At 34.4% G+C, this 72,089-nt stretch overlaps 1 non-coding gene across 1 annotated transcript; it reads right to left on the bottom strand.

Moving 5' to 3' along the window:
- Positions 1 to 37,262: 37,262 nt before the first annotated feature.
- Positions 37,263 to 37,368, bottom strand: LOC118151877 (U6 spliceosomal RNA). The gene has a single exon (XR_004740279.1). It is a non-coding gene; the product is annotated as a U6 spliceosomal RNA (small nuclear RNA).
- Positions 37,369 to 72,089: the final 34,721 nt, after the last annotated feature.

Here is a 72,089-nt window from a genome sequence, read left to right as displayed (position 1 = left end):
TTTGTGATATTTTGTCCAGTATTACTACAAGGGTAATACTGGCTTCATAGAATGAGTTGAAAAGAGTTTATATATCTTATACTTTTGGGAAGAATTTTTGATAGAGTCTCCTCCTAGGTATATATCCAGGAGATATGTAAAACATAGACATATGCAAACATTTGTACTGTAATGTCCATATTCATAATAGCCTAAAGGTAGAAAGAACCCAAAAGCCCATAAAGTGATGAATGGGCTATAATACATTTTCTCTTGTATCCATGCAATGTAATGTTAAACATCCATAAAAACAAATGAAGCACTGATATTACAAAAGCTAAAATGTGAATGAACTTTAGAAATATTAGGTAAGGGAAAGAGGACAGACATAAAAGGCCACATATTTTATGGTTTCATTTATATTTAACGTCCAGATTAGGAAAATCTATACAGAAAGAAAGTAGATTGGTTGTTTCCAGGGAATATCGTAGAGAAATGTGGAGTTACTGCTAGTAGGTATGAGGTTTCTATTTCTGGTGATGAATGTGTTGTGAGATTAGATAATGATGTTTATATAACCTTGTGAACATACCAATATTACTAAACTGTACACTTTGAAATATTAAATTTTATAGTATGTTAATTATATTTCCAAAAAAATCTTAAGAACTTCTGTCTAGCTGAAGTGTTCTATGAGGCTCCATACATCTTTTTGACGTACAGTTTGGGTATCTCTTATTCAAAATCTTGGTACTAGAAGTGGTTTAGATTTCAGAATTTTCCAGATTTTGGAATATCTGCGTATACGCCATGAACTATCTTGGAGATAGGACCCGTGTCTGAAAATAAAATTTATGATTTATGTAGCTATCATACATAGGCTAAATGTAATTTTATTTTTCTGGGGACACTGAACAAATTGTGTGTGTGTGACTGCATTTTAACTGCTGTGATCTGTCACGTGGGGCCAGGTGTGGAATTTTTCACTTGTGGCATTAAGTCAGCACTTAAGCAAGTCTCAGACTTTGGAAAATGTCCAATTTTAAAGTTTTGGATTAGCAATGCTCAACCTATGGTTACAAAGGTGGGCCTTATAGCTCCATCTGGGATTTGATATTTGCCCTAAAGGCATTTCTATTTTTGATATCTTTTTATTCTTAATACATAAAAAAGTATATATATAAATATTTTTTTAACTTTTATTTTTGGTTCAGAGGTACATATGCAGGTTTGTTATATAGGTAACTCATGATGGGGGTTTGGTGTACAGATTCTTTTATCACGCAGATATTAAGTATAGTACCTAACAGTTTTCTTTCTTTCTTTCTTTCTTTCTTTCTTTCTTTCTTTCTTTCTTTCTTTCTTTCTTTCTTTCTTTTTTTCTTTCTTTCTTTCTTTCTTTCTTTCTTTCTTTCTCTTTTTCTTTCTTTTCACTCCCTTCCTTCCTTCCTTCCTTCCTTCCTTCCTTCCTTCCTTCCTTCCTTCCTTCCTTCCTTCCTTTCTTTCTTTTTCTTTCTTCTTCTTTCTTTCTTTCTCTGTCTCTATCTCTTTCTTTCTTTTTGCTAAATATCTCCCTCCCTCCGCCTTCTTCTTTCAAAGAGGAGCCTGTCTGTTGTTTCCCTCTTTCTGACCATGTGTTCTCATTTTTAGCTCCCATGTACAAGTGACAACACACAGTGTTTGATTTTCTGTTACCATGTTAGTTTGCTAAGGATAATGGCCTCCAGCTTCATCTATGTTCCCACAAAAAAACATGATCTCATTCTTTTTTATGGCCACATAGTATTCCTTGGTGTGTATGTACCACATTTTTTTTATTCAGTCCACTGTTGATAGGCATTTAGGTTCACTCCATGACTTTGCATGGAACAGTGCTGCAATGAACATTGTGAATGGTGCTGTAATGAACATATATGTAGATGTGTCTTTATGGTAGAACAATTTATATTTCTTTGGGTGTATACCCAGTAGTAGGATTGCTAGGTTGAATGGTAGTTTTATTTATAGTTCTTTGAGGAATCACTACCTGCTTTCCACAAGGGTTGCACATGTGAGCGTATAAATTAGTGCAACCTTTGTGGAAAGCAGTGTGATGATTCCTCAAATAACTATAAACAGAACTGGTGTAAGATAGTATCTGACTGTTGTGAGATGGTATCTGACCATGATTTTGATTTGACTGGTATGAGGTGGTATCTCATTGTGGTTTTTATCTGCATTTCTCTAATGATTCATGATATTGGGCATTTTATCATATGCTTCTTGGATGTACGTATGTCTCCTTTAGAAAAGTGTTTGTTCGTTTTCTTGACCCACTTTATAATGGGGTTGTTTGCTTTTTGCTCGTATATTTGTTTGAGTTCCTTCCTGTAGAGTCTGGATATTAGAGCATTATCTAATGTACAGTTTGCAAATACTTTTTCCCATTCTATAGGTTGTCTGTTTACTCTTTTGATAGTTTCTTTTGTTATGCAGAATCTCTTTAGTTTAATTCAGTCCCATTTGTTTATTTTTACTTTTGTTGAAATTGCTTTTGGCATTTTCATCATGAAATCTTAGCCAATTAGTAAGTCCAAAATGATATTTCCTAGGTTATCTTCCAGAGATTCTTTAGTTTTTGGTTTTACATTTAGATGTTACCTCCATCTTGAGTTGATTTTTGAATATGATGTAAGAAAGGAGTCCAGTTTATATATTCTGCATCTTCTTCATATAACTAGCCAATTATTTGAGCATCATTTAATGAATCGGGAGTTCTTTCCCCATTGCTTGTTGTTGTTCACTCTGCTTTAATTTTTGGGCTTTCTATTTTGTTTCATGGGTCTATGCATTTCTTTTTAAACCAATACTATGCTGTTTTGTTTACTGTAGGCTTATACAGTTTAAAGTGAGGCATTGGGATTCCTTCGGCTTTCTTCCTTTTACTAAGTGTTGCTTTGGATATTTGGTCTCTTTTATGGTTCTGTATGAATTCTAGAATAATTTTTTTTCTAGTTCTGTGAAGAGTGTCATTGGAAGTGTGATAGAGATAGCATTGAATCTGTAAATTGCTTTGGGAAGTATGGCCATTTTAACAATACTAATTCTCCTATCAATGATCATGGGATGCTTTTCAATTTGTTTGTCTCATCTCTGATTTCTTTGAGGAGTGTTTTGTAGCTCTCTTTGTAGAGATGTTTTACATCCCTGGCTAGCTGTATTTCTAGGATTTTGTTCATTTTGTGGCAATTGTGAATGGGATTGTGTTCCTTATTTTGTTCTTTGCTTGACTTCTGTTATTGTATAGGAATGCTATACACTGATTATTCTATGTTTATTTGTATCCTGAAACTTTGTTGAAATTTCTTATCAGCTCAAGGAACTCTTGAGCAGAGGCAATGGGGTTTCTAGATATAGAATTATGCTGTCTGCAAACAGAGATAGTTTGACTTTCTGTCTTCCTATTTGGATGTCTTTTATTTTTTTCTCTGGCCTAATATCTCTGGCCAGAACTTCAAATACTATATTGAATAGGAGTGGTGAGAATTAGCATTCTTTTCTTACTTTGGTTTTCAAAGGAAATGCTTTCAGCTTTTGCCCATTACGTACAATGTCGGCTGTGATTCTGTCACATACAGTTCTTATTATATTGAAGTATGTTCTTTTACTGCCTAGTTTATTGAGATTTTTTTTAATATGAAGGGATGTTGAATTTTATAAAATGCCTATTGAGAAAATTATGTGATTTTTGTCTTCAGTTCTGTTTATGTGATGAATCACACATTGATTTTTGTATGTTGAACCAACCTGGCATCCCAGGGATGACGTCTACTTGATCATGGTGGATTTGCTTTTTGATGTGCTGCTGGATCAGTCTGTGAGTATTTTGTTGAGATTTTGCATCTGTGTTCCTCAGGGATATCGGCCTGAAGAGAGAGAGAGAGAGAGAGAGAGAGAGAGAGAGAGAGAGAAAGAAAGAAAGAGAGAGTGAGTCTGCCAGCTTTTAGTATAAAGATGATGCTGGCCTCATAGAATGAGTCAGGAATGAGTCTTCTGTCCTGGGTTTTTTTTTAAATAACTTCTTTAGAAATGGTACCAGCTCTTCTCTATACATTTATTAAAAGTCAGCTGTTACTCCATCTGGTCCTAGACATTGTTTGGTTGGTCGGTTATTCATAACTGACTCAATTTCAAGCTTGTTATTGGTATGTTCAGGAATTTAACTTCTTTCTGGTTCAGTCTTGGGAGGGTGTATGTGTCCAGGAATTTATCCATTTCTTCTAGATTTTCTAGTTTGTGTGCATAGAAGTGTTCCTAGTACTCTCTGATGGTTACCTGAATTTCTTTGGGGTCAGTGGTAACATCCCCTTTGTCATTTCTAATTGTGTTTATTTGAATCTTTTCTCTTTTCTTCTTTATTCATCTAGCTAGTGGTATATTTTATTAATTTTTAAAAATAAGCTCCTGGATTTGTTGTTCTTCTGCATGGTTTTTCATGTCTTATCTCTGAAGGCATTTCTTAGTTTAAAAATATTTTGCCAAGAGAGACTTATGAAGAGAGTTCATCTTATTTTTCAATTTGAGAAATTATTTTTTGTCTTCATTTTTAATTTTTTAGTTAATTATTTTATTTATTTTTATAGACAAGTTCTTGCTTTCTCACCTACGCTGGAGTACAGTGGCATAATTAGAGTTTATCGTAACCCTGAAATCCTGGGTTCAAATGATCCTCCCCCTTCAGCCTTCCTAGTTGTTTGAACTACAGGCACATGCCATCATACCTAATTTTTATTTTTTGCAATGATAGGATCTTTCTTTATTGCTCAGACTGTTCAATCTTGAGCTCATGGTCTCAAACTGTCCTTCCAGTTTGGACTCACCAAATGTTGGAATTACAGGCATAAGACAAAGCCTGGATTTCACTTTAAATTATTATCAGAACTGTACATTTAAAAAATCAATTTTTCATTCTTTTAAAATTTTTTGTTATATGCATAAGAAGGAATGGTTATGTTATTTTCCACCTTTCGCTAGTAAATCTACATACTCTGACACATGAATTCATTAGATACCTTTTCTATTTCCATGTTACTGTATGAGACAGTGTTACCAAAGTTTCTGCCATCACATAGTAGATGTTATTTTATGGTTCCACAACATTGTCTCATCTTGGTATTGTCTCATGTTCATGGTTATAAACCATCTCCTCCAGGCTCATCCAGCTTTCATTGAAAGGCAACTTGAGGGTCTTTTAGATCATGCCCCCTTCTCAGTTTTAAAGGCAATGCCAAATGTTTTAAAGTTTTTGATACATTGACTCTCTACTCCCAGGTACCAAATTTTATTCTGGTTATCTATTCCTGTGTAACAAACTTCCCTAAAGGTTGAAACAGCAAACCAATATTTCATTATATCACAATTTTGTGTGTTAAGAATTCATATTGAGTTTGGCTGGGATAACCTCTTGTGTCATATGTCAACTGCAGCCATTCACTGGTACATTTTAGGTTTGTCTGGAGGGTCAAACATGGCTAAAAGGCATCACTGGCTGAGTACCTCTCTATAACAATGAGTCCCTCCATGTGCTAGTTTGGGCTTCCTCAAGCATTGTGCTCTCACAATAACTGGACTTTTTTCATCGAAGTTGGCCTTAAATAGCATTCCAAGACTAAAGCAGTGACCTCAATATATTTTTCTTAACTGGCTACATAGGTCATATGGTTTCACTTTTAACACATTATATTCTTTACAAGAAAGCCACAAGAAAACTCTAGATTGAATGGCTAGGGATCATTGAAGGCTATGAATACTGGGATATATGTTTTATTTGGGGAGGTGGGCAAATTTATAAAGATTATCAATTGTAGAATTTTCCCACAGAAATTTACTTATGTCTATAATTTTATGGCATAATCTTATAAGTATATATGCATACAGACATACAACTTCCTAGAACTAACTTTTTAGCTTCTTTATCTTTGGCAGCTGTCTTCAGGACTGAACATTGTTGGGTCCTCTTGTAAAATCTATGCACTACTCAATTTCTTATTTCTGGTGTGATAGGGATAAATCCCAAAGCCAAGTAATCAAAATGTCATTTTACTCTAGTTCAAGTTTATAGATTTTCTATAATATCCTAAGAACAAATTTTTATTTAAATCAGTTTTTATGAGGAAAGTATTAGTTAGCTTTCTCAAATGTAAGTTACAAAATCCTACAAGATACATATAATCATTTAAAAGATCCATTTTACACCAACTTTAAGTGTTTCAAAGGTTCTTATTATAAATAGTGCAACAAAATATAGAGTACAATATATTTAATCAACTAACCTTTTTATTGTAGTTTCAGTACAAAAGAAAATATATTATGTCATTATTGGAGAAAAGGTCACTTGTGTCACAGGTGGATTTTCTGTGGTTTGGACATTTTCTTATTTTTGTTCATTGTCCCATCTGACCTTTATTATGAGGTAACTTTTGGTCTTCTGCTACTGCTAGTTTACTAAATACTAATCTCTAAAAATAAAATAGTAGCACATTGCAGAACTGGTGCATTAATATTTCAGAAAATATAGCAATGCAAATGTAATGTAAAAATTATATGAGAAATAGAAATAGGTAATTATGTACTGTTATACTATCTAAATTATTCCTGGATGGCAGAAAACATAAAAACAAATTTTACTGAATATTTCTTCCTGATTCTTTTTTGCATCATGATATGTTAATAATTACGTGGGCTTTCTTTTGGTAAGTTAATTGAAATAAGAATCCACTTTTAAGCTCACTCACATGGTTGTTGGCCAAAGGCCTTGGTTCCTTACCACATGGGGCTTCCATAGGGTAATGTGGCAGTCAGCTTTCTCCAAATTCAGTGATGAGAGACAAAGACAGGGAGTACAAAAGGGAATTTGTAGGGTCTTTTATAATCTAATTTAGAAATGACATACCATCACTTCCACCATATTCTATTGGTAACACAACACAGACCAACCATGATACAATGTGGGAAAAGACTACAGAGCAATGAATAAAAGGAGGAGAGTGAATCATTGGGAGCTATCTGGAAGTTAGTTACTATCATCTCCCTGTAAAATTTAAAATGAAATACATTTATTTAAGTCTTTCTAAAGTCTCTATTTTACTCAATTGCTCTTTCTATAAATATAATAAATCATTCAAAGACATTGTGACGATAGATATAAATGCATATACATACACTTTATATACACTTATCAAATGCTTATAGTTTATATGTCATTTTATATGTCTATGTTATGTTTACTGTCCACTATTCAATCTTACTTTCGTTGTGTGTTTTCATATTTCACTTTCATTCAGAAAAAGAATGGAAATTCTTATTATATAAGCTTTTACATTCCAATGGAAAAATATAAACTATTGTTTACTCGATACATACACTTACTGAAAATCATATCTCAAGATCTCGCAATTTAAAAAAAATAGTATTTGTATTTTATTTATTTATTTATTTTGAGATGGAGTTTCACTCTTGTTACCCAGGCTGGAGTGCAATGGCGCAATCTCGCCTCACAGCAACCTCCGCCTCCTGGGTTCAGGCAATTCTCCTGCCTCAGCCTCCCGAGTAGCTGGGATTACAGGCATGTGCCACCATGCCCAGCTAATTTTTTGTATTTTTAGTAGAGACGGGGTCTCACCACGTTGACCAAGATTGTCTCAATCTGTTGACCTCGTGATCCACCCTCCTCGGCCTCCCAAAGTGCTGGGATTACAGGCTTGAGCCACCGCGCCCGGCCTTTATATTTTATTTTCTAAACAGGTTAAAGTGATTGATGGTAGCTTAAAATTCCCTCTAGCATACATTAAAATATCCTAATACAATATCATTTCAAATAACATATTTTAATATGAAGTCATATTTTATAAGTGATAATCTCACATGACATTCAAAATGGGCAGACATATTTGTCATTTTTAGGATCTATTCAACAGGGAACTATTTAGTATCTCCTCAATGATTTCTGAAACTCATGGAGATAAACATCCTTCTTAGAAGGGTTATTTTGTGCAATTTTGTTGAACTTTAAGGTATGATAATTTAATTTTAAGCTAGCATATATCTACGTTAATTGGCTTGTACTTTATATCATTGCATTCACAGATTCACTTAATTTTGAGATAATTTACACGGGTGGCATCAAAAAAGTATTTTGAAGCATGTTTTTATGTTGCATGAAATCAGTTCTTGTATGCTTTTTTGGTTACATTATTATCATATACCAATAACTTAAATATTTACTTAAATTATAGCAGCCAATTATAACTTAACTCTTTGTTAGGCATGATTCAGATTTTGTCACACATCTTGCCATACTCTTTTCCAAATTTAATAATGTTATTTTATGTCTTACATGGAATCAGATGTTGTTGCTCAGAGAATAATTACTGAAATGCACTACTTTGGATTAGTTTTCATATCTACATTTTCCTCTTTTTTGTGTTGGAGGGTCATATTATATAAATAAGAATAGTACTAGTACTATTGAGTTATATAGTCATTGTTTGGGGAAAATAGCTTGATAATGTTTGTTATTACTATATAATTGTACAGAATTTTATTTGTTTATTTGTATATTGTCTTGTTTATTTAAGAACAAAAATTAATTGCAAATCTATGTTAAACAACACTGTCATTTTTAGAATTAATTTTTATTTCTTCTAAAACATTTTTTTAAAATTTAGACATTTACAGTAACAAAATTTATTGTTTGAATGTTACTGCATGACACTGAAAAAATATCTTTAATTATGTGATTATATAATCTCTAATAAACATGTATAAAGACCTATTTAAATAAGGCTTACTGGTAGAAAAAATATTTATTTCAAGGCCTTTAAAGTAAATTAAATGGTTAGCCATTTTTGTAAAATTATCTTCTTTTATTAACTCCAACAATCCCTGAGTAAAGTAACTTATTCAGAACATATAGCCAAGAAGTGTTAGAGACAAAAAAAGTTGCCATAACTTTTATCAGAATTTTCAAAACGTCCTGATATATTATAGAAATGCCTCCATTGGTAAAAAAAATGAATGCATTTTCCAGTTTAAAATGACTTTGTCTTACAGCATTCCGTGAGAACTGCTCTTGAGAGGGTAAAACAGATATTTGTAAATACTAATATTACATAACCTTATGTTCCACATAGCCAATAACTTCCTCCTACTTGAAACATTCACCTCTCTTGTCTTCCATTTTGGTTTCTTTTATTTTTTATTTTCTTTTTGCTATGAGCTCTTTTACCATCTCTTTGACAACTTATATTTCTCAATTCTGCTTTTACAAGTTGTAGGTTTCCTGAGATTAGGATTTTTCCACTCTAATTCTGTAAACCTTCCTTAAGAACACTGGTTTTGCATCAACTTCTATTTTTTCTTTAACTATATCACCATTCTGTTTTTTAAAAAATCTTTTCAGGATAGGTATGAGAAAAGATCTTGTTTCGTGCTCCTTGGAATGTATCACAGTTTTGAAGAATACATATATATTTTTTAACATTTCCTGGTTTATTTGGAGAAAGCCTATGTTGGTGATGCATTACCCATGGCAAACGTATCTCTTTGGGTCTCTGGACCTTAGCCATAGCTCTGGACATCCAATGATCTTCTACCTTTTCCTTTCTCAGACCTCTTACCTCTTCTTGCATATGACACAAGAAATTACTATGCTGTTTCTTTTCTGTGTAGCCTGTATTTGATTCACAGGAAATACTCATTCATATCTGCTTCAACAAACTCTAGAAATGGAGTTCTTCCTTGGTCCTACCCTTTTCTCTGAGGCCAGAGGTTGCTTCAACCAGCCTTTTTCTCCTTAGACTATTTTGACAGGTGACTCAGACACAAGTCTACCTTGTCTCCAAGCTGAAAGATAAGCATATGAAATCCTCCAAGTAATGAGATTAAAGTGTTTTCCTCTAGAATTCTGTTTACAATGCAGCATTCCTTAACCCTTTCCCTTAGAGGGTACAGTTCTTAAATACTTTTGAAAGAAACACTCTTTAAAAATAATCTCTCAGACTTTACTCCTTTTACCCCTTCATACCTTTTTGGGGATGAGAAGTTTTACAGTTAACCTCTGGTTTACCTTGCTTCATATATATTTTTTATCTTACATTACTTTGGAATGTGCCTTAGCTACCTGATATCTTCATTTTAGTATTTGCTTACAATGAATTAAAAAAAAGTCTCTGAATGAAGGCACCTCTGGAATTTCTGAATTTATTTCTCAGTTCACTCAGTTCATCCTTGTGTGAGTGTTTTATTTATTTATTTATTTATTTTTTCTTCTTATTTTTTTTTTATTGCATTTTAGGTTTTGGGGTACATGTGCAGAGCATGCAATACAGTTGCATAGGTACACACAGGGCAGTGTGTTTTGTTTGCTTTCTCCCCTTCACCCACATTTGGTATTTCTCCCCTGGCAATCCCTCCACACCTCCCCCTCCCACTGGCCCTCCCCGTTTCCCCCTATATACCCCAGTGTTTAGTACTCCCCTCTCTGTGTCCATGTGTTCTCATTTTTCATCACCCGCCTATGAATGAGAATATGCGGTGTTTCATTTTCTGTTCTTGTGTCAGTTTGCTGAGAATGATGTTCTCCAGATTCATCCATGTCCCTATAAACGACAGGAACTCATCATTTCTGATTGCTGCATAATATTCCATGGTGTATATGTGCCACATTTTCCCAATCCAGTCTATCATCGATGGACATTTGGGTTGATTCCAGGTCTTTGCTATTGTAAACAGTGCTGCAATGAACATTCGTGTGCATGTGTCCTTGTAGTAGAACGATTTATAGTCCTTTGGATATATACCCAGTAATGGGATTGCTGGGTCAAATGGGATTTCTATTTCTAAGGCCTTGAGGAATCGCCACACTGTCTTCCACAATGGTTGAAGTAATTTACACTCCCACCAACAGTGTAAAAGTGTTCCTTTTTCTCCACATCCTCTCCAGCATCTGTTGTCTCCAGAACTTTTAATGATCGCCATTCTAACTGGCGTGAGATGGTATCTCAATGTGGTTTTGATTTGCATCTCTCTGATGACCAGTGACGATGAGCATTTTTTCATATGATTGTTGGCCTCATATATGTCTTCTTTCGTAAAGTGTCTGTTCATATCCTTTGACCACTTTTGAATGGGCTTGTTTGTTTTTTTCCTGTAAATCTGTTTGAGTTATTTGTAAATTCTGGATATAGCCCTTTGTCAGATGGGTAAACTGCAAAAATTTTTTCCCATTCTGTTGGTTGCTGATTCACACTAGAGACTGCTTCTTTTGCTGTGCAGAAGCTGTGGAGTTTCATTAGGTCCCATTTGTCTATTTTGGCTTTTGTTGCCAATGCTTTTGGTGTTTTGTTCATGAAGTCCTTGCCTACTCCTATGTCCTGGATGGTTTTGCCTAGATTTCCTTCTAGGGTTTTTATGGTGCCGGGTCTTATGTTTAAGTCTTTAATCCATCTGGAGTTAATTTTAGTGTAAGGTGTCAGGAAGGGGTCCAGTTTCTGCTTTCTGCACATGGCTAGCCAGTTTTCCCAACACCATTTGTTGAACAGGGAGTCCTTTCCCCATTGCTTGTTTTTGTCAGGTTTATCAAAGATTGTATGGTTGTAGCTATGTTGTGTTGCCTCTGATGCCTCTGTTCTGTTCCATTGATCTATATCTCTGTTTAAAACTACAAACCACTGCTCAACGAAATCAGAGAGGACACAAACAGATGGAGAAACATTCCATGTTCATGGTTAGGAAGAATTAATATCGTGAAAATGGCTATACTGCCCAAAGTAATTTACAGAATCAACGCTATCCCCATCAAGCTACCATTGACTTTCTTCACAGAACTGGAAAAACCCACCTTGAACTTCGAGTGTTTTGTTTTTTTAATTGTACTTTGGTCTCTGGGGTACATATGCACATTCTGCATCCTGCAGGATTGTTGCATAGGTACCCCCTCACCCCAGCCCCGTCACCTACATCAGGCATTTGTCCCAGTGTTATCCCACCCATCCTCCCTGCCTCCCCGCTGGGGATACCTCCCCTCCTCTCCGCTCCACCCCCTCCCACCTAGCCCAGTAAGTGTTGTTCTCTTCTCTGTGCTGAATTGTTCTCATTGTTCATCACCTGCCTATTAGTAAAAACGTGTCAGTGTTTGCTTTTCTGTTCTTGTATCAGTTTGCTGAGAATGATGGTTTTCAGTTTCATCCATGTCTCTACAAAGGACACAAGCTCCTCATTTTTTATGGCTGCATAGTATTCCATGGTGTATATGTGGCACATTTTCCTTGTCCAGTCTATCATTGATGGACATTTGCATTGGTTCCAGGTCTTTGCTATTGTAAACAGTGCTGTAATGAACATATATGTGCATATGTCTTTATAATAGAATTTATAATCCTTTGGGTATATACCCAGTAATGGGATTGCTGGGTGAAATGGAATTTCTATTTCTAGATCCTTGAGAAATCACCACACTGCCTTCCATAATGGTTGAATTAATTTACACTCCCACCAACAGTGTAAAAGGGTCCCTTTTTCTCTACCTGCTCTCCAGCATCTATTGTCTCCAGATTTTTTAGTGATCTCCATTCTAACTGGTGTGAACTGGTATCTTAATGTGGTTTTGATTTGCATTTCTCCAATGACCAATGATCATGAGCATTTTTTTCATATGTTTGTGGGCCCCATAGATGTCTCCTTTTGAAAAGTGACTGTTCACATCCTTTGCCCACTTTTTGAAGGGATTTTTTTTTTAATTAATGTGCTTTAGTTCTTTGTAGATTCTGGTTATTAGCCCTTTGTCATATGGGAATATTGCAAATTATTTTTTTCCCAGTCTGTTGGTTGCCGGTTCACTCTAATGATTATTTCTTTTGCTGTGCAGAAGCTCTGAAGTTTAATTAGATCCCATTTGTCTATTTTGGGTTTTGTTGCCGTTGCATTTGGTGTTTTAGACATGTTTTTAAATATTTTTGTTTCAAGTAGTGTACAAAAGGATTTTCTGTCAATGCTAAAGATTTTCAGGATTTGCTAAACTTTTAATTTGAGATAGCTATAGTTGGAAATCTGAAGTGTTGTACAGGAGGTGAGTTTTTAAATGGGGGTGGGTGTGAGGAGTTAGAAACCATCAATCAGAAATTCTGGAATTCTTGAACTTACATAAGAAGGTATACATTTTACTCATCGTTTCCTAGTTTTTACTTTTTCATAATTAATATTTACACTATGAAACAAAAATATTTTAAGAAAATTAAAACAATATTATTACATTGTGATGAATAATTTTGTTGTTTATGTAAAAGCTAATGAAATATATATAACAATTGAAACTAACTCTAGGTAATTGGGTCATTAGTCTCTATTATTATTAACCTCATCATCATTGTACCATTTTCATTTGGATATATAAATATTATAAAATACAAGATGTGACAAAAAATTAATGTATAAAGAATAGATGCGCTGGTTTTTCCCTTAATAGCAATATATCACAGAGTACTTCATTCATGCTTTCATTTATTCAGTCATTTTTCTAAGAAAAGTGTTCAAAATACTATAATTTGGAGTCCATTGCCTACTTTGTATGACTATATATTTAAATACAAATTAAAAAGAAAAGATTCTTCTTACTGATCTTTTGTCAGAAACTCAGCTAAGAGCTTTGTTAGTGTTACCTTAATTAACACCACAACTCTATGAAACAGTAACTAGGATTATTTCAATTTTTACATGTGCAAATTGTGGCTTAGAGAAATAAGAGATCACTAAACATGTCATGTAGTTGAGTGGAATAGCATAATTTCATACCTGTTACAAAGTGCATACTGTTAATTGTAATACACTGAACATGGTAATTTCCTGTAACATTTGTAATCCAGAGACACTTCAAGTTAATATGTTAAGGATTTTTAAAATTAAATATATACTAATTTTCTAAATAATTTTTTTCAAGTTGTGTGTATAATTTCTACTTTAGTAAGCACAAATCAGAACTCATGTTCTCTATCTATATACCTATACACTCATACATCTAAATAAACATATCCTGTTAACACTTTATTTCATTTATTTATTTTTAAAATTCAAGATAGTGAGAGAAGGCTGAACTGTTATTATTTGATATTGAAATAAATATATTGATTAATCAAATATCCGAATTATCCTGCAATTATGTATTTATTGGACCCATTAACATTGATGAAAAAAACAAGACTAGGGAAATATGATTTGTTGAAGATTGTGCAGATGAAAAATTAAGATCTGTTTCAATCACTTGAGCTGAAAGCATTTACCTGAGTTCTAATAATACATGCAACATTTACATATGATCAGAATTATTTTTAGTTTTGGTGTATAAAGCAGAAAATCACTGTGATATTACAAGAGAAAAATCCACATAATGAGTGATCAAAGAGCCTAAAGGGCCCTTATTATGTGTCTCGGATTTCATTTTACCTCTCTTTTAAGTGTAGCAATGAGGTGTGAAAATTGTTCTTTGGTTGTCTTAACAGTAAACTGCATCGTATCACACTTCTTTAGGGCTTAATGAGAATGGGTGAGATTTATTTTACAATTAATTCCAGCATTTAAATGAAAAAGGCAATATCTAAAATGGTGTTGTATTTCCTGTTCAAGTGAAGTTTTCCAGTGAATGATTCATCAGCTCTTTCACGTCTAGTTAGCAATAACTTCTTTCCTAAGATGTTTTACATTGAAGAGCTTTCCAAGTCACTACATCTTTGCACAAATTACACTCAATGAGAATTAAATTATCTCATGAAATATATTTTCACTCGAGTGGTAGCTGGCCAGACCTATATCCAAGTGATGATATTTCTAAGCTCTAGTTCTAACATCTAGAAATGTTAATTTCCCATTCAACAGAGGCTAACTAAATGCAATTTTAAAGTTGTTGTTAATAAATATTTAAAGTTCTAACTCCAAATCTCTGGAAATAGGAGTTTATTGAATTTTTGAAGTTTATTGACTCTTTTAGTCCAAAAAAGATTACTATATATTTTCTGTGTTAATTGAGCGCTTTGTTCAAAGACAGGATTTCCAACTTCTAACAGTTTAAATTCCTTTCACTTTCACAGTTAGATTGCTCTCTCACCCATTTGATGTGGTGGCAAATATATTTAATTCGACCTTGAGAATTTGAGTAATAGCCAATCCCTATCAAAATTTCTTCAAAAGTAATCCAAAGAAGTCAGTCTTGGCAAACTATCTTATTTTCCAGGAGGACTTGTCAGTTTATTTTTCATACAAAAAAATTGTTAAGATCATATTTGATACAGGTGCTTTATAATGTCTATATCTGATATGCCTGAAAAAGGTTAAATTATAACCTTAAAATGATAAAATGCTTCCCACTAACAGTAGTAATGTTGATAATTCCATTCCTGTATCTGCTCATTCTCTTCTACTTTTCATAGTCTCACTAAAACTAAATATTACATATTGTCTTGTACAATGCTAACATGGGTATATTTAGTGCATTGATTTGCTACAGGCTAAAGAGGGCCTTTTTAAGTTATTTTTTAGTTATTGCAACTTAAAAATATAATCAGAAATGTTTTTAAGCCTTTCTAGTGACAACATAAATTTAACACGATGTTCTGGAATTACTGCCTTTTTCCACTCCTTCCTCCAAATATTCTTCTGATTAGGTCTAAATTAGAACTACTTGATGCAAGAAAATATTTTCCTTGTCAAAAACTTGTCCTTCATCAAGTGTCAAAGAAGTAAATTCTTTGGAAGAGCAGTAAATTTTCTTTTCTAAATTTATTTTCAAGGTCCTGCATTCTATTATAATCTCAAGTTTCATAAAATGTTATTATTTGCTGTTGCTCAAAACATATGATGTGCCATCTTTAAAATGCCTGAAGATCTTTAAGATCCATATATAATGACTCTCCCTCTCTCCCTCTCTCTCCTCTCTCTCTCTCTCTACACACACACACACACACACACACACACACACACACATATATATATACACACACACACATAAATATATATAGCCATCTAACTGTGGAAGTAAATATATATATATATACTTTCAAATATATATATATGTGTGTGTGTATATGTATATATATATATACACATATATATTTAAAATATACATATATATTTGAATATACATATATATACAAATATATTGAATATGCAAATATATATATTGAATATATTGAATATACAAATATATATATATTTGATTTATATATATATATATATATTTGTACCAGTCTCACTAGTAGCAATTCATCATATTGAACTTACTTGGCAAATAAAAAATCATTATAAATCAAGCCCAGTGAAGAAAGAGAGTTATGCTGGAGAGAGAGACATTTGTGGGTAGAAATGAGAAATGGCAATATAAATTATTTTTCTCCATTGCACTATGAACAATCTTTCCTAATTTAGAATAAGAAATGTTATATTTAAAATAATCAAAGAAGCCATTTTTCACAAAGCTATTCAGAAATAAATATCAACTCAAATGTTGTCAAAATACATATTTATAGCAAACTTATTATTCTTCTTTTAGTGACAGCTTAGGAATTAATCATATCAAAGGACACATTGCCTCACTGCTTTCTCAAGAGCATTTTCCTGAACTTTATTCTTAACTCATAACATGAGGGTTAATATAACCAATTTATGTCTTTGACTATATTACTCCCAAAATTCAAACTCTGCAATCATTATTTAAATATTAAATTCTGATTGTATACAACATACTAATTATGCTGTATCAATAATTACACTAATTTGGGCAAAAAATAAGAAATACATTACATGTATTTGGCTGATTAGTTAAAATAAGCTCTTTCTAAGACTTTCTATTTTGGGGACATATTATTTCCTATTATAATTGTTTAAAAAACTGCCTAACATTTGGTTATCCTCTTCTCTTAGTCACCAGTCACATCAACATTTTACTTTTTCTCTCTATTGTAGGAACATAGTTCCCTAGGATGTAGCATTTAGTTAAATAGCTTAGTCTCTGAAATAGTTGGATCTTTTCCTTTCATTGGAAATGTGGGGTTGACTTCTTCATCTTCAAATTACAATTATTCTATTCATAGCCATCTAATAAATGAATTATACCTGTGTACTCTAGGTTGCCCATAAGAAAATCCTTGGAAGAGCTTTTATTGTGCTTCTGAGTAATCACTCCATCACTTGCTTTATCTTTGTTAACCTGATCTATGCTCTCTTTTCCCAAAAAATTATTTTTTAACTAAATTTTCCAATATTTAATTTATTTTATAATGAGTTACTTATATGCTTAAGTTGATTGTGAACATGTTTTAAGCTGGATTCAGTGGAACTGAGAAAATGCTTGACACAAAAATGGACTAGGAATATCAAATGACTTATTGCTTCTGTAAAATAAATTGTTTTTCTTTTCATTTCTGAATTATGGCAGTAACAATGTATCCAAAGCAGGAAATTTGAAGATTTAGTTAAGACAGGCTTCTACTTGGGGACTTCCACGGAGCCTGTCCCATTTCCAACTCTTGAACAAATCTTGCACTGTGGAAAACAATACAAAAACTAATAATAATTTAAAAATCCAGAAAATAAACCCAATAATGATAGCAGAGAAATATATGATAATAATATTTTCCATAATTTTGATAAAAATAGGGGCTAATTATACTGACAGAATTTCCCATGTAGATGTAAAAATTACAAACCTTTAGTCATATGTATATATTTTTTAAAAATAGTGCATGATTCTTAATGACAATGACAGATATGATTAATGCTGAAGAACTGTGTAAAGTATCTATCACTGCCTTCACTAACTCATTTGCAATATTTAGACATTTGAAAGAACTATGTTTAAAAATTGTGCACAATAATCACAAATATTACACAGATGAGAAAATTGCAGGAATATAGAGAAAAAAATATACTAATGATAAGAAGTTACTGCAGGTTCATGAAAATATTGTTTGTGATACAAAATGAGGTTTCTAATTTTTAAAAAAACATTCCATTGAAACTTATTATCAATGCAAAAAATTAACCACATTATAGTTACTATTTTCTGTAATAGATTTCAAGTACAATTTTACTTGTCTTGTTTTAATTATAGAAATAAAATATACATATATACTTTGAGTCACAAATATATGATTTGTTCATATTATGAGCAAAAATATCTACATTCTTTTAAAACAATAATTTTTTAAATGTCTTTGGCTGTGGGATATGTTTTTCAAATAAAATTTTGCTTTTAAAATAAAGATGCTTATAGTACCATCCCACTTACAAATGAGAACATATGGTGTTTGGTTTTCAGTTCTTGTGTTAGTTTGCTGAGAATGATGGTTTCCAGCTTCATCCATGTCCCTGCAAAGGACATGAACACCTTTTTTATGGCTGCATAGTATTCCATGGCGTATATATGCCACATTTTCTTTATCCAGTCTATCATTGATGGGCATTTGGATTGGTTCCAAGTCTTTGCTATTGTGAATAGTGCTGCAATAAATATACATGTACATGTGTCTTTACAGTAGAATGATTTGTAATCCTTTGAGTATATACCCAGTAATGGGATTGCAGGGCCAAATGGTATTTCTAGTCCTAGATCCTTGAGGAATCACCACACTGTCTTCCACAATGGTTGAACTAATTTACATTTCTATCAACAGTGTAAAAGCGTTCCTATTTCTCCACATTCTCTTTAGCATCTGTTGTTTCCTGACTTTTTAATTATCATATCTAATTGTAATTTTGATCTGCATTTCTCTAATGACCAGTGATGAGCTTTTCTTCATGTCTTTGTTGCCTGCTTAAATGTCCTCTTTTGAACGTGTCTATTCATATCCTTCACCCACTTTTTGATGGGGTTGTTTGTTTTTTTTTTTCTGGTAATATTTTTTAAGTTCTTTGTAGATTCTGGATTTTATACCTTTGTCAGATGGATAGGTTGCAAAAATTTTCTCCCATTCTGTAGGTTGCCTGTTCACTCTGATGATAGTTTCTTTTGCTGTGCAGAAGGTCTTTAGTTTAATTAGGTCCCATTTGTCAATTTTGGCTTTCGTTGCTATTGTTTTTGGTGTTTTAGTCATGAAGTCTTTGCCTTTGCCTATGTCCTGAGTGATATTTCCTAGGTTTTCTTCCAGGAATTTTATGATTTTAGGTCTTATTTTTAAGTGTTTAATTCATTTTGAGGTAATTTTTGTATAAGGTTTAAGGAAGAGGTACAGTTTCAGTTTTCTGCATATGGCTAGTCAGTTTTCCCAACAACATTTATTTAACAGGGAATCCTTTATTCATTGCTGTTTTTTCAGATTTGTCAAAGATCAGATGGTTGTAGATATGTGGTGTTATTTTTGAGGTCTCTGTTCTGTTCAATTGGTTTATATTTCTGTTTTGGTACCAGTAGCATGTTGTTTTGGTTACTGTAAACTCGTAGTATAGTTTGAAGTCAGTGTGATGACTCCAGCTTTGTTCTTTTAGCTTTGTTCTTTTAGCCTTGGCTACACAGGCTCTCTTTGGTTCCATATAAAATTTAAAGTAGATATTCTAATTCTGTGAAAAAAATCAATGGTAGTTTGCTGGGGACAGTATTTAATCTATAAATTGCTTTGGGCAGTATGTTCATTTTTACTATATTGATTCCTCCTATCCATGAGGATGAAGTGTTTTTCCATTTCTTTGTGTCCTCTCTTACTTCCTTGAGCAGTAGTTTGTATATTTCCTTGAAGAGTTCCTTCACATACCTTGTAAGTTGTATTCTTAGGTACTTTATTTCCTTTGTAGCAATTGTGAGTGGGAGTTCACTCCTGATTTTTGCTCTCTGTTTCTATTATTTGTGTATAGGAATGCTTGTGATTTTTGCACATTGATTTTGTGTCTTGAGATTTTGCTGAAGTTGTTTATCAGCTTAAGATTTTGGGATGAGAACATGAGGTTTTCTAAATATACAATCATGGCATCTGCAAACAGAGACAATTTTACTTTCTTTCTTCCTATTTGAATACCCTTTATTTCTTTGTCTTTCCCAATTACCCTAATCAGAACTTCCAATATTATGTTGAATATGAGTGGTGAGAGAGGGCTCCTTGTCCTGTGTCAGTTTTCAAAGTGAATCCTTCCAGCTTTTGCCCCTTCAGTATGATATTGGCTGTGGGTTTGTCATAAATAACTCTTATTATTTTGAAATATGTTCCATCAATACCTAGTTTATTGAGAGTTTTTTGCATGAAATGGTGTTGAATTTTATCAAAGGTCTTTTCTGGATCTATTGAGATAATCACGTTGTTTTTGTCATTGATTCTGTGATAGATTATGTTTATGGATTTGTATATGTTGAACCAGCCTTGTATCCAAGTTGGGATGAAGCCAACTTGATCATGGTGGATAAGCTTTTAATGTGCTGCTAGATTCAGTTTGTCAATATTTTATTGAGGATTTTCATATACATGCTCATCAGGAATATTGGCCTGTCTTTTTTAGTTGTGTCTCTGCCAGGTTTTGGTATCAGGATGAGGCTGGCATCATAAAATGAGTTAGCGAGAAGTCCCTTTTTTCTACTGATTGGAATAGTTTCAGAAGTAATGGTACCAACTCCCCTTAGTACCTCTGGTAGAATTCAACTGTGACTCTGTCTGGTCCCGGGCTTTTTTTGGTTGGTAGGCTATTAATCACTGCCTCAATTTCAGAACTTGTTATTGACATATTCAGGGATTTATCTTCTTCCTGATTTAGTCTTGAGTGGGTGTATGGGTCCAGGAATTTATCAATTTCGTTGAGATTTTCTAGTTTATTTGCATGGAGGTGTTTATAGTATTCTCTGATGGTAGATTGTATTTTGTGGGATCAATAATGATAGCCCATTCATCATTTTTTATTGTGTCTATTTGATTCTTCTCTGTTTTCTTCTTTATTAATCTGGTTAGCAGGCTATCTATTTTGTTGATCTTTTCTAAAAACTGGCTCCTGGACTAGTTGATTTTTTGAAGGGTCTTTCATTTGTCTATCTCCTTCAGTTCTATGCTGATCTTAGTTATTTCTTGTCTTCTGATAGCTTTTGAATTTGCTTGTGCTTGCTTCTCTAGTTCGTTTAATTGTGATGTGATGGTGTCAATTTTAGATCTCCTTTCTCTTATGATCATTTAGTGCTATAAATTTCTCTCCAAACACTGCTTTGGCTGTCTACTAGAGATTCTGATACATTGTGTCTTTCTTCTCATTGTTATGTGAGAATTTTATCTTGTCATTCAAAATAACCTAGCTGGTTATTTTGTCCATTACTTGACACAGTTTCTTCACAGTATCCATGGTCTTTACAATTTGCTGTATTTTTATAGGGCTTATACCAGTTTTTCCTTTCCATGTTTAGTGCTTTCATCAGGAGCTCTTGTAAGGCAGGCCTTGTGGTGACAAAATCTCTCAACATTTGCTTGTCTGTGAAAGATTTTATTTCTCCTCCGCTTATGAAGCTTAGTTGGGCTGGATATGAAATTCTGGATTGAAAATTTTCTTTCTTTTTTTTTTTTTTGAGATGGAGTTTCACTCTTGTTACCCAGGCTGGAGTGGAATGGTGCAATCTTGGCTCACTGCAACCTCTGCTTTCTGGGTTCAGGCAATTCTCCTGCCTCAGTCTCCTGAAAATTCTTTTCTTTAAGAATGTTGAATATTGGCCCACTCTCTCATGTGATTTGTAAGGTTTCTGCTAATAGTTCTGTAGTAGTCTGATGAGCTTCCCTTTGTGGGTAGTCAGACCTTTCTCTTGCTGCCCTTAACATTTTTTCCTTCATTTCAACCTTTGCAAATCTGATGATTATGTGTCTTCTGGTTGCTCTCAAAATCGAAGGCTAAATATACTTTTGGTGATGGCAAATGCCAGTTTTTGACTGATTGCACATTTGGATCAGAAAAATATGCTCTTGTCCACCCAAAAAGTATGGAAATATCCCTGTCCCTACTGAGATAGCCTGCCATGTGGTATTAGCCTGTACCAGAATGGGCTGATTGGGTTTGAGATGCTTAGCATGGTAAAAGTTTTGCACTGTTGTCTCCCATAGCATTTCCCTCCTATTGGGGATCCAAAATGTACTATAAAAATGGGACCCTTATTTTTGGGAATTTGTTTTTGCCTTTTAGCTGTGCCTAGTAATTAGGCCCTAGAAATTGTGTGCTTTCCTGGTCCTGTTCCTTGAAGATCTCTACTCTGAAGCCAATTTAAAAAATTAACAAATGGCAAATGAAAAATTCTGCAATCCTGGATCTTCCTCTGTCTGTTTGCATGGTTATGTATGTGTTGCCTTTGTGAGATACATATATATATGTACATATATATATGTGTATATATATGCACATATATGCATATATGTGTATGTGTATATATATATACACACATATATAAAAGCATATATACATATATGTGAGTATATATATATAGCAGCTCTAATTTATTGGCTTAAAGAAAAATCAGGAGGAAGATCCAAGATGGCCATTTAGAAACAGCTCAGGATTGCAGCTCCCAGTGAAAGTGCTGAGGGTGAGTGGATGCCACATTTCCAGATGGATTTTTATTGCCCACAGACTGGGAGATTCCCAGGCAGAGGAGCCCCACCAGCTGCCAGCGTGGGTGTTTTGGCCAGTGCAGCTGCTTTGTCGGCGCCCCGGCATGGCAATTCTCCATACAAAATACACTGGTCTGGGTACCCTTTTAGCTGGCAATTCAAACCCCAGGAAGTTGCCCATTCATCTGATTAAAAAGGGGACTGCACAGGAGCCAGGTCAGGAGATTCCAGGGCAAAAAAACACCATGAATCTCAGCGCCGCCGTTTAAGCCAGCACAGTGAGTCACTGCACAGGAAATCACACAGATCCCGGTGCCTTTTCAACAGGCGACTGGAACACCTGGGAGACAGTCAACTGTTCAACTGGAAAAAAAAAGGCTCTGAGGCAGGGAGCCAGGTGATAAGGCTCGGCTGGTCCCAGCCCTACAAAAGAACAGCACTCAGAAACTCTCTGGATTGAGAGTTTCACAGCAAGCACAGCTGAACCCGGGACAGTCCAGCTCAGTGGAGGAGGGGCATCCATCATTACCGAGGCACTCCACCACTATGTAGGTAGTCTACCATTGCTGAGACCACCTGCCATTGCCAAGGCAACCTGCCATTACAGAGAGGGACTGCCAATACAGAGGTGGGCCACCATTGCTGAGGCAGTTCTAACCACCCTCATATAAATAGGACTGCAGGGATGTTCACATGGCAGCTGAGCAGAGACCACAGCAGCTCAGCAAATTCTCTGCAGGCAGACAGTGACTAGGCTGCCTCCTTGCTAGGCAGGGCAGCCCTGAAAAAAAAGGGAGCAGCAGAATGGAAACTTGTAAATAAAGCCCTAACTCCCTGGGACAGAGTACCTGGGAACAAGAAGCGATTTATGAGTTCTGCTGCAGCAGACCCAAACAAACCTGCCCAGCAGCTCTGAATGAAGCACATAGCTCACAGCTCAGCATTTGAGCTCCTATAAAAAACAGACTGTCTCCTCAAGCAGCTCCCTGACCCCCATATATCCAAAGAGTCACCTCATAAAGGAGAGATCAGACTGACATTTGGCAACCGCCAAATCTTTATCCTTCTGAGACAAAGATAGCAGAAGAAGAAACTGGTAGCAACCCCTATGGTTCAGCAGCTGCTGCAGGTCATCCCAAGGTAAGCAGGGACTGGAGTGGACCTCAGTGGTCCTACAGCAGAGGGGCCAGACTGTTAGAAGGAAAAATAAGAAACAGAAATAACTTCATCATCAACTGGATGTCCACTCAGAGACCCAATCTGAAACTCAGCAACTACAAAGATGACAGGTGGATAAATCCACAAAGATGGGAAGAAACCAGTGCAAAAAGGAAGAAAACACCTGAAACCAGAACACCTATCCTCCTACAAGGGATCACAACTCCTCACCAGCAAGGGAAGAAGGTTGGATGGAGAATAAGTGTGATGAAATGACAGAATCAGACTTCAGAAAGTGGGTAATGAGAAAATAACATGTTGTAACCCAATGGAAAGAAACTAAGAACCTTAAAAAGATTTGACAAAATGCTAATGAGAATGGACAACTTAGAAATATAAGTGAATTGATGGATCTGAAAAACAAAACACAAGAACTTCACGAAGCATGCACAAATTTCAACAGCCAAATTGACCAAGCAGAAGAAAGGATATCAGAGGTCGAGGATCAACTCAATGAAATAAAATGAGAAGGCAAGATTAGAGAAAAAAGCATAAAAAGGAATGAACAAACTCTCCAGGAAATATGGGACTATGTGAAGAGACCTAATCTACATTTGATAGGTGTACCTGAATGTGATGAAGAGAATGAATCCAAGCTGGAAAATACTCTTCAGGATATTATGCAGGAAAACTTCTTCAACCTAGCAAGGCAGGCTAATATTCAAGTCCTGAAATTACAGAGAACACCACAAAGATATTTCTCAATAAGAGCAACCTCAAGGCACGTAATCATCAGATTCACCAGGGTTGAAATGAAGGAGAAAATGCTAAGGGAAGCCAGAGAGAAAGGTCGGGTTACCCACAAAGGGAAGCCCATCAGACTCACAGCAGATCTCTCAGCAGAAACCCTACAAGCTAGAAGAGAGTGGGGGCTGATATTTAACATTCTTAATGAAAAGAATTTTCAACCCAGAATTTCATATCCAGCCAAACGAAGCTTCATAAGTGAAGGAAAAATAAAATCCTTTGTGAACAAGCAAGTACTCAGAGATTTTGTCACCACCAGGCCTGCTTTACAAGAGCTCCTGAAAGAGGCACTACACACAGAAAGGAGCAACCAGAAACATCCACTCCAAAAACATACCAAATGGTAAAGAGCATGAACACAATGAAGAATCCGCATTGACTAATGGGGAAAACAGCCAGCTACCATCAAAATGGCAGTATCAAATTCACACATAACAATATTAACCCTAAATGTAAATGGACTAAATGCCCCAATCAAAAGACACAGACTAGCAAATTGAACAAAAAGCCAAAACCCATCAGTGTGCTGTATCCAGGAAACCCATCTCACATGCAAGGATACAGAAAGGCTCAAAATAAAGGGATGGAGGAAGATTTACAAAGCAAATGGAGAGTCAAAAAAGCAGAAGTTGCAATTCTTATCTCTGATAAAATAGACTTTAAAGCAACAAAGATCAAAAGAGACGAAGAATAACATTACATAATGGTAAAAGGATCAATGCAACAAGAAGAGCTAACATTCCTAAATATATACACACCCAATACAGGAGCACCCATATACATAAGGCAAGTTCTTAATGACTCACAAAGAGACTTAAACTCCCACACAAAAATAGTGGGAGACTTTAGCACCTCATTGTTAATATTAGACAGATCAACCAGACAGAAAATTAACAAGGATATCCAGGACTTGAACTCAGACTTGGAACAAGCAAACCTAATAGACATTTACAGAACTCTCCACCCCAAATTCACAGAATATACATTCTTCTCAGCACTACATCACACCTACTCTAAAATTGACCACATAATTGAAAGTAAATCACTCCTCAGCAAATGCAAAGAATTGCAATTATAACAAAAAGTCTCTCAGACAACAGTGCAATCAAATTAGAACTCAGAATTCAAAAACTAACTCAGAACTGCACAGCTCATCGACACTGAACAACTTGCTATTGAATGTTGAGTGGATAAACGATGAAGTGAAGGCAGAAATAAAGATGTTCTTTGAAGAAAGACACAACATACCAGAAGGTCTTGGACACATGTAAAGTGGTCTCTAGAGAAAAGTATATAGCAATAAGTGCCCACATGAGAAGCAAGGAGAGACGTAAAATTGACACCCTATTATCAAATTTGAAAGAGCTAGAGGAGCAAGATCAAAAAAACTCAAAACCTAGCAGAAGACAAAAAATAACTAAGATCAGAGCAGAACTGAAGGAGATAGAGACACGAAAAACCCTTCAGAAAATCAATAAATCAAGGAGCTGGTTTTTCAAAGAGATAAACAAAATAGACAGACCACTAGCCAGATTAATAATAATAAAAAAAGAGAGATTAATCAAAATGAAGCAATGAAAACAATAAAGGGGATATCACCACAGATTCCACAGAAATTCAAACCATCATCAGAGATTGTTACAAGTGACTCTATGCACATAAACTAGTAAACCTGGAAGAAATGGATAAATTCCTGGAAACTTGCCTCCTTCCAAGCCTAACCCAGGAAGAAGTCAAAACCCTGAATAGACCAATAACAAGGTCTGAAGTTGAGGCAGCAATTAAGAGCCTACCACCAAAAAAAGCCCAGGTACAGACGGGTTCACAGCTGAATTCTACCAGACATACAAAGAGGAGCTGATACCATTCCTTCTGAAACTATTCCAAATAATCCAAAAAGAGGGAATTCTTCCCAAATCATTTTATGAGACCAACATCATCCTGATCCCAAAACCTGGCAGAGACTCAACAAGAAAAAAAAACTTCAGGCCAATATCCATGGTGAGCATAGATGCAAAAATCTTCAATAAAATACTTGCAATCTGATTGCAACAGCACATCAAAAAGCTTATCCACCATGATCAAGTAGAATTCATCCCGGGGTGCAAGGCTGGTTCAACATACACAAGTCTATAAATGTAATTCACCACGTAAACAGAACAAAAGACAAAAAAACACATGATTATCTCAATTGATGCAGAGAAGGCCTTTGACAAAACTCAACAGCCCTTTATGCTAAAAACCCTCAATAAACTCGGTATTGACTGAACATATCTCAAAATAATAAAACCTATTTATGACAAACCAACATCCAATATTATACTGAATGGGCAAAAACTGGAAGCATTCCCTTTGAAATCTGGCACTAGACAAGGATGCCCTCTCTAACCACTCCTATTCAATATAGTACTGGAAGCCCTAGCCAGAGCAATCAGACAAGAAAACGAATTAAAAAGTATTCAAATAGGAAAGGAGGAAGTCAAATTGTCTCTTTTTGCAGACGACATGATAATATATCTAGAAGACCTCATTGCCTCAGCCCAAAATCTCCTGAAACTGATAAGCAACTTCAGCAAAGTCTCAGGATACAAAATCAATGTGCAAAAACCACAAGCATTCCTATACACCAATAACAGACTTAAAGAGAGCCAAATCAAAAATGAACTGCCATTCACAATTGCTACAAGAGAATAAAATACCTTGGAATACAACTCACAAGGAATGTAAGGGACCTCTTCAAGGAGAACTACAAACCACTGCTCAAAGAAATCAGAGAGGACACAAACAGATGGAGAAACATTCCATGTTCATGGTTAGGAAGAATCAATATCATGAAAATGGCCATACTGCCCAAAGTAATTTACAGATTCAACACTATCCCCATCAAGCTACCAATGACCTTCTTCACAGGACTGGAAAAAACCATCTTAAACTTTATATGGAACCAAAAGAGAGCCTGCATAGCCAAGTCAATTCTAAGCATAAAGAACAAAGTGGGAGGCGTCACACTACCGGACTTCAAACTATACTACAAGCTACAGTAATCAAAACAGCATGGTATTGGTACCAAAACAGAGATATGGACCAATGGAACAGAACAGAGGCTTCGGAGACAATACAACATATCTACAACCATCCTATCTTTGACAAACCTGACAAAAACTAGCAATGGGGAAAGGATTCCCTGTTTAATAAATGGTGTTGGAAAACTGGCTAGCCATGTGCAGGAAGCAGAAACTGGACCCCTTCCTGATGCCTTACACTAAAATTAACTCCAGATGCATTAAAGACTTAAACGTAAGAGCTAACAGCATAAAAACCCTAGAAGAAAATCTAGGCAAAACTATTCAGGACATAGGCTTAGGCAAGGACTTCATGACCAAAACACCAAAACCATTGGCAACAAAAGCCAAAATAGACAAATGGGACCTAATCAAACTCCACAGCTTCTGTATGGCAAAAGAAACAGTCAGTAGAGTGAATTAGCAACCAACAAAATGGGAAAAATTTTTGCAGTCTACTCATCTGACAAAGGGCAGATATCCAGAATTTACAAAGAACTAAAACAGATTTGCAAGAAAAAACCAAACAAGCCCATTCAAAAGTGGCCAAAGGATATGAACAGACACTTTACAAAAGAAGACATACATGAGACCAACAAACATATGAAAAAATGCTCATCATCGCTGGTCATTAGAGAAATGCAAATCAAAACTGCATTGAGATACCATCTCATGCCAGTTAGAATGGTGATCATTAAAACATCTGGAGACAACGGATGCTGGAGAGGATGTGGAGAAGTAGGAACACTTTTACACTGTTGGTGGGAGTGTAAATTAGTTCAACCATTGTTGAAGACAGTGTGGCAATTCCTCAAGGATCTAGAAATAGAAATTCCATTTGACCCAGCAATCCCATTACTGGGTTTTTATCCAAAGGATTATAAATCATTCTAGTATAAGGACACATGCACACGAATGTTCATTGCAGCACTGTTTACAATAGCAAAGACCTAGAACCAACCCAAATGCCCATCGATAATAGACTGGACAGGGAAAATGTGGCACATATACACCAGGGAATATTATGCAGCCCTCGAAAATGATGAGTTTGTGTCCTTTGTAGGGACATGGATGAACCTGGAAACCATCATTCTCAGCAAACTGACACAAGAGCAGAAAATTAAACACCACATGTCCTCACTCATAGGTGGGTGTTGAACAATGAGAACACATGGACACATGGAGGGGATCACTACACACTGGCGTCTGTTGGGGGGAAATAGGGGAGAGACAGCAGGGGGTGGGGAATTGGGGAGAGATACCATGGGGAGAAATGCCAGATATAGGTGATGGGGAGGGAGGCAGCAAATCACACTTTCATGTGTGTACCTATGCAACAATCTTGCATGTTCTTCACCTGTACCCCAAAATCTAAAACACAATTTTAAAAAAAAGAAATTAAGTCAAAAAAAAAAAAAGAAAATTCAAATATTTTGTCAGAAAAACAGAACTAATGCCTTCTAGTTCATGTGACTTCAGTGTTAGGAAATAAAGAGTTTTGAAGATTATAGGTAAAATCAAGACATTTGGTCTAAATCGGGCAGGTCAAATATTAGGTTAGGCCTGGGGACATGTGAAATTAGCTCTCCCCCTAGCTATGCTCAAAAGACTTATTAGCACTTCTGTCTGATGTCCTAGGCTCCAAACCTAATATGTAATTAAAATTGCTTACTAACCAGACTTTTTATGAAAAGTTGCTAAGGGTTAACAGTGTATCAGGAACTTGAAACTACTGAAGAAACAGTTTTACATGCAAGGTGTGTAAGAAAAGTAAAATGTTATTTTACTATAAGATTATAAGAAGGCATATGAATGTAAATTTTTGCCTTATTTAGAGGACTAAAGAATTATTTTAAATTAGATAGGACAAAGCTAAATGTTTGAGCAGATTGTGTAAGGTTTGTGAAAAATTAATTGTAAAAGAGATTCTGTGTATGAACATATTGACTAAATTTAAGGCAGTATTGTGCATTTTTTCCCATAAATTTAACATTGAAATAAAAGCATAACAGGGTTGTTTTTGGAACGCTGATCTGCTTCTTAACAAAAATTGAAAAGGGTTATAAAATGTTTATGAGAATCTCACCTATGAACAAACTGATTAAGATTGAATAGATTATTCTATAAGGTTTTGTTTAAAAATGGAATGATATTAATAGTACACTAATGCAAGGGTAAAATTTGGGTTTTTCTTGAATAAGGGTTTCAAGTGACATTAAAGGATAATGAAAGATTTTTGTTTGCTTTTACAGTAAATTACCGTAAAAAGAAGGGAAAGACAAGAGACAGATTTTTTTTGGAAAGCTAAGTCTTCCCTCTGTAAATGATAAAATGTTTTTGCCTTTCTTAAAATTTTGAGTTAACATTTTGGCTAAATGAATGGCTTACGTTGACCTGGAAATCTATTTTATTATGTCAAGTGTTTTAAACCTTTAACATATTTGGTCAAAAAAGGGAAATTTTTTAAAACAATGGAAGGCCATTGTTTTGGACTGAGCTTAGATACTAGGCCCCAAACCAATATGGTATCATCCATCTTAAATGGGGCATAATCAAACTAAGATTTAAGGAAACACAGAAATCCTAGAATAAACCCGGTTTTTGTTTTTCTTATGTAAACAGTACATTGCAGCATAAGGAGGTACCTTCTACTTGGTCCTTGTTCTACCTCACAAAACCCTCTGTTATACTGTTTACAAGTGGGGTTCAAAGTCAATGGGGATAGTGACATCAATAACTAAAATTTTGGTCAATCTTTCAAGATTGAGAAGATGATCAAAAGGTGGGAATTGTTAAAACAAGTTTTAGCCTAAAGCTTCTTCTTTACATATTTAAGTTCGGCCTAAAGGTTTCTCTGTATATCATGAACTACAGCAAGTAGAGGCATAACCAGGCTGTAGCCTACACTTGTACCAATAACTGAGTTTTGCCAATTAAATGCAGCCAACTGTTCAAACCATGTTCAAATAAGGCAAATGTCAAACTGTAATCAGTCCACCTGTTTTTATACCTCATTTCCGTTTTCTGTACATCATTTTTCTTTTTCTGTCCATAACTTTTCTTCTACCATGTGGCTACGCTGAAGTCTCTGAGCCTACTCTGGCTCAGAAAGCTGCCCAATTCACAAACTGTTCATTGCTCAATTCAACTCTTTTAAATTTAATTCAACTGAAGTTTTTTTTTCTTTTATCAAAGGATACTGTGTGGTCTGCTGGTGGGTTTCACTATTTATGCATAATCATTTTGGCTGTGGTGCATTCCCACTTTATTTCTGCAGTGGAAGCTACCTAACATTGCTTTTCCATTTTATTCTTTTTTATTTGATTTTTCTACCGACCTATTCCATCATCCCTGTGATTTACATTTTTGAACAGTAAGCATTCTTGGGAACTCTTCATATTCCTACATTGAGGAAAGGGATGTTTGAGCCTTTTTAATAGTGGCAATAATACATGGCTGATAAACTAACCAGAAACTGTGTTTTATTGCTACACATTCCAGTTGTTATTATGGATATATTATTTAATAAACAAAGAAGCAAGCTTGCATGATGTCAAAGCTCACTCATGAGATTAATTCCTATGGTGGAAGAGGGAAAAAATCCTATAGTCAGCTACTAAATAAGTGGCAGAGAATATATATATATATATATATATATATATATTTAATCAGAGAATATGACTGGAAGGGAAAGGAAGAAGTAATTTATTTAAAGTACTAATTTTACTGTGTTTTTTATTATATTGTTCCATACTAAAAAATAGAGCTTTTTTTTTTTTTTTAACTTGTAAAGTTCTGTTTTCTTACCTCTAAGTGACAGTGATGAATTTTGAAGGCCTCTTTTCATGAGGTGGTTTCAGTTCTATATAACCATTGCTTGGGAGTTTTTTGAAGAGTCTTTCAAGCTTGGTATCATTTACAATATTAGGAGTCATCTTATATAAACTTCCATGTACTTCTCAGAATTTTGTGTTGGTTTCATCTTATAAACTGATTTGATAGTTTGATGACAGTGTAGCATAATATTCTTTAATGTCAAATATGTTGGAATACTTACCAACTGCCAAGCTTGCTGTAATTCCAGCTGGGTTTCAGATATTTTAAAATTCTGTTATTAATTTTTTCAATTCTTTTGACCATTCTTATGACTTGAAAAATCTGCATGTAACTTTGGACCCATAATTATAGTTTAAAATGTAATTTAAATGTTAATATATTTAAAACTGAAGAAATAATAAATTATAATAAAAAGCATAATAGTCAGACATTTCAGAGTTGTTTTTATTTCCCATCATGGAACACCTGAATGAACTTAAACAATTAAAATATGTATTTTAACCTATGGAACTATTTATAAATTTATGAACCACAAATTTGCTAGGAAGTTTAACAGTTTTATAAGTCATTTTTTAAGCAACCATATTAAAGAAAAATATGTTGTTAGTATGTGCCAGGCTTATTTTCCAAAACGCTATTTCTGTGAGCATCTGTGACTTGGAAAAAAAGCCCCACCTTCCACCTTTCCCTCTGTGTGAAAAACAAATCTGTGCCTTCGCATGCAATGCCTTTTTGCCTGATACAAAAACAGTGCTTCATTGAAGTTAAAACATGGGCTTTGAGTCAGGACGGCTATTATTAAGAAATCAAAAAATTATCACTAATCATCAGAGAGATGCAAATAAAAATCACAGTGAGATACCATCTCACACCAGTCATAATGGCTATTGTTAAAATGACAAAAAAATAACAGGTGCTGGTGAGGTTGCAGAGAAAAGGGAATGCTTATACACTGTCATTGAAAACGTAAATTTGTTCAGGTATTGTCAAAAACAATGTAGCAATTTCTCAAACAGCTAAAAACAGTAATTGCTTTCAGTCTAGCCATACCATTCCTGGGTATGTATATCCAAAGGAATATAATTTTTTTAACCATAAAGACACATGTATGCGAATGTTCCTTGCAGCACTTTTCACAATAGCAAAGACATAGGATGAACGTATATATATCCAAATGTTCCTTGCAGCACTTTTCCCAATAGCAAAGATATAGAATCAACCTATATGTCTCTCAATGACAGATTGGATAAAAAATGTGGTACCTATACACCACAGAATACTATGCAGCCATAAAAAAGGAAATTATGTCTTTTATGGGAACCTGGATGGAGTTGGTGGCCATTATTTTTTGCAAACTAAAGCAGAAACAGAACAAATACTGCAAGTTGTTGCTTTTAAGTGAGAGGTAAATGATGAGAGCACGTGGACACATATGGGTCTACTTGAGTGTGAAGGGTGGGAGGAGGGAGAGGATCAGAAAAAAATAACTAATGAGTACTAGGCCTAGCACATGGTGACAAAATAATCTGTATAGCAAACCCCCATGACACAAGTTTACCTATGTAACAATCTTGAACAGGTGCCATTGAACATAAAATAAAAGTTAAGAATGAACAAAATTGATTTGGAAAAGAACTCAAGTGCTTCTCTTGTCCCTCGTATTCCTTTCTGTGAGCAGTGATGATAACACCACTCTGTAACTTGCTATGAATTTAAAGGGATTAGATTATATGATACATCTGAAGAACCTAGTATATGCCTTACATATTTGCGTGCATTTAAATAATGACAGATATTTTTAAATTATAATTTTTCCATGGATGGTTGTTGCTTTGCATATTTTGAAGGAATTTACTACATCAACGTTCTGGTTTCTGAATTAAAATATTTACTAAATTTCCCAAGTAGCATTATATCTCAAAGTCAATGTAAGATTTATCTATAGGAAATGTATTCTGGGTGTTTTTCTTTTCACATAAAAAAAATCATCTTAACAGTCCAGGTATGTCAATGCCTTTTATTATTTCCCCAGTTGCTAATTATTGCTTTAGAAAGATACTTCATATTTATACTGTAATTTTACATTATCCAGAGCAAATGATCCTATATTTTCAAGGTGAAATATTTCATTTTTATAAATAATTTAAATTTTATTTTAGATTCAAGGGGTACATGTTCAGGTTTCACATGGGTATATTATACCCATGTGAGGTTGGTGTGTGCATCAATGCGCATACAATTCAAAAGGTAGTTTTTCAGCTTTAACTTCCTCCCCTTCTTGCCACTTCTAGCAGTCTTCAGTATCCATTTTCTCAGTCTTTATATCCATATATACCCAATGTTTAGCTCCTGCTTATAAATGAGAACATCTGGCATTTGGTTTTCTGTTTCTATGTCAATTCACTTAGGATAATGACCTACAGTTTCATCCATGTTGCTTGAAAAGATATTATTTCACTTTTTTAATGGCTATGTAGTATTTAACAGTGTATATGTATTACATTTTTTTATTCAGTCCACTATTTGTGGGCACCTATGTTGATTCAATGTCTTTTGTATGGTAAAAAATTCTGTGTCTTTTTTTTTTGATAGAACAATCTGTTTTCCTTTGGATATGTGCCCTATAATGGGATAACTGGGTCAAAAGGTAGTTTGCTTTGAATTCTTTGAGATGTCTCCAAACTTCTTTCCACAGTGGCTGAACTAATTTACATTTCCCCCCAATAGTACATAAGTATTCCCTTTCCCTGAAGCCTCACCAGCATCCATTATTATTTTGTTTATTTATTTATTATTTATTTTTCTTATTTGGCAGGTACTGGATATCCTTATCCACTATATACATATTCTTTTTTTTTCTTTTTTCTTTTCTTTTCTTTTTTAGAGGGAAAAAAGAGAAAGAAGGGGAAAGAGGGAAAAAGGAATATTACTTCATTCCTAAAATGAGTTTCAATAATGGCCGATCAATATTTTGAGTGTTCAAAGTGGTTAATGCATATTTTATGTGTTGAAAATGGAGACCTCTATTGGGTTTATTTGTTCTGGCTCTGAGTTCAAGTCCTGGATATCGTTATCAATTTGTTGTCTCGTTGAATCTAAATCTCATTATGTGTCTTATGTATCTGGGTGTTAAGATCTCTTATTGTTACATTAATCCTTTTACTCTTGCATCCTTGTAGCTTTGGAATCTATTTTGTTTAAGTGTGAGAATTGCAACTCCTGCTTTTTATTTATTTATTTTTGCTCTCCATTTGGTTGGTGAGTTTTTTTTCATCCCCTTGTTTTGAGTCTTTGTATATCTTTAGATATATCGTTAGATTTTGTGGATAATGTATATTTTGTGTGTTTAAAATGGAGAGCTCTATTGAGTTTATTTGTTCTGGATCTTAGTTCCAGTCCCGGATATCGTTATCAATTTTCTGTCTCGTTGAATCTAAATCTCATTATGGGTCTTATGTATCTGGGTGTTAAGATCTCTTATTATTACATTAATCCTTTTACCCTTGTATCCTTGTAGCTTTGAAATCTATTTTGTCAAATGTGAAAATTGCAACTCCTGCTTTTTAGTTATTTTTGCTTTCCATTTGGTTGGTACGTTTTTTTTTTTTTTTTTTTTCCAACCCTTTATTTTGAGTCTATGTATATCTTTGGATATACCGTTAGATTTTGTCTTTATCTTTTGATTGGGAGATTTGGTCGATTTAAATTTAGGGTTGCTGCCATTTGATATTAACTGGCTATTTTGTCCTTTCATTGATAAAAATTCTTTATGTTAATGCTCTTTACTTTTTGGTGTATTTTTAGAAAGGGTCATACTGGTTGTTCCTTTCTGTGTATAATGCTTCTTTTAGAAGTTCTTGTAAAGCAGGCCTGGTGGTAATAAAATCTCTGAGTACTTGCTTGTTCATAAAAGATTTTATTTTTCCTTCAAATGTAAAGCTTAAATTGGCAGGATATGAAATTCTGGGCTGAAAGTTCTGTTCTTTAAGTATATTGAATATTGGCCCCCACTCTCTTCTAGCTTATAGGGTTTCTGTTGAGAGATCTGCTATAAGCCTAATCGGCTTACCTTTATGGGTAACTTGATCTTTCTCTCTGGCTGCCCTTAATATTTTCTCCTCCGTTTCGATCTTGGTGAATCTAACGATTATGTGCCTTGGGGTTGGTCTTCTTGAGGAATATCTTTGTGGTGTTCTCTGTATTGCCTGGTGTTGAATAGTGTCCTGCTTTGCTAAATTAGGAAAATTTTTCTGGATAATGTCCTGGAGAGTATTTTCCAGCTTGAATTCATTCTTTTTGTCATATTCAGGTACACCAATCAAGCGTATATTAGGTCTTTTCACATAGTCCCATATTGCTTGGAGACTTTGCTCATTCCTTTTTATCCTTTTTTCTCTATTCTTGTCTTGTGGTTTTGTTTCATTAAGTTGGTCTTCGACCTCTGATACCCTTTCTTCTGCTTGATCCATTCGGCTGTTTAAGCTTGTACATATTTCACTAAGTTCTCGTGTTGTATTTCTCAACTCCATAAGTTCATTTGTATTCCTCTCTATATTGTCTATTCTTTTCAACATTTCATCTAACCTTTTTTCAAAGTTCTTAGTTTCTTTACATTGGGTTAGAACAAGTTCCTTTAACTCCCAGAAGTTTCTTATCATCCACCTTTTAAAGCCTACTTCACATAATGGAACACAGTCCTTTTCCATCAGGGCTTGTTCCGTTACTGATGAGTCCTTTTCCATCAGGGCTTGTTCCGTTGCTGATGGGTTCTGATTTTGAGTATACTTGGCCTTCTTAGGCTGTTTTTTTCCCTTCATTGTAGATGAACCGCCTTTTTATTTTTTATTCTTTATTGGATTTTAGGTTTTGGGGTACATGAGCAGAGCATGCAAGACAGTTGTGTAGGAACACACATAGCAGTGTGCTTTTCTTTCCTTCTCCCCTTCACCCACATTTGGCATTTCTCCCCAGGCTATCCCTCCCCACCTCCCCCTCCCACTAGCCCTCCCCTTTTCCCCCCAATAGACCCCAGTGTTTAGTACTCCCCTTTCTGTGTCCATGTGTTCTCATTTTTCATCACCGCCTTTCTAATTAGGTTTCTGAGTCAACGTCTGACTTGTTGATTCACAGTGCTGTGATCCGAGCAACCCACTGTGGCAGCCTAAATAGCAGTGATAAGACTGATGGTGCTCTTCTGCCCGGGAATCTCTGGTCTGGCTTCCCTCTTGAGTCCGCAACAAGCGGCTCTGACGTCCCAGAGCTCCAAACTCCAGTCAGTAGGGGAAGCAGTCCCGTTGGCTCTGCATGAAGAGCTGCTGCGCCTAGACGCCGGCAAAACCACTGCGGCGGCCACAAGAGTCATGCTGGCGACCCGTGGGGCTCCTCCTCTGGGAATCGGCTAATCGGTGAGTGACGAAAATTCACCTAAAGATGTGGCATTATCTCATTCTCTGAGCTTTCACTGGGAGCTACAATCCTGAGCTGTTAGTGGTCAGCCATCTTGGATCGATCTCCTCCCATTATTTTATGTCTATTTAGTAATAGCCATTGTGAACAGTATGAGATAATATCTCATTGTGACTTTGATTTGCATTTCTCTGATAGTGATTTAGATCATTCTTTCATGTTTATTAGCTACTTGTATGTCTTCTTTTAAGATGTGTCTGTTTGTGTCCTGTGTTCATTTTTAGTGTTTATTTTTTTGTGTGTGTGTTGCTGTTGTTGTTTCGCTTGTTGAGTTGTTTGTTTAAGTTTCTTAAAGACTCATTATAGTAGGCCTTTTTGGGTACAAGATTGGTGAACATTTTCTGCCATTCTGTGAGTTGTTTTTTCACTCTGTTGAAAAAATATAAAATGCTTCATGAATGTGCATGTTATCCTTGTTCAGGGGCCATGAAAATTTTCTTTGTATCATTCATAATTTTAGTATACGTGCTGTCAAAGTGAGCCTAACTATTCCATTCTGAGGGGTGAGGGGTCAGAGTAATGAAGGATGAAAATGTCTTGAAATAGTTGAGGAAGATGCCTGAGAAGAGAGTGTGGTCCTCCAGCTGTGGTTCAGGAACAGCTACTCCTTCTTCCCAGTTTTTCTGCTCAGTCTGAAAGGTGTCAAATGCATTTTATTACAATCAACTTTTCTCTTGACCGTTTTGATAACTGCAATTAAGATGTATTTTTTACATGAAGTATTTACATGAAGACTTTCCATTTTTCAGTCTATCCCAGTCAAGATATTTTCAAATAAAATCAAATCTTACTCATTTTTATTACTTGTTTATTTTATATTTATAATCTCTGAGAAAATGTGTAGGTATATTTATATTTCTATATATATTTTATATATATTTAATATATATAGGAATATACCTAGGTATATTTATATTCCTATATGTATATTATATGTATAGGAATATATTAAGGTATATTTATATTCCTATAATTTTATATATATAGGAATATATTTAGGTATATTTATATTCCTATATATTTTATGTCTATAGGAATAATAATGTGAGATAAAGCAACACATATTTATAAATGAAGAATTGAATCATCATGATATTTATAAGTAGGAACAAATTTATAAAACCAGGTTAAAAATGTACCTGGGAAGTCTAAAAATCATGTAAGAAATCTACATCAAAATTTTCAAACTTGTTCTTAGTTGGAAAATCTTTTCTAAAAATCTAATTTTAGATAAGCCCAATATATTAGAGGAAAGAATCTCTATCATTGAAGTAATGGAATGTAAAACTTAAAAGAAGTAAGTTACAAAAAAAAAACACTTTGGGATAACAATTTCATTAATTTTTGTGGTAATAATTTGATTTTAAAATGCCAAGTTTCATTAAATAACATTTATATTTATTGTTGACATTAAAAAAGAACTTTTCTTACTCAGAAATGTAAGTTATTTGAAAAACGTAGCATGTATACAAATTGTGATTAATGTTTTGAGAATTTGCACATATCTAGTATTTGACAGATTAATCAATGATGGGCATTTTATTGAAAATAAGCAGCTGTAAGAACTTCCTAGGTATTATACAGAGTATAAGGATGAAATAGACATGATGTCTTTCTTAAGTATGTTATAGTGTAAAAAATGAATCAGTAAGTACATAAATAATTATGACACAAAGTATAAAAGATGGAAAAATAAAACATTAATTGCAGAGGAAAATAATGATTCTCTTTGGATGTTTAATTTTAGCTAGGTCTTTAAATTTATATGAACTTTATATAAGGATGAAAAGATATTTTAGGCAAATAAGTATGAAAAACCAAAAGGTTTGGAAGTATGTATCTATATGGAGATTTGTAAATATTTCACTTAGCAAAAATGGAATTATTGAAGAAAACCTATGAGGAAAGCTTAAAATTAAATTGTAGAGAACATTAAATGGTAGATTAAGGAATTGTGACTATTTTGTATTCAATAGGAAATAAATTTAATTGTATCTTTTAAAATGTTTTAATCATACTATTTTCCTATATTGGAAAATAATATTTATTTTACAATACTGAGAAAATAAAAATATACAACAAAAAATTGCCCCATATAAATCTCTGTGATCACTTTATCTTTTTCATTTTCTTTAGGGCTCTATTCAAGTATTACCTTATCAAAGAGGATTATCCTGACCACTCTATTTAAAATATAGTAACCTTCACCTATTCTGTATTGCCTAATCAATAACTGCTTCATCTTTATTCATTTTAGTTATTATTGATGGGCATAGCATTTGTGTACTTGTTATTTTTGTGTGTGTTTTTTTCTGTGTGTCATTTATTGAGAGATTCAGGAATATGTATCTTTTATTCATTCTTGTATTGCCAATACAAATAAAGTGTATATTGTAGTTGAAATTTATTAAATATTTTTAGCAAGTGAAAAATAAAGTCATACTGTACTTATTGATTTATTTGCTTGTCTATCACATATTTAAATTATCTAAAATGATCCAGGTTGCTATATCCTGGTAATATAGTAATGAAAGCAACAAACTAGATTTCTGGCTTTCATTTATGTCTGGTTCCTGTACACAAATGTTATTGCACACAGCTTGAATTTTTGAAAAATTACCTACTGCTATTTAGAACCTGACAAATAATAGGTATTTTCATTTGTTTTAGTTCATTATCATACATTTTGATGTTAAATATAATAACAAATTTAAGGATAAAAACACTAATTCTTACTTTATGTTAGAGCCATTAATATCATCTTTGCAAATTTGCTCACCAACTATTTAAGGTCTAAGAATAATCAGCACCTTTATATAAACATATGTTACATAGTATATTCTCTTTACTTATAGAGTTTACCATCCATACCTCCTTGTTAAGAGTTTTTTAAGATTTCAATTAATTGTGTTACAATTGCTGAAAAGATTATAATGTATTCAGGCTTGCTTCCAGAGATATAATCTACACAGTGTGAAAAGACTGCAAGCAGGGATATATTTCCTAAATATTGGGGTAATTCATCCATATGAATATACCACTATTTATTAATTTCTGCATTTGAACATCTCCAATACAAGCTATAAGGATGATGGTTCTTGGCCTCCTGTATTTGGGTTCATGGTGTTGAAAGAGGGCTCAGGGCATTGAGGTTAGCATCACAGTTCACTGGGGCTGAGTAACTAAAAAATGGTTAGATTTTTCATGAGGATAGTGAATACCTGCATGCATACTATCTTTTTTCATTCCATATACATGTCAGAAATACCATCACAATGCTTTCCCAATGAACACAGGCACTTTAGAGTCACTCTCCACAACTACTACACATCTGCCAGAGTTGATACGTGGTATGTGACTTAAAACTTATATTTCTCTTTCTTTCTGGTTAGGTTATTTGATGATCTTGACTACATGATAGCCAAGTTGTCTGTTTGGCTCAGTTTTTATTATCCTCAGAGTCTATCCTAGATTTGCTTTATTTGTACTGAAATAATATCAAATGAGTAAGAGGAAATTTATACCAGTTAAATATGTGATATAATTATGACAATTATAACTTCTGGGAAGTATTTCCAAATCTAGTATAATGTTATGGAGGAAACTGTAACACCTTGGAATTGGACTAAACACCATTTATCACCTAATACAACCTCTTCATTTTTTATATGAGGAAGCAGAGCTTTAGAGAAGTTCAGTGGTTTTTCCACAGGCTCACAGGCAAAGAATGGCAGAGTTCTGCGTGCCTACTATAACATTGTGTGATCCACGATAGTACCAAATAGTCTAGACTACATATAATAATTTTTCAATCCTTATATTTGAAAATTGCATTCTTTCAGACTCTGACACAAATTTAAACTGAAGGCCTAAATTAAAAGTCATCTCAGTACAAATGGAATGCCCTTGGAAATGTGGAATCTGCTCAGGCCTTCAAAAGTATTAGAAAAGAGTAGGATGAATCCTGAAGTTTAATATTAATTTCTCACACAGAAATGGCAGGATATTCTTAATCTGCTACACATCTGAAGTGGCTAAGGTTTAGTTTTGTACTTATTAATATAATTTGTAATTATTTTCAAACAGTTAGGCTTCATTTATTTATTTATTTTTCACACAGCCCCTAACTGCAGTACTTACCTCCATGATTTTGGCCATTTGACACATTCTAGAATATTTCTTAAAATTAAATAAATGTTTGTAAAGCTTTATAAAGAATTAAAAACAATATGTTAGTGTGTAATTAACAGTCATCAAATATGTCTTAGTCTGAGGGGTTTCAGTGTAAGATGATAGCATGATATAAAAAATAAAGGAAGAACATTTTTCTCTCCACAGCATGTACTTACTTTCCCGCATCAAAATGTGTACCCACATTGAAATGAAACATATTATCTTAAATTGTTGACATGCTTAGTGAAAAATAAAATTGTAAACATCTAAAAATTATAAAAATAAAAAGTATGAGAAAAATTAACGAAAAAATATATAAGGTCTTTTTTATAACTCTCTGTAAAATGCAAATTTTAAATCAGAATAGAAACCTAACATAATGTTAAATTCTAAATGATCAGCCTATGAAATATGACCCCAAACTGTCTACTTCCCTCCATCTGCATTGCCACTATTACAATAATATTTTAAGATACCTTTTTATATATTATTGCAGGTTTCCTATTGCAATAATATTTTAAGATACCTTTTTTCTAAGATTATTCTCCACTCCTTTTAATCCACTCTTTTTTTTTGGCATTCAGAATCATTTCTGCTCTTCTCTCACTTAAAAATATCCCATGAATTCCTACTGTCCTGAGAGTGAAATTTGGAATCTACCATGTATTGCTCATAAGGTCCTACATTGAACAGCCTCTACTTCTCTGACTTCATCTAGTAGCCATTTTGCTTCCTTTAGTATACTCCAACAATAGCCTTCTTCTTCTTCTTTTTTATTTTTCTGGAATTGTCAAGCCCCTTCTTTTTCTATGAACTTTGTACAGACATTCTCCAAGATTTTCTTGGCATAGACCTCTTGTCATTCACATGTAGATCAAATGTTTCCTCCTCATAGAAGCCTCTTTGGTTATTCTATCTGAAGTCATTTGCACCTTATCTTGCTTTTTCTTCAAGCAAGTATCTCAATGAAAATTATCTTGTATAATTATCTGTTTCTTCATGCCTTAATTAAGCACCTCAATAGAAGAACTTTGTCTGCCATATTTACAGGCATGTCTTATTTTATTTTGCTTCACTTTATTGTGCTTTGCATATCGTGTATGTTTTACATCTGCAAAGGTTTTTGGCACCTGTGGCTCATTCAAGGTTTGTGTCACCCCTGCAGTTTACAAATCTTTGGTAACATTTTTCTAGCAGCGTGTGCTCACTCAGTATTTCTGTGTCACATTTTGATAATTCTCCCAATATTTCAAACTTTTCAATGTTATTATATTGGTTATGGTGATCTGTCATGAGTAGCCCTTTGATGTTACTATTATAATTGTTTTAGGGAACCACAAACCACAACACATAAGACAGCAAACTTAATTACCAAATGTGTTGTGTATTCTGACAGCTCCACCACCAAGTTGTTTCCCCATCTCTCACTCTCTTTGAATGTCTCTATTCCTTGAGATACAACAATATTCAAATTATGTCAATTAATAATTCTACAATGGTTGGTAAGTGTTCAAATAAAAGGAAGAGATGCAGGTCTCTCACTTTAAATCAAAACAACTTAAGGAATGATTAAGTACAGAAAGGAATTAGAAAGCTGAGATGGGCCAAAAGCTAGGCCTCTTGTATCAAACAGGCAAGTTATAAATGGGAAGAAAAAGTATTTGAAGGTAATCAAAAGGGTTTCCTACTCCAATAAACACATGAATATCATGAAAGTGAAACAGGCTCATTGCTGATATGGAGAGTTTTAGTCATCTGGATAGAAGATAAAACCAGTCTCGACATTTACTTTAGCCAAAGCCTAATCCAGAGCAAGGTCATAATTCTCTTTAATCCCATGGAGTCTGAGAGAGGTGAAGAAGCTGCAGGAGAAGTTTCAAGCTAGTAGAGATTCATTTTTGAGGTTCAAGGAAAAAAGTCATCTGTACAAAGTGCAAGGTCACGCAGCAGGTTGCTGATGTAGAAGCTATAGCAAGTTACCCAGAAGTCTAGCTTAGATAATTGATGAAGGTAGGTATCCTAAGCAGTAGATTTTCAATAGAAATTAAATGCCCTACTATGGGAAAAACATACCATCTAGGACTTTTATAGCTAGAGTTGAGAAGACAATGCTTGGCTTCAAATTTCAAAGTACAGGCTGACTCTCTTCGTAGGGGCTAGTGCAGCTTGTAACTTTAAGTTGAAGCCAATGCTTGTCTACATTCCAAAAATTATATGACCCTTCAGAATTAAAGTGTATCTACTCTAACTGTGCTCCACAGATGGAACAATGAAGCATATATGACAGCACATCCGGTTACTGCATGGCTTACTGAATATTTTAAGCCCATAGTTGAGATCTACTGTTTAGAGAAGAAAAAATTCCTTTCAAAATATTATTGTTCATTGGCAATGTACTCGGTCACCCAAGAGCTCTCATGGAGATTTCATTAATGTTGTTTTCTTTCCTGCTAACACAGAATCTGTTCTGCAGCCTATGGATCAAGAAGTAACTTCTACTTTCATGTCTTACTATTTAAGAAATACATTTTATAAGGCTATAGCTGCCATAGGCAAAGTAAAGTGAAATCCTACTAGAAAGGGATTACAATTCAAAATTCCATTAGAAACATTAATGATTCATGGGAGGAGATCAGACTACCAACATTAACAGGAGTTTGAAAGAAGTTGATTTCAACTTTCATAAATGACCTTCCATATTTTAATACTTTACTGGAGAAAGTAACAGGATATGTGGTGGAAATAACAAGAGGACCAAAATTAAAAGTGGAGCCTAAAGATGTGACTGAATTGCTGCAAACTTATTTTAAATTTTGAGTGGATGAAAATTTGCTTTTTATGGAATAGCAGAGAAAACAGTTTTGAGATGGAATCCACTCCTGGTGAAGATGTTGCAAACATTGTTTAAATGTTATCAAAAGATTTAGACTGTTACAGAAATTTAGTTGATAAAGCAGTGATACAGTTAGAAATGATTGACTCCAATTTTGAAAGGTCTACTGTGAGTAAAATGCCATCAAACAGCATCACATGCTGTGGATGAGGGAGGAGTCAATCAATGTAAAAACTTTATAGCGTGCTATTGTAAGAAATTGACATAATTACCTCATCTTTTAGCAATCACTATCATTATTAGTCAGCAGCCATTAACATTGAGGTTGGGCAATTACCACTAGAAAATGTTACATACAATGAGCTGAAGGCTCAGTTGATTATTAGCATTTTTTAGCAATAAAATTTTTAAAATTAAAGTATGAACATTTTTATGCATAATCCTAGTGCACACAAAATAGACTATAGTACAGTATAAACACAACCTTTATATGTATCAAGAAACAAAACAAGAAGTCATGTGACTCACTTTATTGAGATATTCACTTTATTGCAGTGGTCTGGAAACCTAATTCACAATATCTCTGAGGTTTGTCTATACTACTGTATCTTAAGGATCTATATCAGTGCTTAGCACATATTAAACACTCAACTATTTCTTAATACTTATAATGAATATCACCATCTCCTAATCCTCAAGTTTTATTTCATCACCCAGTGAAGTAAATGTATGTAGAAATGATAAAGTGTGTAGTTTTAGAAATAGTACAGAAAATGATTATCTTAACATTTTATATTATCATTAATACATTTTCAAAATTGTTGATAATAGACAGATGAGGAGAATAAAAACATTAATAAGTTATGTTATAAAGTAATTCCTCATTCCTCTTTTTTTGTTTTTGTGTGCAGATTATACAGACAAATGATCTTTTGGAAACTATATTTACAATGAACATAGTAGTAGAGAAAGTATGGTCTTCCAGCTGAGTAGCTTGAAAGGAAATAATTGCAATTTCTTCTCCTTATTATCTGGCAGGTCTTTCCTTTTAATTTTTTTGGTATATACTTTTTCCGTTTGTCAGAGGTAATCTGTGAGTCACTATTATATTTAGAAGACAATTTGATTCAAGGACTTCATGAAATGGAGAATAACACTATTAGGTGATCAGAAATTCATTATAATAACATATTTTCACAAAGCTAAAAGACTACTCTTCAAAAGAAAACTAGCTCAGCTTTAAAACATTTATTTTGTATTCTGTATTACAAATGCATAATTTTTTAAGGCCTAAGATAACTAATGTAAAGATAAGGTCATCTGCCCCACATAAAACTTTCATAATCAGTATTCCACTCTTGTATTTGCTTTCTCTAAGGACTGACAAAGAGATCACTGGATTCTTTATCAAATGTTACAGCCTCCTACATATATTGAAGCTTTCTAACATTACCAAAATTCTACATGTATTAATTTGATTAAATGTTATTTTTTCAAGGTAATATTTTTGTTATTAATTTTGAATAAACATTTATTGAATTCAGACAATGAGCATAATATTTGACAAGTGACATAAACAACATGAACATGCATGTTTTGCAAAGAAAACGTCATAATCATTTTAAGTTTGAAAACAATTTTTTTCAATGTTCACAGGAGAGAGAAATCTAAGTTTTAAGAAATTATAGATTATTCAAATATTTGAGTTTTCATAAAAGAAGACTTTGGGGATGTTTGCATACATTTGTTTCCTTGTTTTATTATTATTTTGATTATTTCAGTCTTGAATCATGTAAATAAACATTTTAATTTTTCAGTTTATATTTCTCCCATGTATAAGTAAGTGGCAAAAATATTTTGGGTTCCTGCTTAGTGCAATGATCTGTGTTAGAAAAATGTGATTGTGATATAATCATTTTTCTCTTATGATAAATTAGAGGTTGGATTTAAACATGAAGTGAGGGAAAATCACAGAGTGATGTTAAAATTGTAGTACAAATTTTCAAAAATTAGAGGATGTTATAAAAGTAGATAACTGTGGTTGCTAGTAACCAGGATCTCATAAGATGTTGAAATTTAAGAAGTTAAAGTTTAAGATGAATCTGGCATAATTGATAGGATGTCAGCCATGTATACTTGTGGAGAAAAAGCATTCTAGGCCGGATGCAGTGGCTCACACCTGTATTCCCAACACTTTGGGAGGCTGAAGCAGGCACATCACCGAGTCAGGAGATCAAGAATATCCTGGACAGCATGGTGAAACTCCTATATACTAAAAATACAAAAATTAGCTGGGTGTGGTGGCAGGTGCCTGTAGTCCCAGCTACTCAGGAGGCTGAGGCAGGAGAATCATTTGAACTGGGGAGGTGGAGGCTGCCGTGAGAAGAGATCACGCCATTGCACTCCCGCCTGGCAACAGAGGGAGACTCCATCTCAAAAAAAAAAAAGAAAGAAAGAAAGAAAGAAAAAAAAAGGAAAAGCATTCTAGGTAGAAGAACCAATAATTTAAAGTCTCTAAGATAGTAAAGCCCCGTACAGAGTCAAGGAGCCACATGAAATGAGGGTGGCTAGACCATAGTGAGTAAATGAGGGAGTGCTGGATGAAATTGTGTAGATTAGCAGAGCTCACAAAGATCTGCTGGCAATTGTAGTATATTTCATTTTATATATATGTATATATATACACACACACATATATATACATACACACATATATATATATAATATAAATACATATTGTATATACACCTACATGTATATAGACATATATACATAGTCCAAGAGTTCTGTAGAGAATGAATTTGAATGAAAGGAAAACAGAGTGATGAAAATATTTAGAATAATACCATGATTTTATACAAAAGAAATCTTAGTGTCTTGGTATAGGATTGTGGCAGTGGATTTACAGAAAATTTAATGGGCTCTCATTACATATCTGTGGTAAACCATAACTTGATGGAAATTGGGAGTAGAAAAGCATAACTTGAATATTTTTCACTCAAGCCATTCAAATATTAGAAAAGTACTGATTGTGGTGGTTAAAGTCAAGAGTTAAGATCTGAGCAGCTTGAGCTAAAGTATAAATGTGTATATACCTATCAAGATCAATTGTAGAATGAGAAGAAAAATCTGACATTCATTAATTTTTTTTATATCATGAGAATTAGTTCATCTGCAGAGGCAGTATATAGAGAAGATATGGGGCCTGGACCAAGAAATGACATCTTGAGGTCTCGGTAACATGGAGAAATTTGCAAAGCGGTGTGTGAAGGAGCAGGCATTAAATATGTGGAAAATCAGAATTATACATTGTTATAGAACATGAGAGAAAAAACAGTTTATAAAGCACAGAATCATCTTTGTCAATGATGCTATGTTATTAAATAAAGTAAATATATAAAATTGTATTTATGGCTTTGAAAAACTGAAGGTTGTTAGTAATTTTAATTGAAATCGATTCATTGATGCCATGGTTAAAGTCACTTGGAGTGGTATGAGGAATTAATGTGATTATGACACACTTGAAAGGAGAGATGTAAGCAATTTTTCGGAGAAGTTTATGGGAGTATTTTGTTAATGAATAATATAAATTCAAGAAAAACTAAGATAAATTGACTTGAGAAATGATAGAGCAATTTTATATGCTGATGAGAATAATCTAAGAGGGAGATGTTGATAGTGAGGAAGAAAAAGACTGAGGAAATAAAATACTTATTGACTCTCAGGGAGGAAAATATCTACCTATGATAAGGAAGATAAACATTTGATTCATTGAAACAGAAGGGAGGATGCTGAAGCAGAAAACAGATACCTCAGTGTTTGTAGATTTTGTCATGGGGAGATGAGTGAGCCCTATTTCAAAAGTTTGTGTTTTCTCAAGTATGCTAAAAGCAAGGTCAATGGCAGAAAGTAAGTGGGAGGCCCATTTCCATTTAGAGGGATGAGACTCCAGGAGACAGAACTTCTTAGATAAATCTGAATTCATAATGACATTTGTCATTACCTAACGCCTAATTTCATGATACTCTCTGATGACATTTGGCCATTCAGGCTGTTAGCAAACTTGTCCATGGCAGATCCACAAAAGTGGGAGGCAGTGGGGTGCAGAGGTGTGGAGATAAATGACACGGAATAAAAGGCTAAATTGACCCAGTTGTACTAGATTTTTTAAGATTGGGCCACAGTGGTCTAGAAGTCACAAAACTATTAGCACCCTGGGTGTGAGTGCCTCCACTACAATCTCAAGATATTTAAGCTGCATACCTCCAGTATTATTAACGAACTATCTAAAAAGAATCAATATATTCTAAGTATCTCTGTGTCTGCCTCTACACATTTTTCCTATAAACTCAAAACTGTCAGCCTTGAAAATATCTGGGAATTTGAACTAGGAAAAATAGTGTGTGTGTGTGTGTGTGTGCGCGCGCGTGCACGCACGCGCGCATACGTGTACATAGGGATCCAGTTTTCCATATTGTTTTACTCCTCATTTCTGCAACTTCATCAAAGTCTTCTCCACGTTCTGCCATATTATTTTAAGTCAGTTCTCTAGATAATGATAAGAACTTTGCAGCATTCAATAATCAGATTGCTGTTTGTCTATTTCTTGTTTGTTTTCATTTGGGCAACTGTCATTTTCATCTGGATATGTTTTTTACTAATGCCAGGTGGCTTCCATTGCATAGATTCAATGCATTTACATATTTGAAAAAACAAATTGGATCTTCTCCCCCAATTTTTCCTCTTTTGTGGGGGGTTCTATTACTTGATAGAGAAATGTTGAGTCAACCTTTCTCAGGGATAATTTTAGAAACACTGACAGAGCCTCCATTTTGAATATTACATAATCTCTGGCATATCATGGCTGGGAATGCTTTCTGAAGCTTTGTAAGATAGTTGCAGAGTTACAAAGTGCTTAAATTTACTCAAGTCCTTAACCTTTCCCTATTTACATTTTTCATAAGCCTTGCGTCTTCAACCTTGGATATCTTCTGGGCTCTGTTGGAGAATATTCTTAAATTACAGGCTAATGCATTCCTTGTCCATACTGAACAGGGCTCATATTTCTTCTTCACTCTATCTGATCCTATCTACACTTTATCTTCCAGAAAGTTTATCTTACTAGATAAGCATTATATTCTACTTAATGTAATAATTGTCTTCTTCCTCAATGGTAAAGAGAAATTCTATTAACATTGCTTTTGTTATTGCCTATTGTTTTATATGTTTCATTTTTTTTTCTTCTGATATGTTTGAAAGGATAAGAGCTACTTTTGTAATTTGGGTACTGACAAAATCAGATTTTTTTTAATAGATTATACTATAATATATAATCTACATATAATATATAGATTAAATGAGGTAATTATATTACATTTTTCTCTATTGTGTAGGATATATTTGCAATGTTGACTTTTATCCTGAATGTCATATGTAACATGAACATTGACAAACAGGACTATATAAAAGTTGGTGTTTGGTATAGTTAAGAATAAGGCTGGCATTACTTGTAAAGAATTGTTAAATGAAGTAGGAAGGTCTGAGATAGTTATATAAGTGTGTGATAAGAATGAGAACTATGATGAGAGGCTGAATATTACTTGAAGCTGAATTTGTCTTAATAGATAAAAACACATGATAAACATTGGAACTCCCCAACATTAAAAATGGGCTGTCTTAGAGTGGTGAGCTCTTTGTACTGGAGGAACATTCAATCAGGAGGCATGCATTTATCAAGTATGATGTGGAAGTAATTCTTTCACTAGAGAGGCGGTTAGATTGATGTTTCTTTCAAATTGAATAGCCTATGATTTTGTGAGGGTCAAATTGAAAATACTATCTCTTAAAGGATTATCTAGTATTTTCTGAGATATATCAATATTTGCCATTTTGAACCTAGAGAAGCAATAATAGTTTAAAACCAGAAGGACACAACAGATTGCAAACAACCTAAACTATTAGAAGAAATAAATATTCAATATAAAAAGCAAAGAAAACACAGATTCTTTTAAATAATAAAATCCAAAACAAATATGAAAACAGTTCATATAAATTGACTGAACAAAGAACCAATCTCTTGCAGGTAAATAAGGTAAAATCATTCACCTAAGATGAAAGATCATTCAAATTAGAGTATAAAACAAAACTTAATCACGTATTATTTGCAAGCACAGGTCTATAATAATGACTTGGAAAAGCTGAAAAAAAGTGAAAGAGCCAAGTTCAATGAATAAAAGAAAACAAAAACTCAAACTCGAGGAAAGTAAGGGTCACCTTCTTAATAATAGTTTGTATGGTATTAAGAACAAAAACACTAAAAATGATAGCAATACATTGTATAAATCAAACTGATGATATATCTGCTGTGAAAATTTGTGTTCCAAATAATATCACACGATTCATTTACTCCTTGAGCAGTTTTCATATGTCAGCCAACATTCTAGGCTTTGCGGTTATATAATAAACAAATTGTGCAGAAAGCAGAAACTGGACCCCTTCCTGACACCTTACACTAAAATTAACTCCAGATGGATTAAAGATTTAAACATAAGACCTGGCACGATAAAAACCCTAGAAGGAAATCTAGGCAAAACTATCCAGGACATAGGAGTAGGCAAGGACTTCATGACCAAAACACCAAAAGCATTGGCAACAAAAGCCAAAATAGACAAATGGGACCTAATGAAACTCCACAGCTTCTGCACGGCAAAAGAAACAGTCACTAGAGTGGATCGGCAACCAACAGAATGGGAAAAAATGTTTGCAGTTTACCCATCTGACAAAGGGCTGATATACAGAATTTACTAAGAACTCAAACAGATTTACAGGAAAAAAACAAACAAGCCCATTCAAAAGTGGGCAAAGGATATGAACCGACACTTTATGAAAGAAGACATATATGAGGCCAACAATCATATGAAAAAATGCTCATCGTCACTGGTCATCAGAGAGATGCAAATCAAAACCACATTGAGAGACCATCTCACGCCAGTTAGAATGGCGATCATTAAAAAATCTGGAGACGACAGATGCTGGAGAGGATGTGGAGAAAAAGGAACACTTTTACACTGTTGGTGGGAGTGTAAATTAGTTCAACCATTGTGGAAGACGGTGTGGCGATTCCTCAAGGCCTTAGAAATAGAAATTCCATTTGACCCAGCAATCCCATTACTGGGTATATACCCAAAAGACTATAAATCGTTCTACTATAAGGACACATGTACACGAATGTTCATCGCAGCACTGTTTACAATAGCAAAGACCTGGAATCAACCCAAATGCCCATCGATGATAGACTGGATTGGGAAAAATGTGGCACATATACACCATGGAATATTATGCAGCAATCAGAAATGATGAGTTCGTGTCATTTGTAGGGACATGGATGAATCTGGAGAACGTCATCCTCAGCAAACTGACACAAGAACAGAAAATGAAACACCGCATATTCTCACTCATAGGCGGGTGATGAAAAATGAGAACACATGGACACAGAAAGGGGAGTACTAAACACTGGGGTCTATTGGGGGGAAAAGGGGAGGGCCAGTGGGAGGGGGAGGTGGGGAGGGATAGCCTGGGGAGAAATGCCAAATGTGGGTGAAGGGGAGAAGGAAAGCAAAGCACACTGCCATGTGTGTTCCTACGCAACTGTCTTGCGTGCTCTGCTCATGTACCCCAAAACCTAAAATCCAATAAAAAATTAAAAAAAAAACACAAAAAGAACGCATTTTATTTTCTAATAAAGCTGATATCCTTACTGGAAAAATAGAAAATAAAGGGAACGGATAGTATTATAAAGAAAATCTAGCACTGAAGAAGGTAGCACAACTTACTAATATAAGACTTTATTTCATGTCTCTTAATGCATGACAATTCAAATAAACAAAAAGCAAGCAAATATTCTATATCCCAGAGGCAGACAACAAATTAATTCTTCTCTCAAATGTTCAGAGAACAGACATAAAACTTAGGAATATCTCAGTAACAAACATGGAAATATGATCAAACTATTTTCTTTTCTAAAGTTAAAAGAAGTTGAAAATGTGTTATGGTTAGGAAAAAGATACTATTGTATGAAACAAATAAATAAAAGTTTTGTACACACAGAAATTTTCTTTTAGAATATACACATGTAAAATTTTTGAAGATATAGATATTAATAGAAATAAAAATACGACATATTTCAAGGGAATGAGATTTTGTTGAAGCAGTCATATGACAGAAAATAAATGAATTCAGCCCTCAATATAGGTGTTATAAACCAAAAGCAATAAATTTAGGAAAAGCCTGAAGGTAAAAAGTTTCAGGCAAATGTCAAGTGAATATTAATAGATTAGAATTAAAATGAAAGAATCAGTAAGTTGATACATGAATTGGTTCATTGTACTAAAAAAAGTAAATGAAATGTGAGCTCACCAAAGAAAATGTAGAAATCTTAAATAGTATAACATTATAAATGAAAATATAAAAAATCACAAATATAAGAAGTTAAAATTTATAAGAAGAAATTTTGTTCAATACTCTGCATAAAATTGAGGTGTAGAAAATTTAATCACACACATTCACCCAGAGTTTATAGAGAATGCCCCTCTATATGATCTTAATTCTTACTAGTTTTCTTACATTACCTCTGACCTCTTTTCTTCTTTGCTCTCACGCTGGCCTTCATGCTATATTTTTTTTCTGTGCAGAAGCAAGGCCTCATCTCAGCCGTAGGACCTTTGCACTTCCTGGTCTTTCTGACTTAGAACATTTTTTTTTTTTTTTTACTGATAGCCACTGCATTCCCTTATTGCCTTAACTTTTAAGCTCAAATGTCATCCTATCAGAAAGACTTTTTCTAACTACTCTGTATAAAATACACCCCACCTTGTATCTCTGTTATGGATTGAATGCTTGTTTCCCCCAATTCTTATGTGGAAGTCCTAACCCACAATGTGACTGTAATTGGAGGTAGAATCTGTGAGAAGGTGATAACAATTAAATGATGTCTGAAAGTGAGGGCTGTAATCTGAAAATATATCCATAATTATTAAGTATAAAAACAGAATCATGTCTAATAGTAAAACCTTAAAAAATAAAAAACACATTGGCTACATTAATACTAAAAACTTCTACTGTTTAAAAGACATTTAAAAATTAAGATAATAAGCAACTTTCAGGATAAAATATTTGAAAAATGCATAGCTGATAAAAATTGGTATCCAGAAAATGAAAAATCAAAACAGAAACAAAAACTTTTAAAATCAATAATAAGAAATAACCTAGCAAAAAGAAAAAGGATAAAAGGTTTGAACAGACTCTCCACCAAAGCTAAGATTTCACTGGCAAATACATATATAACAAGATGCCTTATGCATATACATAAACATATAACAACCATTATTAGTTGTTAGTGAATACAAACTAAGATCAGTTGAGATACCACTACACACCTATTAAAATGATTTAAAAACATAAAATTGTTGATAGCAAGTGCTGGTAATGATTGGAAGCAGCCAAAATGCTCACTACTGATGGTGAGCCTACAAAATGATAGCCACTTAGGAAAATATTGTGACATTTTCTTTTAAAATTAAATGTATCATTATTATTATACTAAGCAATCAATCACCCTGGTAGATATTTATCCAAAATGAAATAGATATATCCATTTGAAGACCTCTATGTAAATATTTATAACAGCTTTATTCTTAAATATCCAACACGAACTAAATACCTCAACACAAACTAAATATCTCTCAACTGTTTATCAAATGGATAAAACATTGTGGTACGTAATACAATTTTAAAAAAAGAATGTATAATGCAACAACATAGATACATCTGAAACATTATACTGAATGAAAGCAAGCCACACAATAAAGGCTACATGCAATTAAATTTTTATGACATGTTGAAAAAATGCAATAGTATAGAAACCAAAATCAGATGAGGGACTGAAGGCAGGATAGGAAAATGACTTCAAAGTGACACAAAGTAACTTTCTGGGGTGATAGGAATGCTTATATTTTTATTGTAGTGGTGATTACACAACTTTATATATTTCTGAAAACTCAGAAAAAAGTACGCTTCAAAATTCAAAGTGTAGGTTTTCCTCTATGTATATTGTACTCAAATAAATCCGATTTTAAATGTTTTCTCTCAAGAAAAATAGCAATAAATCATTTTAATTATCAAATTGACAAGTGTCCAAGCATTAGATGATGTATCTTTGCCTGCCTGCTAGTGCTTGCAGAAAGCAGTACTTCCATACCTAACTAGTGAAGTATAAATTGATCTAACAGTCATGTAGAATAACTTGGCTACTGCTATAACAATTTATATGCCACTTGATGCCTCAAATCCTCTTCTAGGAATTTATATCAGAAAATGTAATTTTATATACTCACAACTAGTCATATACAATACTAATTGGAGTGTTTCTCTAATTTTGAAACAGTGTAAATGTTCATCAGTAAAAGTCTAGTTAAATAAATTATGGAATATTTATGCATTCTATGTAACCATTTAAAAATTGCTCAATTTTGCAGATATAAATGGTCATGCAACAAAATATAGTATAAATAGAAAACAGGCAAGTGCCAGATCATTGAGTATAATATGATAATGTTTATCACTCAAAGCATATGCATATATATACCTATATGAATAGAATATCTATGGAAGTAGGCACAAGCAACTATTAACCACATTAACACATGGTAAGGGTGAACTGGCAAATGAAAGGCATGTGTGGAAAAAAAAGTTATTATACTTCATGATTTGTTTTTATAATCCTTTCATTATTTTATGTGAGTTGCATGTATCTAAGATCCATTACAGTAAATATTTTAAAAGAACAACAAAGGAAAAAGAAGACATAAATTAGAAGTGTTTAATGACAATGACCTTGATCATGTCTGACTCTCCTTCCCTTTTCCCAGCGTTGCTGGAGTAAGAATGAGTTAGGGCAGAAAGACATCAGATTCTGAGTCATGCAACTGTTCAGATTTGGGAAATCATCCTCCATGATGCTGGGTGACAGCCCAGTGAAAGCAGCCAAGAGTAGAGCTTGCCTTGTTTTCCTATTTGGGGTGAAAATTAACCAACCAACTAAACAAACAAAATGTCTACACAAACAAACAAATGAAACCAAGTCATCTTGAAGTGCCTCATTCTACTCACTGGTCAGTTTTATTACTAGTAAAGAGAATGATAGTATGACTAGGTGAAAGTTGCCAACTTCAAGTAAGAATCCGGGTGGCCAGATATTCCTTCTTTGTTCCTTAGTAGAGACGTCACTCTTCACTTTTTCTGGTTTGTTGTTTGTCACCACTTGGCTTCGAGAACAGAGACTACTATATTTTACTTAATTCTCTGTTTCCTACTTCTTGAGAAACAGACTTATTCTATTGCTAAAAAAAAATATTAAAAAGTCATGAACAGAAAAATAAAAATAAAATTTCACTCTGAGTACTAAGACATCAAAAGGAAGAAGATAACAAAAAAATTTAGAAGAGTTGGTTTTTATTACTTTTTGTTAAAGAAGGTTTTGTGATATATATTAGGTCTGCTAAACAGAAGCAAAAAGGGCAAAGTGTTTCTAGTTCTAAACCCACAAAATTTGAAGTAAAAATTCAATATATACACTAAAAGGGAAGATAACCAGGAAAAACCTAGCCAAATAAATTCTATGGTATTATAAAAAATTATTAAACTTGTATTTGTATTTTAAAATCTGGAAAAATTGAATTAATAATAAAAGCATACTAAACCGAACTTTCTCAATTTTGGATGGCTTACCAGGCACATTTTACAAAACATTCAAGATAACCCCTACATATGCAACTTCCAAAAACAGAAAGAAAGTAAAGGATTTCAAACTTATTTTATTAATCTAAACAACCAGTTTCTAAAACTAGATAAATGCTGCATAACTTTTATAGGACCATTTATTTCACTTATAAAAATGTGTTCCTGAGAACTTTGGCTCATGCCTGTAATTCTAGCACTTTAGGGGGCCAAGGTGTGGAGACAACCTGAGGTCAAGAGTTCAAGACCATCCTGGCCAATGTGGTGAAAACCTGACTCTACTAAAAAAAAAAAATTAGCTGGGCATAGTGGTGCACACCAGTAGTCCAAGTCTCTGGAGGCTGAGGCACAAGAATCAATTGAGCCCAGGAGGTGAAGATTGCAGTGAGCTGAGATTCCACCACTGCACTCCAGCCTGGGCAACAGAGTGAGACTCCATCTAAAAAAAAAAATTGTTGCCTTTAGAAATATTTTGAAACTCCCACCTAGACAAAACAGTGTAATTGAAATAATAATTCATCATAAATAAAAGGGAGGATGATTTAGTATTAGAAAATCTGTTGGTGTTATCTACAAAATGATGGACTGAAGGTGAAAAAAAACTTAAGATTATCTAAATTAATGGAGAAAAAACATTAGAGAAACAAAAGTGGTCATAATAAAAGGTCTTATCATTGTAGAGATAAAGCCTATCTCAACTAAATAATGAAAATTAAACGTCATACTTTATGGAAAAATGTTAATTCACTTGCAAACAAGAGAAGAATACTTATCATTTCTTATAAATGACAAATGCAAAAGTGGAAGCTCTGGCTTGTCAAATAAATAAAGCAAGAAGAAATGAGTATGAGATATGAAAAGGAAAGGTCAATAGTTTTCAATGTTTGTGGATGAAACAAGGATCAATGCAGAATAGTTACTGTACCAGCAGGACTAATAAAAGTTGCAACGAGTTTGCCAGATAAGAGAGCAATCAAAAAATATTGCTAGAAAATAAAACCGAATAAGATGTGTTAGCATATGCATATTTATAAATATACAATGTTATAGTTATAAATAATAACATAATTAATGTGCAATATCAACTAAAACATGAGTGATTCGGTTAAGAAATAAAATGTAAATTTTGTATTAAAAACATTAAAGTTGTATTAAATACTAAAAGCTGAATAATTTGAGAGGTGTATAATGTCTATTGATGGGTCAAAATAATCTATTTAAATCTCGATCAGAATCCTAAAAAAATTTTTGAGGCACTAACGACTTACTCTAAAATTAATATGGAAACTACAAGTCTGCAAATATTCAGATCAACTTTAAATATTAAAGTCAAGGTAGATTATACTAATTGTAAAAGATGGCAGCCAACAATACTTATATTAGAGAAAATGTGTGAAAACTACTTTTGCAGGGAGGGAGTGAAAACTGGAGTGGATAAGGCATACTTAAAAATGATCCCCTAAATAACCCAAAAACTGAGATCTAAGAGAAATAAACAAACAAAAATAGACTTCAGTATATAACTACTAAATATTTATGGTCAACAAAATTTATCAGATACAAATTAATAAATGGATAATACATTCAGAGAAGTTATTCACAATGTCTAAAATTGGCAAATGCTTAGTATAAAATTAATATCTGAAAATGAACAAGTAGAACAAAGGACACATAAGATGATAATAATTTATATAACAAAAAAGCTGAATTGCTAAAATGCTTATGAGAATATACTCAACCACAATTGAAGTCTGAAATACACAAAATTTGAGTAGGATTCTATGTAAGAGTTAGGTTGACCAAAATGAGAGAGTCTTATAATAACAATTTTGGTAAACACTGAGCAAGCTGCAGTCTTAATGCATTGCTAATAGGTGTGTAAAGAGATACAGCAATTTTAAAGAATTGTCAGAACTATTAAAGGAACAAAAATGCCTATATATCTTGCTATAAATACAGAGAAAATTCAAAGTTGAACCAGAAAGAGATATGTTAAAGGAGGTTTGCCACTTAGTTATCCTAAAATAAGAAAACGGATAATTGTGTGAGATATAACTGATGCCATGTAGACTAATTTACAAGAGCGAGAAATGAGAAACTAGATGCGGTTAAGAAACCATGGATAAATCTTAAAAACATTCTATGGAAAAAGTAATAAGAAACAAATCAAGTTTGATGGGACAACATTTACATAAATTAAAACACATGCTTAGAGATTTCTTTTATAGTGCAGTGTGGAAATAGTCATGACAAGTATTCCTGCTAAAACAAACTGAAAAAAAAAAAAAACACCTGTTTTAGAAAAGGTCATAGTTCTGCTGAAGTAGAGAGAATGAGCAGTGTTAAGATTCTATAGTGTGTAGAACCCAGATTTGAGCTCATCATCTGCAGCCACTTTTTGTCCTAGGGACATTAGTTGACTCTAGGTGCCATCAAGAGGCTAAATATTTTCAGTAAAGTCTTTGAATTTGGATTTCTCCCCACAATACAATATTAGTAGTCCTAGAATGTTCAGAAACTGCCACCTACTATCTTAAGATATGTGGTAGGCAGAATAATCGCCCTCCAAGTAAGTCTACACCCTAAGCTTTGAAACTTGTCAACATTTTACCTAACACGCAAAAGGCACTTTGCAGATGTGATTACGAGTATAGACCTTCCAACAAGGAAATTATCCTGGATTATACATATGGGCCCAATATAATCACATGAATCCTCCAAACTGAGAAACATTCTTGGCTCAATAAGATATATGAGATGAAAAAGAAGTATACATTTGAAGTACTGGAAGAACATGATATGGCTGCCTTTGAAAATGAAAGAAGGCCATAAGTCATGGAGGGCAGCAACCTCTAGATCCTGGGAAGGGCTGTACCCAGTAGCCAACAAGAAAGTGATGTTCTTGGTTCTGCAACCTCACAGAACTGAATTCTGCTAACAACACAACTAATCTAAAAATCCTCCCTTACAGCCTCTAGAAAAAAATGAAGCCCACAGACACTTCAGTAGTTGCCTGGTGAAACCTGTGCTAGACTTTTGGACTCCTGACTTACGGAAATGCAAGCAAAAAATGTGTTGTTCAAGCCCCTAAATTTGTGGTTGTTTGTAATGACGGCAATAGAAAACTAGTACTAATAAAGAGAATATTCAGATGATCAATTTTTTTTATTGCATTTTAGGTTTTGGGGTACATGTGCAGAGCATACAATACAGTTGCATAGGTACACACATGGCAGTGTGTTTTGTTTGCTTTCTCCCCTTCACCCACATTTGGCATTTCTCCCCAGGCTATCCCTCCCCAATTTCCCCTCCCACTGGCCCTCCCCTTTTCCCCCCAATAGACCCCAGTGTTTAGTACTCCCCTCTCTGTGTCCATGTGTTCTCATTTTTCATCACCCGCCTATGAGTGAGAAAATGCGGTATTCCATTTTCTGTTCTTCTGTCAGTTTGCTGAGAATGATGTTCTCCAGATTCATCCATGTCCCTACAAACGACACGAACTCATCATTTCTGATTGCTGCATAATATTCCATGGTGTATATGTGCCACATTTTCCCAATCCAGTCTATCATCAATGGGCATTTGGGTTGATTCCCGGTCTTTGCTATTGTAAACAGTGCTGCAATGAACATTCGTGTGCATGTGTCCTTATAGTAGAACGATTTATAGTCCTTTGGATATATACCCAGTAATGGGATTGCTGGGTCAAATAGAATTTCTATTTCTAAGGCCTTGAGGAATCGCCACACTGTCTTCCACAATGGTTGGACTAATTTACACTCCCACCAACAGTGTAAAAGTGTTCCTTTTTCTCCACATCCTCTCCAGCATCTGTCGTCTCCAGATTTTTTAATGATCGCCATTCTAACTGGCGTGAGATGGTATCTCAATGTGGTTTTGATTTGCATCTCTCTGATGACCAGTGACGATGAGCATTTTTTCATATGATTGTTGGCCTCATATATGTCTTCTTTCATAAAGTGTCGGTTCATATCCTTTGCCCACTTTTGAATGGGCTTGTTTGTTTTTTTCCTGTAAATCTGTTTGAGTTCTTAGTAAATTCTGTATATCAGCCCTTTGTCAGATGGGTAAACTGCAAACATTTTTTCCCATTCTGTTGGTTGCCGATTCACGCTAATGACTGCTTGCTTTGCCGTGCAGAAGCTGTGGAGTTTCATTAGGTCCCATTTGTCTATTTTGGCTTTTGTTGCCAATGCTTTTGTTGTTTTGTTCATGAAGTCCTTGCCTACTCCTATGTCCTGGATAGTTTTGCCTAGATTTCCTTCTAGGGTTTTTATCGTGCCAGGTCTTATGTTTAAGTCTTTAATCCATCTGGAGTTAATTTTAGTGTAAGGTGTCAGGAAGGGGTCCAGTTTCTGCTTTCTGCACATGGCTAGCCAGTTTTCCCAACACCGTTTGTTAAATAGGGAATCCTTTCCCCATTCCTTGTTTTTGTCAGGTTTATCAAAGATTGTATAGTTGTAGATATGTTGTGTTGCCTCCGGTGCCTCTGTTTTGTTCCATTGGTCTATATCTCTGTTTTGGTACTAGTACCATGCTGTTTTGATTACTGTAGCCTTGTAGTATACTTTGAAATTCAGTAGTGTGATGCCCGCTGCTGTGTTTTTTTTGCTTAGAATTGATTTGGCTATGTGGGCTCTCTTTTGGTTCCATATGAAGTTCATGGTGTTTTTTTCCAGTTCTGTGAACAAAGTCAATGTTAGCTTGATGGGGATAGCGTTGATTCTGTAAATTACTTTGGGCAGTATAGCCATTTTCCCAATATTAATTCTTCCTAACCATGAACATGGAATGTTTCTCCATTTGATTGTGTCCTCTCTGATTTCGTTGAGCAGTTGTTTGTAGTTCTCCTTGAAGAGGTCTCTTACGTTCCTTGTGAGTTGTATTCCAAGGTATTTTATTCTTTTTGTAGCAGTTGTGAATGGCAGTTCATTCTTGATTTGGCTTTATTTAAGTCTGTTATTGGTGTAGACAAATGCCTGTGATTTTTGCACATTGATGTTGTATCCTAAGACTTTGCTGAAGTTGCTTATCAGTTTCAGGAGTTTTTGGGCTGAGGCGATGGGGTCTTCTAGGTATACTATCATGTCATCTGCAAATAGAGACAATTTGGCTTCCATCTTTCCTATTTGAATACCCTTTATTTCTTTTTCTTGCCTGATTGCTCTGGCTAGAACTTCCAGTACTATATTGAATAGGAGTGGTGAGAGAGGGCATCCTTGTCTAGTGCCGGATTTCAAAGGGAATGCTTCCAGTTTTTGCCCATTCAGTATGATATTGGCTGTTGGTTTGTCATAAATAGCTTTTATTACTTTGAGATATGTTTCATCAATACTGAGTTTATTGAGGGTTTTTAGCATAAAGGGCTGTTGAATTTTGTCAAATGCCTTCTCTGCATCAATTGAGATAATCATGTGGTTTTTGTTTTTGGTTCTGTTTATGTGGTGAATTACGTTTATAGACTTGCCTATGTTGAACCAGCCTTGCATCCCCGGGGTGAATCCTACTTAATCATGATGAATAAGTTCTTTGATTGGCTGTTGCAATCGGCTTGCCAATATTTTATTGAAGATTTTTGCATCTATGTTCATCATGGATATTGGCCTGAAGTTTTCTTTTCTTGTTGGTTCTCTGCCGGGTTTTGGTATCAGGATGATATTGGTCTCATAAAATGATTTGGGAAGGATTCCTTCTTTTTGGATTATTTGGAATAGTTTTAGAAGGAATGGTACCAGCTCCTCTGTGTGTGTCTTGTAGAATTCTGCTGTGAACTCATCTGGACCTGGGCTTTTTTTGTGTGGTAGGCTCTTAATTGCTGCCTCGACTTCTGCCCTTGTTATTGGTCTATTCATAGTTTCAGCTTCCTCCTGGTTTAGGCTTGGGAGGACACAGGAGTCCAGGAATTTATCCATTTCTTCCAGGTTTACTAGTTTATGTGCATAGAGTTGTTTGTAATATTCTCTGATGATGGTTTGAATTTCTATGGAGTCTCTGGTGATTTCTTCTTTTTCATTTTTTATTGCATCTATTTTGTTTTTCTCTCTTTTAATTTTAATCAATCTGGCTAGTGATCTGTCTATTTTGTTGATCTTTTCAAAAAACCACCTCTTGGATTTATTGATTTTTTGAAGGTTTTTTTTTTATGTCTCAATCTCCTTCAGTTCAGCTCTGATCTTAGTTATTTCTTGTCTTCTGCTGGGTTTTGAGTTTTTTTGATCTTGCTCCTCTAGCTCTTTCAATTTTGATGATAGGGTGTCAATTTTGGATCTCTCCATTCTCTTCATATGGGCATTTATTGCTATATACTTTCCTCTAGAGACTGCTTTACATGTGTCCCAGAGATTCTGGCATGTTGTGTCTTCGTTCTCATTGGTTTCGAAGAAATTCTTTATTTCTGACTTCATTTCATTGTTTACCCAGTCAACATTCAAGAGGCAGTTGTTCAGTTTCCATGAAGCTGTGTGGCTCTGGGTTGGTTTCTGAATTCTGAGTTCTAACTTGATTGCACTATGGTCTGAGAGGCTGTTTGTTATGATTTCAGTTGTTTTGCATTTGCTGATCAGTGTTTTACTTCCAATTATGTGGTCAATTTTCGAGTAGGTGTGATGTGGTGCTGAGAAGAATATATATTCTATGGATTTGGGGTGGAGAGTTCTGTAAATGTCTATCAGGTTTGCTTGCTCCAGGTCTGAGTTCAAGCCCTAAATATCCTTGTTGATTTTCTGTCTTGTTGATCTGTCTAATATTGACAGTGGAGTTATAAAGTCTCCCACTATTATTGTGTGGGAGTCTAAGTCTCTTTGTAAGTCATTAGGAACTTGCCTTATGTATCTGGGTGCTCCTGTATTGGGTCCATATATGTTTAGGATCGTTAACTCTTCTTGCTGTATCTATCCTTTTACCATTATGTAATGGCCTTCTTTATCTCTTTTGATCTTTGTTGCTTTAAAGTATATTTTATCAGAGATGAGAATTGCAACTCCTGTTTCTTTTTGCTCTCCATTTGCTTGGTAAATCTTCCTCCATCCCTTTATTTTGAGCATTTGTGTATCCTTGCATGTGAGATGGGTTTCCTGGATACAGCACACTGATGGGTTTTGGATTTTTATCTAATTTGCCAGTCTGTGTCTTTTAATTGGTGCATTTAGTCCATTTACATTTAGGGTTAATATTGTTATGTGTGCATTTGATACTGCCATTTTGATGCTAAGTGGCTGTTTTTCCCGTTAGTTGTTGTAGATTCTTCATGATGTTGAAGCACTTTAGCATTTAGTGTGATTTTTGAATGCCTGGTACTGTTTGTTCCTTTCTATGTGTAGTGCCTCTTTCAGGAGCTCTTGTAAAGCAGGCCTGGTGGTGACAAAATCTCTGAGTACTTGTTTGTTTGCAGAGGATTTTATTTTTCCTTCACTTCTGAAGCTCAGTTTGGCTGGATATGAAATTCTGGGTTGAAAGTTCTTTTCTTTAAGAATGTTGAATATTGGCCCCCACTCTCTTCTGTCTTGTAGTGTTTCTGCCGAGAGATCTGCTGTGAGTCTGATGGGCTTCCCTTTGTGGGTGACCCGACCTTTCTCTCAGGCTGCCTTTGGTATCCTCTCCTTCATTTCAACCTTGTTGAATCTGACGATTATATGCCTTGGGGTTGCTCTTCTTGCGGAATATCTTTGTGGTGTTGTCTGTATTTTCTGCATTTGAGTGTTGGCCTGTCTTGCTAGGTGGGGAAAATTTTCCTGGAGGATGTCCTGAAGCGTGTTTTCCAGCTTGGATTCATTCTCTTCGTCTTCTTCTGGTACACCTATCAAACGTAGGTTAGGTCTTTTCACATAGTTCCACATTTCTTGGAGACCTTGTTCATTCCTTTTTGCACTTTTTTCTCTTATCTTAGTTTCTTATTTTATTTTGTTGAGTTGATCTTCGACTTCAGATATTCTTTCTTCTGCTTGGTCAATTTGGCTATTGAAACTTGTGCATGCTTCGCAAAGTTCTCGTATTGTGTTTTTCAGCTCCTTTTATTCATTCATATTCCTCTCTAAGGTATCCATTCTTGTTATCATTTCCTCAAATCTTTTTTCATATCCTTTTTCAAAGTTCTCAGTTTCTTTGCATTGATTTAATACATGTTCTTTTTGCTCACAAAAGTTTTTCATTATCCAACTTCTGAAGTGTAATTCCGTCATTTTATCACAGTCATTCTCCGTCCAGCTTTGTTCCCTTGCTGGTGAGGAGTTTTGGTCCTTTCTAGGAGGTGAGGTGTTCTTGTTTCGGGTGTTTTCCTCCTTTTTGCACTGATTTCTTCCCATCTTTGTGGATTTATCCACTTGTCGTCTGTGTAGTTGCTGACTTTTCGATTGGGTCTCTTAGTGGACACCTTGATTGTTGATGATGAAGTATTTCTGTTACTTGGTTTTTCTTCTACCAGTCTAGCCCCTTCGCTGTACGACTGCTGTGTTCCACTCCAGGCCCTGCTTTTCGGGGGTGCACCTCTAGCAGCTGCGGAACAGTGAGGGATGCTACCAGTTTCTTTTTCTCCTATCTTTGTCCCAGGATGATTCCTGCCAAATGTCAGTCTTTTGTATATAGAGGGGTCAGGGAGCTGCTTGAGGAGACAGTCTGTACTTTATATGAGCTTGGACTTGGACAGTGGGCCAGCCCAGGGGATTGCAAGGACACAGCATTAGGGGTAGTGCAGTGGGACAGACAAAACAGAGATTCCAAATGCTGGCCATGCATATAGTCCCTGAGACGCTCCATGGGGGAGGGGCGTCCACCATTACTTAGGCAACCCACCCCAACTGAGATACACGCCCACTGCTGATGCAGCCTGCAGTTGCCTAGGCAACCCGCCCCTACTGAGATACACGCCCACTGCTGATGCAGCCTGCCGTTGCCGAGGCAACCCGCTACAACAGAGAGACTCTGCCGCAGGGTGTAGCCCAAGGCTGAGACCGCAGCAGAAGAGCAAAATCCTGCAGCAACAGGTCGAACTCACAACAGCAGGGCAGAGCCTCAGCAGTCAAAAAGTGACTAGACTGCCTTCTAGCTGGGCAGGACACCTCAACGGACATCCAAAAACAAAGCCCCAACCCCCCGAGACAGAGCATTTGAGAAAAAAAGAGTTTTTTAATGACCTCTGTTGCAGCAGAATCAAACATAGCAGCCTAACAGCCCTGAATGAACAACAGAGCTCACAGCTCAGCAATTGAGCTCATATAAAGTACAGACTGTCTCCTCAAGCAGATGATCATTTTTTAAAGTGTTTCAGTACAGTGGTAGCTTTGCACATCACTTTTATTTCTTACAACTACAATTCATGTATTTCCTATGTCTTTCTAATATACCAGTTAAATAAGTGACTGCTGAAATGTGTATTTAAATATGGTATATATCAATTCAGTTTACAGGAATCAGAAAATTCAAATTTTTGAAGTGTTCATTATAGAAAGCATTTTAATTTTGTGATTAAATTGATGCTAGGCTATGTATAATATACTCAATATCCAACAGCAATGAATGCAAAAGGTGGAAAGATTTTGTGAATAAACATATTTCTCACTTTTATATCCAAATTTATCAGAAAATGGTCTAGTCTGTGTAAGTACGATGAATATTTTAATCATGCATTATTATAATGTCAATTGTAAAGCTGCTTGAATAACATGATTCATCTAAAAATGGGGAAGAGAAAGAAAAAAAGATTTAATTTAGTACTTTTTATTTTATACCACTAAAAACTTTAAAAGGAAGTTAATGGTTAATCAACACAAATAAATGCCATCATTTTAAGTCTGACTAGGCAGTTATTTTAATGACTGTCATTATTACAACATCTCTCCATCAATATGAGATCTGTATCAGGCAATACAGCTCTCTTAATGTAATGCTTCAGAGAATGAAAGCCTATATAGATTTAAATTTCAAATGGAATCTACATAAATGGTGGCTCATGTTATATAATAATCTGTTTCTTTTTTGTACTTAACATGTACTAAAAAGCATCATTCTTATAAAGGTCTTTTATTTCTGGCTCTATATATTTTACTTCTTGCCAAGCTATCTGTTATTCATGCCTGTGTCTGGTGCATAACTCTTTACTACAGTTCCTAAGCTCAGTACACTAAATGGTGACTTAGTGTCCTCAAAGAGTTAATGTAGTTCCCTCAGCATCTAATTTAGTACATGAGAGTGACTTGGGTACTGATGATGAGCTAGCTCAATATAAATGATAGAGAATCAGTCATCTTGTGAAGGCGGCGGTTAAATACACTTTAATTGAGATTCTTGTTACAAGTGGGAAGTTTGAAAAGTGCTGATGAATTAAGAATTCCATCTAGAGTCTGAGTTAATGTTTGGCTATAGGGCTAATGTCTAGGGTATTTAAGGCACCAAGAGAATGGATATAGACATAAGTAGGAATATTTCATGCATCTGATGGCTAGTTGGACTAGATGACTTTAAAGTCCTTTTTAACTCTGGTAGTATGTGATTCTATGCATATTAGAAACCTAGCCCTGGAACAAATATGCATGAGCAGTCACACTAGAAAATCAGAGCATAAAGAGGAAACTATAAAAATAACCAGAGTGTGGGGGAAGATGGACAGTTAAAATAAGAGCCCTGCTTTGAATCAAGGATTTAAAATAACTTTGAAATGCTTTGATGTGAATGTCTTTTGACTAGTGGTTTCCAGATTTTTAGGATGAAGATTTGTCTTCACAGGCAATTTTATTATCCCCTAAGATGAAAATGTTGTTATTGTCTCCTGAGAGATGTATAATGATAAACAGTCATGCTTTTAAATGATTCTGAATGTTGTTCATATATGTATAAGGGATTGTTTATTCAGTCACCAGCTGACCAGGCTGATGATCGAGACCATCTGGTCAACATGGTGAAATGTTGTGCATCTGAGTTTGGAGAAATAACTTTGTGGGCCTATAGGAGTCCAGGATCACAGATCATGAACCACTTCTTTAAAGTATGGTTTCTTTTCTTTTCTTTTCTGAGACGGAGTTTCGCTCTTGTTACCCAGGCTAGAGTGCAATGGCGTGATCTCGGCTTACCGCTACCTCCGCCTCCTGGGTTCAGGCAATTTTCCTGCCTCAGCCTCCTGAGTAGCTGGGATTACAGGCACGTGCCACCATGCGCAGCTAATTTTTTGTAGTTTTAGTAGAGACGGGGTTTCACCATGTTGACCAGATGGTCTTGATCTCTTGACCTCGTGATCCACCCGCCTTGGCCTCCCAAAGTGCTGGGATTACAGGCGTGAGCCACGGCGCCCGGCTTAAAGTATCATTTCTTAAGAATGCACATTTCGTAGTAATTGAGATTGATTCTTCAGATCAAATTTAGAAGGTGAGTCTGAAGTTCCTAGGTACATAACATATTATGACTATTACTAAAAAGAACACACATACACATAACTCAACAACTGGAGAAGATAACTAAAATGATATGTTTCTTATAACACATTTGCCAGAAACAGTGTGAAGAGCTTCATGTTTAACCTCACAAAGTCTCAAGAGTCGTTGTCGTGATTATTTTACAGATGCCAAAAAATAAGAGAGATGTTAGGTAACTTGATTCATGCTAATTTGATTTCAACTGCTGTATATCTGTTCTCGAATTGTGTTTGTTTTATTAAATGCTGATTCCTGTAACATATAGGGAATTATAACAAATATTGGAAAATCTACATTAATACATTGAAAAATTTATCTTAATTACAAATACATGAAGTTTAAATTGTTAACTTTCAGTATACTTTTGGCAATATAGGCGTTTGATTTTTTTTCATATCAGATAGTAATCTCTTTGTTATTTCTGGTAATTTATATAACACTTTCCATGTGCAACCAGGGATTAATTTACCTGTTTTAAAGCATTAAATTCTCACACTGCCACTTGAAATTAGAAGCTTGTTTCTTCTTCATTTCACACATGAAGATTCATTCCGAGGCATAAAGAGGTTAAATGACACCTTCTAAATCTTATAGGTAATAAGCGGCAGAATTCAGAATCTGAATTTAGGTAATCAAATTCAAAAGTCAATTCTCTTATTATTTTACTTGTTTCTTTAAATTATCATACAGAATGCTTGATCAAATAGCAAAAATATGACTACGAGCATACCTAAAAAGAAATGGAAAAAGCTGGTTTCCAGTAAATACATTTAACACCATTTGGCTTTGTGATCAAGAGCTATATAGTGGCTTGCACTGGATTAAAATTTTACAATTCTCAAGTAATTTCATAAACATTTTAATGTTTAGTTGCAAATTTCTGAGAGTGCTACATCTCCAATTACAAATAACTAAAACTAATAGAGACAAAGTCTCATTATTAAAAAGTAGCAATCCTTCTCTGTGGGCAGGATTTATTCCCACTGAAATCTTCAATATATCAGGTAAGTTACATAAATATTATATTAGTTATGTTATACATTTTGATATCTCTGAGATTTATAATTCTAAATTTGGTGTTGTTTTAAATGAAAAACTTTTGGAAGAATGGGTATGACTGAATATTCTGGGTCACCAAGTGTTCCAAAATAAAAGAAGAGGTAAAATTAATGACATAATTACATATATCCAGGTGTGATAACAATAACATCTATATTAAAATATAAGTTATTGCAGATATGTTTTGTCCCCCTCCTCCATGCTGGACAGTTTCCACACACATTTGCCTTCTAAAAAAGTAATTGTTTTTGTTACTAGACTTTGATGAATTAATAGTGCAATTAGTGGAGATACACAATTAGGAAGCCAAGGGGGCCAAAAATCTATGCCTGAAGAAAATTAAAAAGAAAAAAATGAAAGACTTAAGATGGGAGAAGACATTATAATGACAGCCATTGGGCTAGGAATAAGGCAGGAATGTGAGAGAAAAACAGACAGAGGAAACAGATATCTGTGTAGCAGATAAAGGAAAGAATTTTGAGATACAGCTGGGAGAGACAAGAAAAAGGGAGATGTGTATATCTTCTTTGAAAAAATAATTTTGAGGGAAGAGAGAGAGAAGATTCACAGTTGTTCATCAATGCCCTAGGAGTTTAACTCGTGTGTATAGATGTGATTTTGTGCATGCAGAGTTACAGCACTTTTTATGACTTTAGGTACTTTTTTGTAATGTGACAATTTTGGAGTTTGCCTTAAACCTAAACCTAGTGGGTTTTGTTTTATTTGGGTTAAAATTCTAACGGGTTTTTCAAGGGAAGGTATGTTAGGAGTTGCTCTAATTTGTTCTGTCATCTGTGTCCACTGATCTCTTGATGTCTTTGCTTCCCTGGAGAGCAATAGAATTGCCATCAATTTCTTTTCCCAATCTGCTGTGGAGATAAATAAATCCTCTACAATTATATTCTAGCTTTCAAAGTATATTGCTTTGTGATTAAAATATTGTTTTATATTCCCAGTCAACCAAACAGTGCACTGTAAAGCTTGTTCAGTGTGCAAGATGCTAACCTGATTTCATCTGTTACTAATTGCAAGGCAGGGACACAACTTTGTCTCCTTTTGATAAGGAAGATGTAATATCTTGTGTGCTGGGAACAAATTGTCCTTGTTAATGCTATAGTTAATTAAATGAGGATCATAATTAAATGCCAGTTTGCACTAAAAATTTGTTCTTCCACCTTCTGAGATTCATTTAAGAGCAATTGCAACACTCAATGTGTAGGTGTTATGGGCTGTACATTAGGTCATTGAGAGTGTTCTATTATCAATTACTGCCTTTCATATTCTGCTTATGAAGAGTCTTAAGTTTTCATATTTCTGGATGTGTATAATACTTAATATTACAGAGGATATGCTGGACATTGATTTAAAAGTTACTTTGCATTCATGTGACCTGTGACAACTAAGTGGTGAATATTAGAATATATTCTCAAAAAAACTATACATACTACAATACCGGGCATAAACATTTTCCATTAGCTAGGTTTTCTACTAACGAAAGTAGTGAATATTTATGTTTTTATCCTAAGCAATATTTGCATAAATAGCTACAGCTTTGTTCTCTAAGATTTTTTCCTATTAGCACTAAAGAAGGATGAACAATTTATATTGTTTTGTTTAGGAACCCTGCTGTCTCTCTATATAGAGTGTACAGGTTTATAATCATTTTAGAGACTAGATTGTTACTTTATTTAAAAGGTATTGAACTTTGTCTTGAGCAGGTAGATTTTGTTACCAGCCACACACAACACAGTCATATCAAAGACAGATGATAAAAAGGATACAGCTAAGAAGTAGTTTTTGAAATTATTCTTAAAAATGCATTAAATGTTCAATTCTGGCCTGTTGGTGAGCAAACTGTACCAAGTTCCCATATAGCTGTCCCCAAAATGAGCAGGAAATACTACTTTGGCTTTCATGTCCACTCAGAAACTTGATCTTTTCCATTATTCTACAGAGAGCTGAAAGCAATGTTAAATGTATTGAAATATAATTAATTTGTGAACTGTGGGGTGGCAAAAAGATGCTCATAATCTTTTGAACAGTTTTACCACCAAACTTTCTAACATTTCTATTTCCCCTTATGTATTAATTAAAATAATCAAAATGTCATCTGGCCTGGAGAATGAGTCAGATTAGTCTAAATCATTGTTAACTATGGAATAAGCTCTGAAATATTACTGGTCAAGGTTAATTCCTCCAGGGGAACTCCCTTCCAGGAATTTTGTTTGTTTTGTTTTTTAAAATCCTATCTTATGGTTTTGCAATATAAACCTATAGTTTCCAGGGTCACTGTCATGCTTTGAGCAAACAAAGAAATCGAGCCAGGCTTCTCAATGTCTCTGCCAGGAAGTAACACTTGTGGCTTTTGCTTAAACTCTATCAACTGGAACTAGCCACATTAACCTAACTAATTGAAAGACTGGAAATTTTTGTCTTCTGTGCATCCAGGGAGGAAAGGGAAATGAATATTGATGAGAGCTGGTAATTACTTCCACAGGCAGAAGAGAACCATTTGTAATTATGAATAGATCCCAATAAAATTGCATATGATCTTTGCTCATTGTTATCTAAGCTTATTGGTCTTCTGAGCTTTTGAGCCCACAGATCTAAGTTCTATAGAATTAGGAAATCTTGGTTTTCTTCTTAATTTTCTTAGGATATTTAGATCCTATTAATTCCTAGTTATTGAAAAGTTGATTCAACAATACAATCTCTAAAATTGCTTTGCTTACAGTATCACTGGAAATAGGAGATACGGTCTGAACATTTATGGCAAAAATTCACATGACAGCTGATTATATATAATGACGTGTAAGAGGACAAAACAGATGTCTATCCTCACTAACTGCTAATATTTGATGATCACCTACTGAGTGTTTGTCATTTAAAGAAGCTTACATATAGTGAAAGGAAGTTTTACAAGCCTGTAAGCCATATGAAATATACTTTTTTTAGGCCAGGGATCCTTAACTTGGATATGTGAAACTTTATAGATCCCAGATGGGCTTTGGTGGGGTGTATGAAAGCTTTGAATTATATGTAAAACTGCATAGGTATGTGTATTTGTGCATCTTTTTGATAATCTCTACAGGATTATTGGTCCAAAAAAGTTTAGAAATGGTGATTTAGGAGAACGTCTTAATTTTGCATTCAGAGGCATAGAAGCAATACAGAGTGAATAGTATATGAAGTAAAAAATGTGAATGTTTATAAACATCTTAGTTTAACAGCTTTTATGTTTGGTGTTCTATTTTTAAGTAATAATTATAAGATTGATATGCACTCACGACATTATCAGTTAGAGTCTTAGGGTCCAAACATATTCCGCTCAAGATTTCTGTTTTGTTTTGTTTTAAACCAAGTGATAAACTGTTGGCTTTTGTAATACAATTATTTGTTTTATATTTTCTCTTGAATGGCTGACTTACATCCTCAAGATAAATTTAGCAGCATTGTGATTGTGCATGAATTTACTGAAATGAAGAAAAACGTTCACATATATTTCAGGTTGTTTAAAGCATTTTAATAAAATTATTTTTGAATTATTGTAATATGTGTGTTTTCTATGAACAATTTAGGAATAAAATATATGAAATGATCAGTAAGACTTTCTTGGATAACTAATAAGAAAACATTTGTGAATTTGTAAGAGTAAATTATATTGTGTCTTTTAAGAATCCAGAAAGTGAGTTCAAAAAAATAGTACAATATATAGATAGAAATAAGGAATTTTAACACATTTTCTCTTAAAATGATTTTTTTCCAGAACCTCCATTCTTCAATTCTTGAAGCTTTACTTCAATCTGTGATTACTTTCCTTTCACCAAATCCTACAAAACATGGAAAAGGCTTGATTTTCAGTTACATTTCTGCTTTTGTTTTCAGCATGGTGCTACTGTTTAAACCTTATCTTTTGAAAAATAAG

The sequence above is a fragment of the Callithrix jacchus genome, chromosome 2 (assembly GCF_049354715.1).
Source record: "Callithrix jacchus isolate 240 chromosome 2, calJac240_pri, whole genome shotgun sequence".
Taxonomy (NCBI): domain Eukaryota; kingdom Metazoa; phylum Chordata; class Mammalia; order Primates; family Cebidae; genus Callithrix; species Callithrix jacchus.
The sequence above is the reverse complement of the archived record's forward strand: the minus strand, read 5'-3'. Positions and strand labels throughout refer to the sequence as shown.